This window comes from Physella acuta, unplaced genomic scaffold (genome assembly GCF_028476545.2).
Source record: "Physella acuta isolate Inbredline_101_S28 unplaced genomic scaffold, ASM2847654v3 ptg000988l, whole genome shotgun sequence".
Lineage (NCBI taxonomy): Eukaryota > Metazoa > Mollusca > Gastropoda > Physidae > Physella > Physella acuta.
In genome coordinates this window covers 262,034-328,617 of record NW_026732505.1, presented here as the reverse complement: position 1 = coordinate 328,617, position 66,584 = coordinate 262,034, and the positions used below count along the sequence as shown (strand labels likewise).

At 34.2% G+C, this 66,584-nt stretch overlaps 4 protein-coding genes and 1 long non-coding RNA gene across 9 annotated transcripts in view; 4 read left to right on the top strand and 1 right to left on the bottom strand.

Annotated features, from left to right (window-relative positions):
- LOC131954284 (GTPase IMAP family member 7-like) overlaps positions 1 to 3,096 on the bottom strand; it is a 5,752-nt gene extending 2,656 nt beyond the window's left edge. The window contains exon 1 of the mRNA XM_059317863.1: positions 1,882 to 3,096. Coding sequence (XP_059173846.1) covers positions 1,882 to 3,096 — 1,215 coding nt within the window. The remainder of the gene's footprint in view (positions 1 to 1,881) is intronic.
- Positions 3,097 to 12,260: 9,164 nt separating this feature from the next.
- LOC131954314 (GTPase IMAP family member 7-like) lies at positions 12,261 to 13,694 on the top strand. Its single transcript, XM_059317899.1, has one exon. It carries the CDS (start codon positions 12,269 to 12,271, stop codon positions 13,556 to 13,558), a length of 1,290 nt encoding a protein of 429 aa, XP_059173882.1. The 5' UTR covers positions 12,261 to 12,268; the 3' UTR covers positions 13,559 to 13,694.
- A 5,979-nt stretch (positions 13,695 to 19,673) lies between these two features.
- LOC131954270 (uncharacterized) lies at positions 19,674 to 22,995 on the top strand. The gene is made up of 3 exons (XR_009388750.1): positions 19,674 to 19,739; positions 20,919 to 20,983; positions 22,862 to 22,995. It is a non-coding gene; the product is annotated as an uncharacterized LOC131954270 (long non-coding RNA).
- Positions 22,996 to 32,059: 9,064 nt separating this feature from the next.
- LOC131954295 (uncharacterized) lies at positions 32,060 to 34,282 on the top strand. Its single transcript, XM_059317878.1, has 2 exons — positions 32,060 to 32,143; positions 32,517 to 34,282. The coding sequence occupies exon 2, from the start codon at positions 32,525 to 32,527 to the stop codon at positions 33,584 to 33,586; it is 1,062 nt and encodes a 353-aa protein (XP_059173861.1). The 5' UTR covers positions 32,060 to 32,143; positions 32,517 to 32,524; the 3' UTR covers positions 33,587 to 34,282.
- A 17,169-nt stretch (positions 34,283 to 51,451) lies between these two features.
- On the top strand, positions 51,452 to 63,428 carry LOC131954294 (GTPase IMAP family member 7). Of its 5 annotated transcripts, none has more exons than XM_059317872.1 (2): positions 51,452 to 51,596; positions 61,463 to 63,428. In XM_059317872.1, the coding sequence occupies exon 2, from the start codon at positions 61,483 to 61,485 to the stop codon at positions 62,677 to 62,679; it is 1,197 nt and encodes a 398-aa protein (XP_059173855.1). In that variant the 5' UTR covers positions 51,452 to 51,596; positions 61,463 to 61,482; the 3' UTR covers positions 62,680 to 63,428. The 5 variants fall into 5 exon arrangements, with proteins under 5 accessions (XP_059173855.1, XP_059173856.1, XP_059173859.1 ...); XM_059317873.1 differs by having other exon boundaries at positions 51,452 to 51,655; XM_059317876.1 differs by lacking the exon at positions 51,452 to 51,596 and adding an exon at positions 52,287 to 52,358.
- Positions 63,429 to 66,584: the final 3,156 nt, after the last annotated feature.

Below are 66,584 nucleotides of genomic sequence, written 5' to 3'. Positions count from 1 at the left end.
GAGGTTATCTACTGTAGCAAACGTGAGACCACTTAACTCCTACAAAACCCACACTACAACGGCTAATATAATCCATGGGTAATAACCAATCTGGGTAGCATGTTATACAATTTAAGACCCTTATAATCCAGCAGGGAAGTAATCAGACACATTAATACTGACGTTCAACCCTCATGATGGCTGCCCCCACCTGTATCTAGCCCACAATAAAACCAAAGAGGAGTCTGCCCTGCCCTCCCCTGAAAATGTCTCACCTTCGTGATACCCAGCCCCACAGAGATAGTATTTCTGATATAATTTTGACCCTCAGGGCCCAGCAGGGAGAACAAAGGGGAAAGTCCCACTGCTCTCCCCTCAACACTTCTCACCTCGGTGTCATGTTATGTCATTTATAGCACACACGGCTTATCAGGGGAAAGCATTAAGGCATTAAGAATCTTAACTCTGGACAGCTACACACTAGTATACTAGCTACACACTAGGTGCCTACTGTAAACTACTAGACTGTAGGCCCTATGTAGACCTGCAATTGTATCAATTGTAGACTGGGTCCATTGTTATTATTCTAAACCATCTCACTTATAATGTTTCTAGCTTGATTTGTTTCTTTTATAAACAGTGGATTTTAAAAAAAAATTAGCCTAATCATTAACCAAATAATAATAATATGGTTATTTGTTGTTGGCTGGTATGATCTAGATTGTACTACTAGGCTACAAAAACTTAGTAGACCAATTACTAGATATGAATTTGAATTTAATTAAACTCAGTCCAGTATCAGATACATATTGCTGTAAAAAGACAACAAAGTAGGTAGGCCTTAGTAATTTATTAAAGCCTTCTACTACAATAATATCAACTACATGCGTGTATAAAGTTTCTACAATTTAATTTAAGTAGCAGATTCTAGATCTAAGTCTAGTCATATAATCTATTTCAATTTCAGAAAATTTCGTTTGCTAAAAAAATGATTAGATAATAGAGCGAGATTTTAGATCTTAGAGACAATGAAATGCTTTATTAGGCCTATTATGACTACTTTTGATTTATTATGGTGTATTTTGAATCGAATGTAGATCTAAAGTAATTAAATTTAAGTAAAGAAGTAGATTCTAGATTCTATGTCTACCCAGCGGAGCCAGGTATTAGGCCTACTATTAGATCTTATTATTCTTATTAGCCTATTACTTTTGACTTTGTCTTTTACTATTAGTATTTGTGAAGGTCGAGCATATTTGTTTTATTAATAGTTATCTTTTATAATTAAAATGAAGTTTATTATTTTACTGTCCTTACATGAAACAAAGTATCGAGAACTGCATTTGATCAGATTCGGCTACTTTAACTCTAAACGCAAACAGTATTACTAACAGTATTTTTATTTAGAAATTTTGTCCACATATTTATTTATACGAAACTGTCAATAACAGTATAAGGATCTTCAATTCCTAAGAGTTCAAGTTTTTTAACGTATTTTTCCTTTTCCGCGGGTGCGGTTCTTTACATACAGTGAACGCGTCCAGCGCTGGTGAACACGTCCAGCGCTGGCGAACAGCTGATTGTGTTTACGTCTTGTGTACACCACTGTGGCGGCGGGCGTAGGTATCACGAACGGACGTGACGTCATATGAAAAATAGAGAAAAATCCCATCATCCCGTGGCGCCGCCCTTGCGAAATTGAAATTGATTTTTTTTTTACAGAACCCTTCCATAGAGTATTCTAATCAACTCTCCAAAGTCTGATGGCGATCGGATGAACGCTGTGAAACCGCTATCGACATTTATTTTTATATACCGTATATATAGAGAAAACAAATCGTTACATGTTTATATTTAACGGTTTTTAATATTATTATATATTTTAGCAAAAAAAGAAAATACCCCTACACCTAAAGATGTGGCGCCAACACGTACAACGTGTAACGCTGTTCCTTCTAGAACTACAGCTCCTACAGCTCCTAAAGTCCCCACACATTCTGTAGTTCCTGCAGCTCCCACGGCTCCCACGACTGCCCCAGCGCCCCCAGTTACCACGGCTATTGTGAAACCAGCTGCTATGGCTAAAGCGCCTACAATAGTAGCTCCAACTGCTACAGACATAGGCGGATTTTTTATAACATCCAACAATTTTAAAAGTCGGTTCATCTGTTTCGCGATAGGTTTTTTCAAATCTATTTCTTCTAAGCCTTTTAAAACATTCGTAACTTTATTTTTTAGATTTTTCTTTTTCTCTTCATCATTAGAAATGTTATCGACTTCAGCTAACAATTCTTGGCAGCGTCCTGATAGCTGATTTAGATCATCTTCCGTCATAGAATTAGACAGTTTAAACTGATGTATATCTTGTATCAAGAAATCCAGCTTTCGCTGAAACTCATAATTAAGTTCTAATAATTGTTCTTCTAAAAAGATACATTGTTCAAATTTTTCGTTCGTGTAGGCGCCTTTCTTGCTCATCTCAACAACCATGTTAACTAATTGATCCACAGCCGTTTTCTTCTTTTCTGAAAACAATGTTGAGCAACTATTACAAATCAGGACAATTCTGTTTTCGCATTCTTTGAATAAATCTTGTAATGGACCAGTTTGCTTGCTACACCACATTTCAAAAGTTATAGCATTACTATCATCGCCTTCATCATTGGCTTCAGGAAAATGTTCATCGCTCCCGTCAAACAGTTCTCCGTATGTAAAAAGAATAATACCGTGATCTTTCATTATATTCTCGCCAAATATTGCTTTTATTTTACACACAGTATCAATTTCTTCTTGCGTAAATCTGTTCCCATACTTCAAAACCAGCACCACGGCGTCGATACCTTTTTGACAGACACTCATAATTCCAGGAATCTGTGCTGTAATATTGTCTAAGTTTCTTAGAATATCTGGATCCATAAACCCGGGACTGTCAACAACTTGAATTTCTAGATCACCACGCTGTACAAACGCAGACATGGTGAGAAATTTACAGATGGTTGTATAGCTGCTTATTTTAAAAGCATTGCGTCCTAAAATTGAGTTGGCCGGTGCACTTTTACCGTTTCCTGTTTTACCAAGCAATGCCAGTGTAAGCAGTAAGTCTTTGGAAGGTGCCATCTTCAGCTCTGGAGAAGAAAATAAAAAATAAATAAAACAAATACAACGTTGTCGTTACCTGGAAAATATACTATTGAAACAAAATCAAAATCTTACAAAGGATATGTTTTTTTGTATGCTGTTAGTCGTAAAGATAGTTTTATTATTTTGTTTTGCGATACGCTGAAGAAAGCTGCATCCGAATTTTTTTATTTCCTTCTCTAAAACATTTCCAAGATTTGAAGAGGATGAATGACTAACGTGAACTTAATTGTAAGACCAAAATAAAACTCTTTTGATATTTTAAATGCATACGAATGAGGATTTTATTTTTTAAAACAACTCGAATAAATTTCAAAATCACGTATTTTTACTTTCTCTTTTATACGAAGTATAGAGAAAGTCTTATAAACGTTTTAGGGCTCCCTAGTTGGAAAAGCATAGTTTGACAATCTTATCCGTATGTCTGTGTATGTGTGTGTCTGTGTGTCTGTGTGTCTCTGTGTGTGTGTGTGTAAACACGATAACTTTAGTACCGTTACAGCTCGGTTGATAAAATTTCAATATAAATATTATATTAAAATCGTAGATCCGTATCAATTTTGAGCGATTTCCGATAAACAAGAAATTGTAAAAACAATCAGTTCTGTTGTGTTGTGTTATTTATTAAAATTGTATTTTGAATATTTTATATATCATTCATCACCTCGTTTGTTATAGCCTACTATAAATACTTTTGGTATGAACTTACCTGGTGTCTGTACTAAATCCAAGCTACACTTGTATTGTCTGCAATGTTAAACAAAATAAACTGGCCGCCTGCTTGTGAAGCAGTTAATGAGTTTCTGCTCAATGTGTTTCCAGGATTATTGGAAAAATCTCCATCTTATCAATAGCGCGCATGGTTTAAACATGGTGAAGCCGATCAACCTCACCCCCCCCCCCCCCCACCCCCAGCAACCAGCTACTCCCCTTCCCGTTTTCGCTGTCACTAAAATATACTGATCGATCGTGGGCCGAAGAAACGAAATAAGCCGATTTGTTATTTGTAGGATCGATCAACTAGGTGAGTGATGGACGAGGTTTAAGCAGCAGATATGAACGTCCATTTACTAGTCCAAATCCAAAACCACACACTCGCGATATTCAAACAAGCTGCTGAATTGATAAGAAATACCTTCTGACTTTGTATTATATATTATTCTTACCCAAACGATATATATATATATATATATATATATATATATATATATATATATATATATATATATATATATATATATATATATATATATATATATATATATATATATATATTTATTTATTTATTTATTTATTTATATATAAACATCGTATTTTGTTGATATTTATCAACTTTTTAAACATGTTGCCAGATGTTTATATACAATACAAGTCAAGACTAAATACCAGATATTCGTCAACAGCTGCACATCAAGTTAACGTTTATTTTCCAGCTATTTACAATCGATTTTTTCCGGGAATACAGATTTTCATTTTACAGTCGCGTCGAGCAACTTAGCGTCAACGAATTCTGTATTCGGTATCAGTTATTTTCACTTTTCAATATTTGTATCTTTTTTTTAATCTGACACTCTCAAGAGGCAAATGAATAAATGCCCTTTTTAAATCATGCATTTTCAAAAGACTGTTTAATGAAGTATCTTTTTAATTTAGCAATTAAAAAGCACAAGTAGAACCTTATTTCTGAACATGTTTTATGTATTATGATACATATTTCTGATAGAACCCCCCCCCCCTCTCCAAGTACATAAGTTTTCTTCATTGTTTTTATGCATTGTGGAATGTCACTTAAATGTCACTTAAAATAATGTAAAAATGCTGATATATATATATATATATATATATATATATATATATATATATATATATATATATATATATATATATATATATATATATATCCTGATGGCACACCGTCTAATGCTTCTGATAAGACTTACAATGCCTGTAGTGAATGAGAAGGGGATTAATTTTTTTTTTTAAATTCCCAAACTAGACATGTTATTGTTAGACCCTCTCACTGCATAGCTACGGGATACATAGAATATAAGTGCGTACTGTCCTTATATTTCCTACTATATCGACAATTCATAACTGATACAGAACAATTTAGAAAACACTTCTCTATAAGGTAATATTTTACGTATTTTTCTGATCTTTAGCCATAGTTAACTTAATATTTGTTAAAAGGAATTACTTTGTGCTAACTCAATTCCTTTAAAACTTTACAGATACAATTATAAATGTGTTGCCTCGTTAACCTTCTATTTTAAATCTGCCATAAGTCATGGCTGTATTTGATATTTTCTGAATTTTTTTTATTATCATGTCTAATCAAGCATTCGTATATTATGAACGCTTCTGTTGTTGTATTAATCAAGAGCGGTACGCATTCGATAAATTGCACGCGAGTGATTCGATTAGCTGTGACTCACGATTGAATTTTCTGGGAAAGTGGATTCCAAGATCTTATCGATTTTCAAGAGAATTACGTGGTTCCGTAACAATCACGCGTAAAAACAAACTCAAAGGGGAACGCACGTAGGCACGTACGCACATGCAAACACACACTAGGTGTAGGTGTAGGTGTAGGTGTAGGTGTAGGCGTAGGTGTAGGTGTAGGCGTAGGCGTGGGCGTGGGCGTGGGCGTGGGCGTAGGCGTTGGCGTAGGCGTATGCGTAGGCGTAGGCGTAGGCGTAGGTCTAAATAAATCAAGGTCTAAATCTAGGTCTAGGTCTAGGTCTAGGTCTATGTCTAGGTCTAGGCCTAGGTCTAGGTCTAGGTCTAGGTCTAGGTCTAGGTCTAGGTCTAGGTCTAGGTCTAGGTCTAGGTCTAGGTCTAGGTCTAGGTCTAGGTCTAGGTCTAGGTCTAGGTCTAGGTCTAGGTCTAGGTCTAGGTCTAGGTCTATGTCTAGGTCTAGGTCTAGGTCTAGGTCTAGGTCTAGGTCTAGGTCTAGGTCTAGGTCTAGGTCTAGGTCTAGGTCTAGGTCTAGGTCTAGGTCTAGGTCTAGGTCTAGGTCTAGGTCTAGGTCTAGGTCTAGGTCTAGGTCTAGGTCTAGGTCTAGGTCTAGGTCTAGGTCTAGGTCTAGGTCTAGGTCTAGGTCTAGGTCTAGGTCTAGGTCTAGGTCTAGGTCTAGGTCTAGGTCTAGGTCTAGGTCTAGGTCTAGGTCTAGGTCTAGGTCTAGGTCTAGGTCTAGGTCTAGGTCTAGGTCTAGGTCTAGGTCTAGGTCTAGGTCTAGGTCTAGGTCTAGGTCTAGGTCTAGGTCTAGGTCTAGGTCTAGGTCTAGGTCTAGGTCTAGGTCTAGGTCTAGGTCTAGGTCTAGGTCTAGGTCTAGGTCTAGGTCTAGGTCTAGGTCTAGGTCTAGGTCTAGGTCTAGGTCTAGGTCTAGGTCTAGGTCTAGGTCTAGGTCTAGGTCTAGGTCTAGGTCTAGGTCTAGGTCTAGGTCTAGGTCTAGGTCTAGGTCTAGGTCTAGGTCTAGGTCTAGGTCTAGGTCTAGGTCTAGGTCTAGGTCTAGGTCTAGGGCTAGGGCTAGGGCTAGGGCTAGGGCTAGGGCTAGGGCTAGGGCTAGGTCTAGGTCTAGGGCTAGGTCTAGGTCTAGGTCTAGGTCTAGGTCTCTAGTTTTGCATGAGAAATAATAAAACGCATTGTAATGCGGTCAAAACGAAACGACAGTCAGCCAATGACTCCAGGAAAAATGCACATCTGCTGTAGCATGGTAGAAAAAAAAATCTGACTCGGTAAGTAAAAATATCATCACGTGTTTAAAGCACGTAGTAAACAAAAACACAAAACTGAATCAGTAACTAAATATATCAAATGTTTCAAGCACGTGATACCTGTCACGTGAGCGGGTTGAAATACAATTCAGCGCTCAATTCAAGTTGTCTGTTTATAAACGTTTGCAAATTTAAAAAAAAAAGAAGCGAGGAGAGATATTTCATATTTGATATTTTTGTACATGTTGACGACTGTAAACTTTACGAAAAAAAACGGAATTATTTGTTTTATTTTTACAGGATAGGTGTTTTCACATTTATTCACACACTATTCTATATGTTTAAAAAAATCTTTTAGATTTTATTAGAACATTTCAACGAACAGCATAAGAGGTCCCTACTTAAGGAGATATGCTCCGTTTTTTTTTTAATTTTTTAAAGTTTTGGATAGTTTTGCTATATTTGGCGCATGAAATAAGTATTAAACAGCAAAAAAGGGGTGAAAACATTTTTGGTTGTCACGGAAACAAAAAAAAACCCTCCGCCATTTAGAGTTTTTCGGTACTTTTAAATATGCTTTTAAATATGCTAAGGCTTTTTTTTATTGTATGGACTTAGAGAAATCAAATTTAAGCTGCTTATATTTCAGTATATATTTTGTTAAACTTTTGTCACTACAACTTTTTGAAATATCTAATAGTAAGAATTTAACCAGGTCTAATAAATTGTACCCTTTTTACTACTCAAAAGTTTCAATATATGCATATTATTTACCATAAAATTTTTCTATGAAAGCCATCACAATTCCCTCTTGACAAAAGTTGTATTTTTGCATGAAGAACACTAAATGAAAATATGGTGGGCATTGTTTCAAAAAATAAAAAGTAGTAGGCTTTTTAGTGTTAAAAACCTGCTAACTGATAAAAACAGCCAAATGTAACGAAAAGAAGGTCGTAAAAATAACATGTGTATAAACTGCATAGCCGATTGTAAGCTTTGGCTGTTTCCGAGATGATGGAAATAAAGATATTCAAATACATGAGAAATCCAGCTTTCTTATTATGCCAAATGCAATATGATGACGGACATAAAACTTTTCATAGAGAGCTTGTAATTTTGAGAAAAATTGATTATTTTTAATTAATCCCTTTCTTATTCACTACAGGCATGGTTATTCTTACCCGAAGCACTAGGCGGTGTGCCCTCGAGCAAACAGCATTTTAAAATTATTTTAAATGACATTTACAAATGCATTCCATTATGCATTTAAAAAAAAGAAAACTTATGTACTTGAAGAATGGCGAGTATCTACCAGAAACATGGATCATGATATTACGAGAAGCATGTTCAGAAATAAGGTTTTACTTGTGCTTTATAATTGCTAAATTAAATAGATACTTCATTAATAAGTATTTTGAAAATGCATGATTCAAAAAGAGCATTTATTCATTCGCCTCTTGAAAGTGATTAAAAAAAATGATACACATATTGAAAAGTGAAAATAACTGATACCGAATACATAATTCGTTGACATTAAGCTCCTCGACGCGACTGTAAAATGAAAAAGTGTATTCCCGGAAAAATCGATTGTAAATAACCGGAAAATAAACGTTAACTTGATGTGCAGCTGTTGACGAATATCTGATATTTAGCCCTGACTTTTATTGTATATAAATACCTGGCAACATATTTTTAATATTGATAAATATGAACCAAATACGATGTTTATTTATATATAAACGTTTTGGTAAGAAGTTATAATACAAGTTTGACCTTGATCAGAAAGTATTTCTTATCGATTCAGCAGCTTGTTTAGAATTCGTGAGTCTGTGGTTTTAGATTTGGACTCGTAAATGGACGCTCATACCTGCTGCTTAAACCTCGTCCATCACTCACCTAGTCTATCGATCCTATAAATAACATATCAGCTTATTTCGTTTCTTCCGCTCAATTGTGATCCCACGATCCATCAATACATTTTTCTTGTCAGCGATAACGGGAAGGGGGAGTAAGGCAAGGTAGTGGTGTTATCGACAAGGGAAATATACTGCCCCGAAATAGTCCTTATTAAAGTCGCCTTCAGCATATTGGTTATTGTTGAGAGTATAGATTTTTAGTGTCTAAAACGCCAGCATATTAGTAAAACTTTAGTTGGATCAATAATCAATACAAAACAAGCTAGTTATCGGATGTTTTTAATTATAGAAACTAAAAGACTGTATAGATCGACAACCATTTAAGTCTTATTTCCGAAAATATACATTTTTATTGTAATGGGGTGGGTGGGAGATGGGGAGAGAATGAGATTGATCGATTGTATGATGTATAAGCCATGCGCGCTATTGCCTACCTCGAGATTTTTCCAATAATCCTGGTAACACATTGAGCAGAAACTCATTATCTGCTTCTCAAGCAGGAGGTCAGTTTACTTTTTTTTTTAACTTTGCAGACGATACAAGTGTAGCTTGAATTTAATACAGACACCAGGTAAGTTCATACTAACATTATTTATAGTTTAACAAACGTAGTGATGAATGTTTTATAAAAAATATAAAATACAACTTTAATAATTAAATCAACACCATTGAACTGGGTTTTTTTTACAGTTTTTTTGCTTAAAACACGAAAACATTCGCTCGGCACTTGATTAGTGTAACGTATGGAATTTATTCTGGTGGATTATATTTGACTGTTTAATCTTATACATTAATTTATTTTGTTATTTTAACCGCTTTTGTATCAAACTTTGGGTTGTAGTAATACTTAACTGTGTTGAAGGAAAACCTTTCCAATAATAAAAATAAGTGAAAAAAAAGTGTTTAATCGTGTAAATTTTATATTAACATAATCTAAACATTAAACATACATTGTTGCAATAAGTATTAGTTTTAAACAATGTACTTTGCTGATTTTTATCATACTTTAGTACTTTGCCATATATATTTATACAACACAAAACGCGGGCTAAAAATAGCATGTATACGTCAACGGCTGCACGTGCAGACGTGTTTGTTTTTCTATGACTCACTCGGTTTTCTGGGTATCCTGGATTTTATTTTATTATCCAGCTATTGACACGTCAACGAATTCTGAAACGTGGGTCGGGCAGATGGGTCGGGAAATTTGATGGTTGTCGGGCAGATGGGTCGGGAAATTTGATGGTGAAAGTACCCACGTTTTTTGTCATCAAATGTATGTAAATAGTTATTTTCTACTTTTTAGTCCACAAGAAAAACGTGGTTTTTTAAAAAAAGTTTTTTTTAAGTATTTTATTTTCTCCTTTTTAGTCCGTTGCTACACATGAAAAACGTGGTTTTTAAAAAAGTTTTTTAAATAGTTTATTTTCTACTTTATCTAATGACTTGATTAAGTATGAATTGACTAAGTGTTTATAAATACACGGACTAAAAAAATCTTGAGCGACCAGGATTCGAACCTGGGTTGTCGCGGCCACAACGCAAAGTACTAACCACTATACGATCACGGCCAGCGCGCTCACATCGATTGGGGCCGAAGTAACTGTGTCAATAAGCCTCCAGTCTTGTCGGTATCTTTAGAAATCATGTCCTCAATTTTATGGTCCTTTGGGCGTAATTAAATTAAGCTAATTACGGTCTCTAATTGCTAGTTTTTATGATTGCATCTGAAATTGTTAGGCGAAAGTAGCCTGCATGCCAAATTTCAGAACTATAGAACAATCAGAAGTGGGCTAATTTTCGATGTCAATTTTAACAACAAACACACAAACGCGAAGCTGAGTTAATAAAAACGTGTTAAAATGCAATTTTAGTTAGGGGGAAAACTTCACGTTTTACAGCCTTATAGATAATGTAATATATCTTAGGTAAACGATTGCCGCTATCGAAGTTAAGACCACTCCATATGTCGCAAGTTTAAAACAGTGGTCTGAGTTAGAGCTAGTGTAATTAAATTGCTATAGCGCTGATAGAATAAAAGCGAATGTTCTAGAGCGAAGGTCAGCTTATGAAACTCACAAACTTCTCTCCACCCCTCCTACCACCTTTACAACAAATAATATATCCAGCTGACTAAGTTAACTGCAAGCTTTTGCAACAACAGCTAGGTTGATGAAATTTCATATATAAGTATTATATCAAAATCGTAGATCCGTATCAACTTTTGAGCGATTTCCGACAACCGGAAGTGGTACTTTTTCTACTTTGAATTTTTCAAAAGCCTATAACTTGAGTACTATTTCAGATAGATAAATGAAATTTCACATGTAAGTAAAAGATCTAATTCTCTACCTTCTGTTAAATTTTGAGTAATTTCCGTTGACCGGAAGTAGTAATTTACGCTACTTCCGATTTCTCAAAAAACTAATGTAAATTTTAAAAGTACTAATAATATTGCGCACTATTATGCGCTTTTTTATTTGGCGTTCACTTGGTGTGCAATTAATTTGTCTAAGAGATTTTATTCTATTTTTAAAACTTTAAGTATTTAAAATGGATTAAAAATCATGTCTATAGCCCGAGTTCCCATCCCCTGTTATTTTATATAAAAATATTCGAGAAAGTTTAGGGGAGATCACTCCCGGTTTATTAATTAAATGCTTGTGTCCCATACGTCTCATGCTGATAGGTGATTGAACCCCTAACTACAACAAATGTGCATATTAATTAACACCTAACAATACGATCCCACAAACTATCATATTAAATAAAACATGTGTATTATGATCAAAATGTGTTCTTAAACAGAGCAACCGTATATTTATAGTAATCTCCTTTACTGAAAACAGCCTTATTTAGATTAAGTTTATCATGTAATAATTGTTTCAAAGCGAATTCAACAACTCTTTGTTATTCCAATTTCGTTTTGCGATAATTTGAAAATTTGGGACACCGTTGTCCCTTGGTCCTCAAAGGGTTAAACAGAGCAACCGTACATTTATCGTAATCTTCTTAGAGTTAGCTTGATCATACACACATGTTATTCCCAAAACCAATTTCCGGACATATTTATGTAACTCAAAAATATAATTTGTACATATCCCTAGACTATTTACTCTTAAAACTTAAAACAGACCGCTAAGTCTCATTTATGTCACATTTCTCTGAAAAACACATTTCCCAAATAACCACAACAAAAAAAAAATACGTAACTTTGAAATTTATTTCGGGAAATAGAGTTGTTTTTAAAATATGCATATTAAAATATCAAAATATTTTATTCTTACAATTAAGTTCACGTTAGTCATTCATCCTCTTAAAATGTTGGAAATGTTCTAGAATAAGTAATAAAGATATTCGGATAACAAAATAATAAAACTATCTTTACGACTAACAGCATACAAAATAACAGATCCTTTGTAAGGTTTTGATTTTGTTTCAATAGTATATTTTCCAGGAAACAACGGCGTTATATTTATGTTGTTTTTTTAATTTTTATTTTCATCTCCACAGCTGAAGATGGCACCTTCCAAACACGTAAAGCTTACACTGGCATTGATTGGTAAGACAGGAAACGGTAAAAGTGCAACGGCCAACTCAATTTTAGGACGCAATGCTTTTAAAACAAGCAACTATACAACCGCCTGTACATTTCTCACCATGTCTGCGTTTGTAAAGCGTGGTGATCTAGAAATTCAAGTTGTTGACAGTCCCGGGTTTATGGATCCAGATAATAAAATAAATCTAGACAATATTACAGAACAGATTCCAGGAATTATGAGTGTCTGTCAAAAAGGTATCGACGCCGTGGTGCTGGTTTTGAAGTATGGCAACAGGTTTACGCAAGAAGAAATTGATACTGTGTGTAAAATAAAAGCAATATTTGGTGAGAATATAATGAAAGATCACGGTATTATTGTTTTTACATACGGAGAACTGTTTGACGGGAGCGATGAACATTTTCCTGAAGCAAATGATGAAGGCGATGGTAATAATGCTATAACTTTTGAAAAGTGGTGTAGCAAGCAAACTGGTCCAATACAAGATTTATTCAAAGAATGCGAAAACAGAATTGTCCTGTTTTGTAATAGCTGCTCCATATTGTATTCCGAAAAGAAGAAAATGGCTGTGGATCAATTAGTTAACATGGTTGTTGAGATGAGCAAGAAAGGCGCCTACACGAACGAAAAATTTGAACAATGTAGATTGGAAAGAGAGCGAATCATTTTAGAAGAACAATTATTAGAACTTAATAATGAGTTTCAGCGAAAGCTGGATTTCTTGATACAAGATATACATCAGTTTAAACTGTCTAATTGTATGACGGAAGATGATCTAAATCAGCTATCAGGACGCTGCCAAGAATTGTTAGCTGAAATCGATAACATTTCTAACGATGACGAGATAAAGACAAATCTAAAAAAGAAAGTTACGAATGTTTTAAAAGGCTTAGAAGAAATAGATTTGAAAAAACCTATCGCGAAACAGATGAACCGACTTTTAAAATTGTTGGAGGTTATAAAAAATCCGCCTATGTCTGTAGCAGTTGGAGCTATTATTGTAGGGGCTTTAGCCATAGCAGCTGGTTTCACAATAGCCGTGGTAACTGGGGGCGCTGGGGCAGCCGTGGGAGCCGTGGGAGCCGTAGCAGCTGCAGGAACTGCAGAATGTGTGGGGACATTAGGAGCTGTAGGAGCTGTAGTTCTAGAAGGATCTGCGTTACACGTTGTAAGTGCCGGCGCCACATCTTTAGGTTTTGGAGTGTTTTCTTTTTTTGCTAAAATATATAATAGGATTAAGAACCGTTAATTAGATATACACATGTAATGATGTATGTATGTTATGTTCTGTCCCTGTCAGCATAATATTAAGTAATAACAAAAAATATTATAATGTATCATAGTTTAGCCAATGCAACCATAATTTTAAATTGTTGATTTAAAAAAGCTTATTTTATAGTTTACTTTAACTTTTGAGACGATTTGTTTTATTGTTTTTAAATACGTTTTTCTTTATTATTAAATAAGCGTAATTACATGTTCTAGAAGAACAATTTAAGCACGTACCATATGGTTACCTTACACATGCGGTCCCAATATAAACAATGTCAATTAAAAAGTAGATTCCTACAAATCATTTTTAACGCTATTTCCATTCTGGAGAATTGCGTTTATTAACTCGTCATTTCTGGGAATGGATGAATGAATGAATGTATGGATGAACGTGTGTCCGGGTTTTAAGTCGTATCTCCTCCTCAACGAAGCAATATCGATGACTAGTTCCAAAAGCAATTATGTTAAGCAAGTTACGAGAATGAGCATAGGCCATAAAAATTCCGGGTTTCTTTCATGTATTTCCCGGAAAAGCCAAAAAACCTCGAAAAAATTCAGTGTTTGGCCCATATCTCGGCAACCAGACCACTTAGCGACTTGAAACATGTACCAATCGATTCCTGCCATAATTTAGAACAATATTGTCGAAGAAAGTTTTCAAAAATATCCTTTCGTTCGGTCACAAAATTTTTTTTTAATTAATTAAAATTTGGACCGAATTAGTAGGCATTTTATCCAACCACACCACACGCGTCATCAGGTTCAATAGCTGCGCCATCACGTTCAATGGCTGCGACATCACATTCGGTAGCTAGGCGCGCAATGGTTTTTAGTCATGTAACTCTATTGTAAATAAAACATGTAAAATACTGAAAAAAATAAAATAAAAAACGTTTTAATAACTAACCAATGGTTTTACTAACCCTGCTCTTGATTTACGCTACGACAGAGCTATTTTTAGATAACATAAGGAAATTGCGCTTAAATGTCACTAGACTTTTTAATTAACTTGTTTTTATTTAAGCGTTTATCTATATTTTCAAATTTCACTCTTTTCTAATTATTGTTTTCTCTATGCCTGAAATGTATGATTTAATTTTATTTCTTAACAAATAAATTTGATATAACTAAAAAATTGTTTTTTTTTTCTTTTAATGTAAGTATCAATACGCTAGGCATATCAGTGATTTCATTTTTTTTGACACATTGGCTACCCCTACTTTTGATAAAACAAATGATGAGTTAATATCCTTGGCTACAAAGATCTTCTAAATTTTTATCTGCAATATTTAATGTCTATTGGTATATAGGTTTTCAAAACACCAGACATAAATCATTATTCTGGTGAATCTTAAATCAGTCTATTGAAATCTCGATTATCAAATGTTTTCATACTTTGAGATAATTACATTGTGTAGAGCAGCTATCCTATCGTCCTATCCTCTACATCTGTCGGACGGTTGTTGGGACACCATGGCTGCATCTTCCCCAATGCCTTGCTATTCATCTCATGCCCTCAGTAAGTCTACAAAAGACGACCTGGTCCAGTCCCTGATATCTTACAACCATTTTTTTAATTTGTTATCACCACCCCCACCCACAAACACAAACACACACACACCACTATGCTTTGCAGGATTATATTCGAAAAGCCTCTGCTTCTTGTGAAGTATCCATAGCAACTGAATGTGTTAGCCCTGACAATGCTAAGCAAATCTTTAAAAACACTGATTGGGTTGATGAACCTTTCACTGGCCTCGTCATTAAAACATTATTTTATCATATGATCCGTGTATGAAATGCACATTCACTTATAAAGTCTTGTAAAAATTAACAAGTAAAGTTAACAAGTTAAGTAAAACTGATATAGGAAAGGATTTGAATATTATTGGGGCATGACAACGGTACACCGCTAAGTTCCATTTCTGATATATGTAGCTTTAGCTCTGTTATATGAAGAGAGTTGAAAAGTATTTCCATATATCGTTGAAAGAAACTTATGATTAAATCTTTTCAACTAAATCATGATAATTGTTAAACACTTTAGCATCCTGCTGCGTTTTGGCCGCTTGTCTAAAACAGCCTATTTTACTCAAAAAATATACTTTTAGTGTGGTTTAAGAAAGTTTTAATGTTTTTAGCGTCAGATATGAGCTCTTATCTGTGATTTGCAGCAGTAGATAAATAGTTCCCAGTTTACGATGCCCCCCTAATCAGGATCATCCTATGTTTTATTGCCACTATTGTACTAATACAGTTGGTCATGATTAGACCAATGAATCTTGAGCGTTTTTCAATGCTTTCCACATTCCGAAGCGGATTAACATGGCAACAGCTGTGTTGTTACGCATACCATATAAAAGACGCGAGGAAACCCTACTGTTATGATGTATGTTTGACGAGGTTTAGGTCTAGGTCTAGGTCTAGGTCTAGGTCTAGGTCTAGGTCTAGGTCTAGGTCAAGGTCTAGGTCTAGGTCTAGGTCTAGGTCTAGGTCTAGGTCTAGGTCTAGGTCTAGGTCTAGGTCTAGGTCTAGGTCTAGGTCTAGGTCAAGGTCTAGGTCTAGGTCTAGGTCTAGGTCTAGGTCTAGGTCTAGGTCTAGGTCTAGGTCTAGGTCTAGGTCTAGGTCTAGGTCTAGGTCTAGGTCTAGGTCTAGGTCTAGGTCTAGGTCTAGGTCTAGGTCTAGGTCTAGGTCTAGGTCTAGGTCTAGGTCTAGGTCTAGGTCTAGGTCTAGGTCTAGGTCTAGGTCTAGGTCTAGGTCTAGGTCTAGGTCTAGGTCTAGGTCTAGGTCTAGGTCTAGGTCTAGGTCTAGGTCTAGGTCTAGGTCTAGGTCTAGGTCTAGGTCTAGGTCTAGGTCTAGGTCTAGGTCTAGGTCTAGGTCTAGGTCTAGGTCTAGGTCTAGGTCTAGGTCTAGGTCTAGGTCTAGGTCTAGGTCTAGGTCTAGGTCTAGGTCTAGGTCTAGGTCTAGGTCTAGGTCTAGGTCTAGGTCTAGGTCTAGGTCTAGGTCTAGGTCTAGGTCTAGGTCTAGGTCTAGGTCTAGGTCTAGGTCTAGGTCTAGGTCTAGGTCTAGGTCTAGGTCTAGGTCTAGGTCTAGGTCTAGGTCTAGGTCTAGGTCTAGGTCTAGGTCTAGGTCTAGGTCTAGGTCTAGGTCTAGGTCTAGGTCTAGGTCTAGGTCTAGGTCTAGGTCTAGGTCTAGGTCTAGGTCTAGGTCTAGGTCTAGGTCTAGGTCTAGGTCTAGGTCTAGGTCTAGGTCTAGGTCTAGGTCTAGGTCTAGGTCTAGGTCTAGGTCTAGGTCTAGGTCTAGGTCTAGGTCTAGGTCTAGGTCTAGGTCTAGGTCTAGGTCTAGGTCTAGGTCTAGGTCTAGGTCTAGGTCTAGGTCTAGGTCTAGGTCTAGGTCTAGGTCTAGGTCTAGGTCTAGGTCTAGGTCTAGGTCTAGGTCTAGGTCTAGGTCTAGGTCTAGGTCTAGGTCTAGGTCTAGGTCTAGGTCTAGGTCTAGGTCTAGGTCTAGGTCTAGGTCTAGGTCTAGGTCTAGGTCTAGGTCTAGGTCTAGGTCTTGGTCTAGGTCTAGGTCTAGGTCTAGGTCTAGGTCTAGGTCTAGGTCTAGGTCTAGGTCTAGGTTACTATTTAAAAAGTGTTGTAGCGAGCAAATTTGTCCAATACAAGATTTATTTAAAGAATGTGGTAATAGGATTGCACTTTTTTTACAACTTTGAACAACCCCCCCCCCACGTAACCCCTTCTCCCCTCACAAGCCAATGTTACACTCTCCTTTGTTTAACTTTTTTATATTTTCAAAAAGGTGGAAGCTTTAAATCTTATTTTAGCCATACGTTTAAACATTAACGACGTACTTTTGCTGATAGGCGGTAATAGGGACGTAAAGATATTGGTGACGATAAAAAGATTACAACTCAGGCGAATGGCAGACAGCAACACATGGAACATACATTTTTCAAAACATGCAGTTTAACCTTCTTCATCAGATTTCTCAAAATTTTGGTAGAGAACCCTTGAATCTTTATGATTAAAGCAAAAAAACAAAATAAAAAAAAAACTGTATAGTTTTTTGTACTATTCACGTACTTCGCATCTTAATGCAGTTCAAATTTTTAGCTTGGTTCCTTTTTTTTCGTGTTTTTGACTTAGTTTGTATTTGTGCCATTACTCTTATTTTTGAAGTAGCTCTCAGGTTTGACGTACTTCGTACGTCTGAAGTAGATTGTATCTTTGACGTGGTTCGTATGTTTAAGTAGTTCGCATTTCGGACGTAGTTTGTATGTTTGACATAGTTCTTATTTTTGACGTAGTTAGTATTTTTAAAGTTGTTTATATTTTTAACTAGTTCATATATTCGACTTAGTTCTTAATTTTGACGTAGCTTGTATGTTTGATGAGTTCGTATTTTTGACGTATACATTTTTGAAGTAGTTCGTATTTTCTGACGTAGTTTGAGTGCTTAGATTTTGCATCCACATTTTCAAAACATGACATAATACGCTCTATACTTATGGACACTATCTTCAGAAAAAGACCAAGCCACTAGAAATAATTTATGACTATTGTAATTATTTCCACAACATTTTAAAATTGAAACCTGTGTAGCAGCCATATGTGGGATAGTGGGATTATCTGGCAGAATAAACGTGGGATGGTGTGCTTGTGTGCGACAAACAGTATGTGAGGTGGTGCGGCTATGTGGGAGAACGCGGGTTTTATAACCTAACAATACCTATTTATGTAGCTACGCACCCCAAAGATAAAAAGCAAATAACGAAAAATCTCAACCGACCTTGTTTTAAATTTTAAGCAATGCTTGACTTTGACCTTTAAAATGCAACATAACACTCGGATTATGGGAGACTTTAGTTTATAGCCCGGGGACAAGGATAAACCGTGAAAAACACAACCGGTGAGTTGCCACGAATCAGTCTGCCCTCCAACTAAGAAGTAAGTACATTGGCTGGTTGAAAATGTATTTGTTTGTTTACAGCTTAAAAAAATAAAAATAAATAACGTTTTAATATCAAGCTTTTATGTAATAATGCACTAAAACGTAGAACATAAATGATTTTCTTTAAATATATATTCACACACTACTATTTAAATTACTATACAGAAAAGCGTGGGTCACTTTATTATCTATTGGATATCTTTGCTAATATTAAATAGGAGACCCACGCTTTTCTTTATAGTTATTTAAATGTTAGTGTATTATTATATCTTTAAAGAGAATCTACTTTTTAGTACATTATTACATAGAAGCTTGTTATTAAAACGTTCATTATGTTTTTTTAAAAGTATTTTAATTGCTTGTTATTTAAAAATAGTGGCATGACTAAAAACTATTGCGCACCTAATTAACGTGATAACGCGTGTAGTTAGATAAGACTGCCTACTAATTTGGTCAACATTTTCATTAAATAATTAAAAAAATAATTATGCATCCAATTAAGTCAAACTTAATGTCAGATTGCATTGTCTTCATGTCTTGACCCACGTGCCAACTTTGAACAGAATCTGTCAGGTAGAAGTGCACGTAATTTCACTCGGGCTTTTAGATCTAGACAGACTGACGACAGAGGAAGCATGTCAAAAAAAAAAAAGCCTAGAAATAAAATTCATAAAAAATGTTTTAATTACAATAATCTTTTATGCACTAAAAGGTAGAAAATAAAGTATTGACTACTATTTACATAACTATAAAGAAAAGCGTGGGTTGTTATAAGCTGTGAAAATCGATAGTGTCAAATTTATTTCGATAACAATTGAGGTCATAGTGAAAAACTTTCCCTTTTAGGGTATGACTAAATGACTAATTTCACGCGGACTAAAAAATCTGAAACGTCCTAGTATAAGCTTTCGGATTGTCTGAAATATCAGGATTTAGGATTATCCATGTTGTGTGACAAAATATTTCTAGATATGACGTATAACCTTCTGCTGTCTTCACTAGTGTAGAAGGAAATGGATCCTAAATTAATTATAACATTTCAATGACTAAATTTCATTATTTCAGTGGCTGCATCGATACACTTAAATAAATTAAATTAAATTTGTTTTTCAATTATAATGTTTTATTTTTTTTATACCTAGTTCAGATGGCTAATTTAGTTTTGCTGGTGCTGCTTGTTACACTAATTTGGTCGGACGCTGTCTACGGTTAGTCAAATAATAGTCAATATATAAAACTTCTAATACAAACTAACAAAAAAATATTTATGCTTACGTAACTAAAATAAACCTTGCAGTAAAAGTTATATAACTTGCATAATCGACCTTGACGGTCCATTGGGCAGATAAAGGAGAGTTCACCTGTTACTGTTACCTCTGCATAAGAAGGGTAGTAAGGTCAGCATATTTCCAGCCGCCTTTACATTCCCTAACGTAAGATGGGTAGAAATCAGACGTATATCTATCCATCTATCTATCTATTATATATATGTGACGAGCGAACATTTATCCTGCCGACAACGCCAATTGTAACGAGCCAACAGTTACCATGCTCGCAACGCCACATGTAATGAGACCTAATTGCCTGTAGTGCCACGTGTTAACGAGTTTAACCACTCATTCTAGACAACATTGACCACAGTATAGATACTCAAGATGCAGGTTCGCTATTGATCCTTTATTACATGAATCAAGAAATGCTTCATAATAACACAATAAATCAACAGGAATGCTTCTCAATAATAGTCTGAATCAACTGACCCCTAACAGTCCTTCACTAGGCTTTATATAACTGAATCCACATGTCTATAATCCTCCTTAACACAATACGGCTAACCCGTTCTATAACCGACTTGACATAGTCACACAGACTGACTGATCTAAGCGAGCGATGAAGATGGAAGAGAGCTCGCTGAAACGGGAAGAGAGAGAGAGAGAACGAGTCCTGCTGTCCCCTCCTATTTATGCCTTGTATCCGTACTCGTTTCCGTACTTGTATTCCTCCGTAATCGATACTTGTACTCGATCTCCGACCACCAGTTGCGTAGTTCAAACGTACAGACCGTAAAATAACATCTGCGTCCTATCCATCAAAGTTGACAGGCCGTCTGAATACCGTTTCCCAAAATAGCACGCGTTGGCTTTGAGGTTGTTATCAGCCCGACCCAATAAGCCACCTGTTATCGGTTGCATCAGACCAACACTGTGTCTCGGGTTCTCGTTCGTTATCATTTGTAACTGGTAGTTAGGCCTACCCCAGTTACATATATATATATATATATATATATATATATATATATATATATATATATATATATATATATATATATATATATATATATATATATATATATATATATATATATATATATATATATATATATATAGGTCAATGTGCGGCGTATTTTCCCGTTACTTCGACTTTTGCACCTGCAAGTGTCAATACGAACCAAGTAAGAACAGTTTAATTTTTAGCCCTTTTTTAGTTCACATGGTTCGATTGTTCCTTACGCCAGTGTGTAGTTTTATGGTCCAACTTTCGTATGAGTGTTGTTATGTTTTTTGCTGTTTTTTTTCAGTTTGCAGTTTTCAACACTAAAAATCTACTTCATTTTTATTTACTAAACAATCTCCACCAAATGTTTAGTAATTTTTCTTATTGCAAAACCAGAACTTTTGTCACGAGGGAATTGGGATAGATTTTTGAGAAAAAAAGTTTATGGTACATAATAATTTGCAAAATGTGAACCTTTTGCATACGACACTTTACAGAATTTCGACCAGTAGCTCTTTCAAAAAGTTGTTGTCACAAAAAGTTCTAAAATATACTGAAAAATAAGCCGTTTAAATTTGATTGCTATAAATGCTCAGATAAAAAAGCCTTAGCCTTTTGAAAAGTTTAAAATGGTGGAGGTTGTTTCGGGTTTCCATGACAACCAAAATTTTCAAGCATCAAACATGGTTAAAGTATTAAAATGGCTTTAGATCTTAAATTGTAAAAAAAAAATAAGCTGAGCACATACCCTTAAAAAAGTTATGGAAAATGTGATTAGCTCTTCAGGTTCGTAATGACAAACCAGTGTTTTTTTTAGTGCAATTCACTATAATAGTTTCGCTATTCTATATTTCTGTCTGTCTGTCCGGAACGCTCTAGAGAAAACACGAGGATGTTAAAAAAATTTACAATCAAATGAAAAACAAAACTTCCCACTACAGTGACGTAACATGGAACAAATAGGCGATTTTTAAAACAAAGCGAAATGCCACAAGATAATCATGTCATCGATACGCGATATAAAAGATACTAACATTACCGCCTACATTTTTGGTCTAATCTTTAAAGAGCTCTGCATGTAGAGTTTCTTTCAGAACAGAAATAAAATATAGATAGAAAGTGTTTACTTTACCAGTGTCAGCCACCCTCTCCCCGGGAGAATTTAATCCGCCCCCGCTAAAATTTCAAATGCCCCCACCGGAGAAAAAAAAAGTCTGAAAGAAACACTGTCTGCATGTTTGTAGTTATGCGGCCAAAAGCAGGAAACGGGTTTAGATTATAGATATCGGGTCTACCTTTAACCTGTGCGACCTACTTTTTTTTTCAAATTTGTTTGTCCCGTGGAGGGGGGGGGGGGGGAACTGACATTTTCAAAGCGGGTGGGGGGCGGATTAAATTTTCCGGAGAGGGGGGCAGACACTGGTAAAAAATATATTTTCTATATAAATTCTATTTCGTTCGATGGGGCGGTGGGCGGTAGCCATTTGAGCCCTCCCCCTCCCACTCGATGAGTTGCCTGAATTAAACTCCAAATACGACTTTTTGCAATTTTGAGCTAAGGTGCAAGGTTTAGGAGTATGAATACGACTATTTAGTATCAATGTGCAGTAACTACGTTTAGATCAAGGTTACCAGATAAAGTATTGTGGTAATGTCTACATTTAGCGTCTTTACAAAAAACATAGATTGGCGTCATTGATAGCTGAATGGGATTAAGAATTTAAAGATTTAAAATCTTTTATACACGTGTGTTTTGTAAAACAATTGCTCACCAAACGAACACGATAGAGCTCGTATAATGGTGCGGAATTGTAGTAATAGGCGAGTCTACTAATTTAAAAAAAAATAATGTAAAAAAAAAAGTTAAATCTATTTTCAGATTGCATTGTCGAGCCCAATTAAAGAAAACTTGGTCGGTTAGAAATGCCCGAAATTTCGTTCGCCTGTTTCGATCTCGATAGAGACAGATAGACATAAGCATAGAACGACAAAAAGACAGACAGAGGAAGCAAGTTAAATAAAAGCTTGTAAAAACACTAACATTTTTTTTCTGTAGGCTTGCTATGAATACTGTCTGGCTACACCCAATTGCTTATATTATACTTCCAGCCCTATCCTATGTGCTATAGCAATAGCTGCTGTGGTTGATCCTGCCATCAGTAATGTTGGCTATGTATCCTGCGGCTCCAGTAAGTAGGATTTAAAGTGTTCTTACCGTATGTGCAATGCCGGTAACTTTTAGTGTACGGCGTGACATTTGACAGAAGGGCTTAATGTTACATTCAGTGTGAAGCCTGAACACCTTTAATGTGGCAAAGTGCAGCAGGAGGTGCCTCTAATGGGTTCCAAAATCTGACCATGTTCAAAATTCAAAATTTTTATTTTTAAATTTTATTTGGGGTTGTTTTTTTTTTTATTACTATGGCTGCGTTTTAAGTTTTATTTATTAATTTGAATTTTCTCTTGAATTTCTTTGGCTTTCGCCCCATCTATAAATATAAAAGGCAATGTATGTGTGTGTTTGTCTGTCTGTCTGTTTGTCTTTTATGCATTACTACATCTTTCGTCCGATCGCCTTGAAACGTTTTGAAGTTGTCGAGAAAACTACTAAAGAGGTATCTGCGAAAAAAATTTTCAAATTCGCAGGTGTGGCGCACTGACAGGTCGCGATTTTAATCTTCTCTATATACGGCATTTTTAAAAAAAGCCGATTTCGGTTAGACATCGTTCATCCGATCGCCAGGATACTTTGGGAAGAAGTTTTTGAGAATACTACTGGGACAGTTTCTGCAAGAAAAAATAATTCATTTTGCACGTAAGGCACCCCGGCATGGAGCAATTTGGCGTCCCTAGTTAATCCGTGAGTGCTATGTAACGAAATATTGTGGTTAGCAAATCTTAATAGTCCCGATTTTTTTTGGTCAAATATCTTAGAAAGTTGTGCTTGATTATTCGGCGCTGGAGATCAAGACTATCACAATCACGACTCAAGCATTAAGTTATCATCGTGAACTTTGACCCAACCCATCTCGTCTTTTAGAAGACCATGAAATGTGAAAACAGCTGTTTGCATATCACAAGTCGGTCTCATGACCAATTGTATCGTTTTCCATTTTTGGAAACAAATAGCTTCGCGTTTTCTGAGGGTTACTGTACATAGCGTTTATTCTGGCACTTTCAATGTACATATTACCTTAAGGAAATGATGTGACTCAACGGGATTTAGGAGGTGTTAGTTTAAATACTTTAAAAACGCAACGTGCTGAACTGTAAAGTAACGAAACAATTTTTTCTTAGGGCCACCGAAAGACGGTCTACTTCGTGTCAACGACCTTCTAAACTCAAGAAGCATTTTCTTGTTTGAGTAAGTTTTCATCTTATATATATATATATATATATATATATATATATATATATATATATATATATATATATATATATATATATATATATATATATTTATTTATTTATTTATTTATTTATTTATTTATTTATTTATTTATTTATTTATTTATTTATTTATTTATTTATTTATTTATTTATTTATTTATTTATTTATTTATTTATTTATTTATTTATTTATTTATTTATTTATTTATTTATTTATTTATTTATTTATTTATTTATTTATTTATTTATTTATTTATTTAAATACGCTTATTTTAATTGCATTGAAATTCATCTTATAGCATTTTCTTTTTAATTTGAATTTTCTCTCAATTATCTAAGTTCAAAGACAGTATCGTCGTATGTCCATGCGTGTTAATATACGTGATTTTTTTTCCAGCGAGACGAGAGCTCTACTACAACAGCAGCCACAGTGTACATGCCCACTCCCATGATAATGTGTAAGTTATGAGTTCATCTAATGGTCAATGTAGGGACAGGGAGGGTCGCACACTGGGAGTTTTAAATTCGAATAAGTCATTTTAGTATTCATAATAACTCACGTTCATGCTTGTATTCGTATTCTTTTATATACAGTTTAGCAGCATTTATTGGTGGCACGAACTTTTTAAAGTTCAGCACAGAAGATCAGACTTTGAAACAAATAAAATTATAATATATAAAGCGTAAATAGACTCTTGTGTCGAGTTTTGCTGTTTTTGATTTGTAAGCGCTGTGAAAGGTGGCGTTGTTGGTTATGCTGTTGGATCTTCCTGCTATGGTGTGTCTGGGTGTGCTCGATGGTAATGGTTCGTCCAGTGTTAGTGTTGTCGGTGATTCTTTATGTGGTGTGTCTGGGTGTACTAGCTGGCAACAGTTCGTCCTGTGTTAGTGTTGTCGGTGATTCTTTATGTGGTGTGTCTGGGTGTACTAGCTGGCAACAGTTCGTCCAGTGTTAGTGTTGTCGGTGACTCTTTATGTAGAGTGTCTGGGTGTGCTAGATAGCAATGGTTCGTCCAGTGTTAGGGTTGTCGGTGATTCTTTATGTGGAGTGTCTAGGTGTGCTAGCTAGCAATGGTTCGTCCAGTGTTAGTATTGTCGGTGATTCTTTATGTGGTGTGTCTATGTGTGCTAGCTAGCAATGGTTCGTCCTGTGTTAGTGTTGTCGGTGATTCTTTATGTGGTGTGTCTGGGTGTGCTAGCTAGCAATGGTTCGTCCTGTGTTAGTGTTGTCGGTGATTCTTTATGTGGTGTGTCTATGTGTGCTAGCTAGCAATGGTTCGTCCAGTGTTTTTGTGTTGTCGGTGATTCTTTATGTGGTGTGCCTGGGTGTGCTAGCTAGCAATGGTTCGTCCTGTGTTAGGGTTGTCGGTGATTCTTTATGTGGTGTGTCTATGTGTGCTAGCTAGCAATGGTTCGTCCAGTGTTAGTGTTGTCGGTGATTCTTTATGTGGTGTGTCTATGTGTGCTAGCTAGCAATGGTTCGTCCAGTGTTTTTGTGTTGTCGGTGATTCTTTATTTGGTGTGTCTATGTGTGCTAGCTAGCAATGGTTCGTCCTGTGTTTTTGTGTTGTCGGTGATTCTTTATATGGAGTGTCTGGTGTACTAGCTGGCAACAGTTCGTCCTGTGTTAGTGTTGTCGGTGATTCTTTATGTGGAGTGTCTAGGTGTGCTAGCTAGCAATGGTTCGTCCAGTGTTAGTATTGTCGGTGATTCTTTATGTGGAGTGTCTAGGTGTGCTAGCTAGCAATGGTTCGTCCTGTGTTAGGGTTGTCGGTGATTCTTTATGTGGTGTGTCTATGTGTGCTAGCTAGCAATGGTTCGTCCAGTGTTAGTGTTGTCGGTGATTCTTTATGTGGTGTGTCTATGTGTGCTAGCTAGCAATGGTTCGTCCTGTGTTTTTGTGTTGTCGGTGATTCTTTATGTGGAGTGTCTGGTGTGCTAGCTAGAAATGGTTCGTCCTGTGTTAGTGTTGTCGGTGATTCTTTATGTGGTGTGTCTGGGTGTGCTAGCTAGCAATGGTTCGTCCTGTGTTAGTGTTGTCGGTGATTCTTTATGTGGTGTACCTGGGTGTGCTAGCTAGCAATGGTTCGTCCAGTGTTAGTGTTGTCGGTGATTCTTTATGTGGTGTGTCTATGTGTGCTAGCTAGCAATGGTTCGTCCAGTGTTAGTGTTGTCGGTGATTCTTTATGTGGTGTGTCTATGTGTGCTAGCTAGCAATGGTTCGTCCTGTGTTTTTGTGTTGTCGGTGATTCTTTATGTGGTGTGTCTATGTGTGCTAGCTAGCAATGGTTCGTCCTGTGTTTTTGTGTTGTCGGTGATTCTTTATGTGGAGTGTCTGGTGTGCTAGCTAGCAATGGTTCGTCCAGTGTTAGTGTTGTCGGTGATTCTTTATGTGGTGTACCTGGGTGTGCTAGCTAGCAATGGTTCGTCCAGTGTTAGTGTTGTCGGTGATTCTTTATGTGGTGTACCTGGGTGTGCTAGCTAGCAATGGTTCGTCCAGTGTTAAGTGGAGGAACAGAGCTGACATATCTGTCTTCTCTCGGTGATTGCGATTAGGATATTTAAGATATTTAATGTTTTGTTTTTGTAGTTTATTTTGATATAGTTTGGTATGGTTGAAAGCAGTGTTTCTTCCAGAGATTTTCTCAGGGGGGCAGGGGGGCACTTGAAATTTTCGGGGGTGGGGGGTGGGGTTGACTTTTTTCGGGGGGGGGGGGGGGGCGGACACTGTTAAAAGTATATATTTTCTATATAAATTATATAAAATTCATTTCGTTCGGGGGGAGGGGGGGGGGGGCGGTATAAACTCTGGTTGAATGTCTGTTAGTGTAGATCGAAAAGCTGCGATTACTAGTGTGTTGGATTGCGTTTATGGATGGCTCTTTGTTGAATGGGCGTAGTTCTTGTATGAGTGTTCAGTTGTTAATTGTCGGGGTACCCGTCTAAGTGTCTCGTTCATTTTGTCGTTTTCATTTGTTTTATTAAACTACTTGAGTCACGGCCACTACTTGTGCTGGTAATAATTGCTTTTTTTCCCGTGCTTGATTTAATAGTGCTTAATGTTTGGGAGTTTATGTTCTACGTTTTAGTGAATAATTACACAACATAAGCTTGTTATTAAACCTGGGGGGGGGGGGTGACACCATTAGGTGCCCCATCGGGTGACACCCGACCTTGCGACGCCACTGTACTTTGGTACCTCATTACGAGTTTTCCCAAATGTACTTAACACATAAGTTCGGTGTGTGTGTGTGTGGGGGGGGGTCAAATTCATTCACCACTGTCCTGTCACTTTAGGTCTATTATTTTACCCAGCGTATACCTAGGTGTGACATTAATGTCGCTTTACACAATTACGACTTGTCCAGTTCTAGTGGTGAGGTGGGGGGGGGGGGGGGGAGAATAATCAACTCAGTTAACTTAGCGTCAGTTTTTAGGTGACTGCTCTAACATATATAATTATACATATATACTGATTCAGAAAAGGATTTAAATAAGTAACTGCGGAATTATGACAGTAAACATTTTTTAGCCACATCGTCCAAGTTCCCAGCGACGGAAAGTTAGGTCATTGTCCGCCATCTTATCAGCTCAGCTTTGTGTCATTGTATAACCACTGGACTTCTCAACCAGCGTTTGGATGAGATTGTTGCGTCATCACATTGACCAACAGAAGTTACTCCTACACCCGCCTCACGGGAATTTAAGTCCAGCAACGCCACAACCTACCCACCGCAGAGAAATTCAACAATTACATAACACTTACACAAACACTTACACTGCTCGCTGTGCCCTTCAACCAGCACACCTGTTTGTTAAGTGGTTCACTATCATTTTGTCGGATTTCAACATACTTGTATTCTATTAGGACATATACAGTATCTGTTTACGAATTTTAAAATATTTTTTTAAATACTAATGGGATTTTTGTTTTCAGAAATATACCTATTTTGGCTAAGCTAGTAAAAATACGAGTCGAAGCAAAAGCATTACAAAAAAAAAAAAAAAAACAAACAGCAGAAACAGATGGGCAGATGGGTCGGGAAATTTGATGGTGAACGTACCCACGTTTTTTGTCAGTCATCACAAGAATCTGCACAGCTCGCGGAAGCACACAAGAAAAAATTATTTTCTACTTTTTAGTCCACAAGAAAAACGTGGTTTTTTAAAAAGTTTTTTTTAAGTATTTTATTTATAAACTGAATTAAGAACACAATTATTACAGAGGCTTTTTTATAAATAGTTGTTTGTTTTGTTTTTAAAATAAAAAGGTTTTGTCGTAAAAACATAGTAGATTGTCTAATATTTTGGAGCAGTAAAATAAAAACCCGTGTAAGATAATTATAGAACGTATTCGCATTTATAAAAGGAATCGCCGAAGCATGAAAACAAAACAAAAACAGAATCTCAAGTTGTAAACAGTAGAGTAGGGTTAATAAACAACCTTAGTGTGTTTGTTTTTTAATTGGCTGACTTTGTTGGGATGAGGTACTAGAAGTTGTTGACGATACATCAAATAGACACAACTTTAAAGGTAAACACCTTGATACTTAACTTAGTAGCGGTTTAATTTAAGCCTATTTTTGCAAACCACGTTATTGGAGGTTGAAGTGCAAGTTTGAACAGACACTGATACTTTATTAGGCAGATGCCTATGTTTGACTTTCTAAATTTGTATTGTGGTTTATTTCTATTTAAGGTAGGTTGACAATTATTTATTAGATAATGGGTGTAGACAGAACGAGATAGGGTTATATTTGACCAAAACAGTAATTTTAAAATGAAAGGATTTTAACTTTTGACGAAGCAATAAATAGTTTTTTTAAACATTGATAAACGATAAAATTTACGAGGTTAAAAAGTGGTTTTCGTTGTTATATTATAAGTCTATCTAAAAAACGAAAAAATATTTGAAAATCTAGATCTTAAAAGCAAAGTAACGTGTGGATATTTGATGATATTTTTGCTGACTTTTAGAATTAGTTCAAACGGCAAAATTTACTGATTTTAAAACTGTATATTTATCTTTAGATTAACCAGTCAAGTTTTTGAACTATGGGGGCCTTAGAAAGTAGTCTTCAAGATTTGAATTTCTTGTTGATTGGAAAAAGTTCTACAGCCAACTCCATCTTGAGAAAAAATGTCTTTAGGATTGCTACCAGCATGACCGCGTGCACGAAGGACGTGGGGCTGTAAAGTTTTGTGGGTGAGCAAAGGAAGATCAACCTCGTAGACACGCCTGGGTTAGCTGATACAGTAAACGATGTGATCGAAGATGCTAAGTTCGCAAGGAGGAATATGACAAAAGCGTTTTAATATGTGAACTACTTTCACGCGGTTCTCTTGTTTTTACGTTACAAGGATAACATGTATTCGAAAGAAGATGCAAGAGTTATAGATATGATAGAAGCTATTTTTGGAACAGATGTGGTGCGTAAACATTGCATTATTGTTGTAACACACGGGGATGATTTTTCTAAAGACGCGGAGAACATTCTAGATTTAACCTTTACTGGGTGGTGCGACCAACAACAGGGGGAACTACGGGCACTGTTTCAGGAATGTCAGTCAAGGATCGTGTTAATCAACAACAAAGGCAATGAAGAAGATAAAGAGAAAAGTCTTTCTCAAATTCTTGAATTTTCAAAAGTAATAAAAGCTCGAGGAAACATTTATTCAATAAAAGATTACATTTACAATGTACGTAATCGAAACAAACTAATACTTACTGTATTTTTATCCGAATTAAAAAATATGTTCAGTGAAAAATTGCAACGTATGTCTTTGGATTTAGATCTTATTTTATCTGGAGAAGAAACAATTCTTAAGAGATGTAAGTCTATTTTAGGGGAGCACAGTAATGAATCTGAACTGTTATCATCGGCGCATGGTAAAATTAAACAATATGTTGTCTTGAAGGAAGAAACACCTTTCAATAGCGATAAAATAAACTCAAGTTACGCTGAGTTAAAGAGTGTTTTTAGAAAGCCTTTACTGAAAGATCTGACGGATCTGTGTCTCCAGTTCTCAAAGATGGAGGCGCCCATGGTGCTTGTGTCTGAACTACGAGACAGAGCTGATCTACTGCTGAAGCAGATCAGAGATAAAGCTCAAGGCACAAGTCTGCTTGATTCTTTGGAAGCAGAAGTTCTCAAGTTCCAGAAAAACTTATCTGAAAGTGTACATCATTGGTAGAAAATATTTTTTAAAATAAAGTCTCAGTTGCTAGGGCCGATTGAAGATGTTTTATAATCTTATTTTCTGTTTTAAGTTTTATGTTGATTTTCTGTTTTAAGTTTTATGTTGACCAAAATCTAAGATTTGAATGTGTTTTAATTCGAACATTTTTTAATAATAATAACTCAATGAAACATTTTGAATTCGTGACTATGACATTGCCAGGCCCTATATCGGCTATTTAGTTTTGTCTAGAGTCTATAAGGGTTGATTTCTACTTATTTTAATTGTTGATGAAGAGGATATACATTTATTGGTGTTTTACCTCTATTACAAAAGTGAGGTATCTTCATTCAGCCAATGAAAAATGTTTTGATGAAGAGGATATACATACATTTGTGTTGCACATCTTGCAAAAAATGAGGTATCTACATTTTAATGACAATTAAAATTGTTTTGATGAAGAGGATACACATTCATTCGTGCACTAAATCGACATACAAAATTGACAGTGTCAAGAAAAAGTACCTTAATGCCGATGTCATTTTAAAATTCTTTTTTAATGTTCTTGTAATTCATCCAACCTGCGTCTTTTGTGTAACTTACTGAAAGAGAACGACTACGCTATGTAAACTTTAACATATAATATGCCTTTAAATTTTAATATACATTTATGTATGTAAATACCAGTGTAGTTTGAATTATATGTGTATTTCTTCATATGGATATTTTATAAATAATCTTTTAAATGAAATATTAGCTTGTCAACATTTAAAAATAAAATAAAATAGGCGTATTCAAATAAATTGGACAATAAATATTAGTTTCTAAATGAAGCAAAAGAAACATAATCATTTAATATCGGAGTTTAACAGCTTAAAATTTGCAAGGGAAAGAATTAGGGAATACCCTCTTAACAGAGTTAAAACTGTGATTCCTCCCCTTGTCTGCTACATTTCAGTAACTGCCAAAACTATTTTTATTTATATTTTTAATTATATTAATAAGAACACAATGAAAAAATGAGCACATTTTAGTGCACACTTTAGAACTGTCTAAAATTGTATTAAAAATTTTATAGTCGTTTTTTTAAAAATATATTTTAAAATATTATCACCAGAAAATTAACACAATAATTGAAATAATTAATTAAACATCCCTTTTACATTAGGTAAAATTATTCTAATTTACTTCTGTTTTTCTAGACAAACTCTTTTATTTCTGCAACTAGTTTTACTTATTAATTGTATTTAAAAACGTGTAATGCAGTTTTTTTAAGCCTAAATGGTATATTTATTGAATTTCTGCCTCTTATCAGTTTAGTCCTTAAAAAACTAATTTGTGCAAGAAATAGATATTAAAGAAATCTCTATGTAAATGTATTTAACTCTAGACACAATACGAGTCACCTAATCCCTACCCCACCCCCTATACGGTTCTCTTATGATGGGACTGTTCTTTCCCTATTGGTTCTACTTTACGTGTTGTGCTAAGTAAAACAAATCTCTTATCTACAGTAAACACGGTCGTGTGGCTGTTCACTAGAAGATAAAGAAAACAAAAACACACCTTAGAATATACAACCTGTGCTCTATAAATAGAATAAAACGTGTGATTTATATATCAAGAAGACAAGTAAGGGAAAACCAGGAGTTTATTTTTATCCACGTTCTATCGATTAACGCCCCTTACACCAGCTGTGCTAGTGAGGCTGTAGAGTAAAGTTGTGTTGTTGTAGCTACGATTCTGTTTATCTGTCACAGTATTATCGGTAAGTTTCTGATTACTTTGTTTCGTTTACGTGATGGGTAAAATGTTATAGACTGAGCAAAAACAATGTGGATGATTGAAAAAGACTAGTACAATTATGATATGACTTTGCATAATCATATTAATTAGATTAGAAAAAAGTCTTAAAGTAACACTAGAAGTGATTTATTCATAACATTGCCTTGCCATCTTTGTTATGTATTTTTTAAAAGGCATTTACAGATCATGGGCAAATAGTTATATAATCAAGCATAGAAAAGACACTAACAAAAATGTGATTTTTTTAATTTCACAGACTACTTAGATTATTATAGTTATTATGCTTCTCTGTTTGTAAATATATCTTATACTTTTTAAATTTTGATTTCATACAGATTCTAACATGGCTTCGTCAAGCAAAATACACATTACGCTAGCACTGACCGGTAGGGTTGGTAATGGCAAAAGTGCTTGTGGGAATTCTATTTTAGGAAAGCGGGTTTTCCCAACAAGTGACGATGTTGAATCGTGTACCCACAAGAACAGAGTTGGAAGTGCCGAACGTATGAATACTGACATTAAAGTGATGGATACTCCTGGTGTTATGGATTGTGATGACTATCGGAATCTTGAAAACATTACTTTTCATTTGCCTGATGTGATAAGTATATGCCAGGAAGGGATAAATGCCTTTTGTTTGGTTTTAAAATACGGCGCTATAAATATGCAACAAGAAATACAAGCTGTAAAACAAATTAAAGAAGTTTATGGTAAGACCGTACTGAATGATTACGGTATTATTATAATGACCAACGGGGATAGTTTTGATCAAAATTACGATGGCAAAGAAGATAATTCATTTTTAAATTGGTGTAAGAAACAAACGGGAGATTTAGAAATATTAATGAAGGAGTGTAATTTTAGAGTGGTGCTTTTCTACAACACGGGAGGACAATACGAAACCAAAAGGGAAAGCTCAGTGGATCAGTTGCTGGGGTATGCCATTAGATTACATAGAATCGGACCTTACACTAAAACGTCATTTGAAAATAATTTTAAAGAGCGTGAAAAAGAAATTTTAGAACACAAATTATATGATTTAATTTTACCTTTTAGCAAACACATGGGCATAATGATGAATGATATCTTTCGGATAATAAAACAGGGATTTGCAAATGAGAATGATGTGCACTGCTTAAAAAAGTCAAATGAAGAGCTTTTGAAAAAGATATTCCACAAAGTTGAAGATACGAAGATACAAGCTAAGTTGTTCGAAAAAGTTCAGCTCATTCAAAGAAAGCTGGTAATATTAGACCTCAACAAACCAATAGCCGGGCAGTTGGATCAGGTTTTGAAGATATTAGAGGAATTAAAAAATCCTCCAATGTCTACTCAACTAAAAGTGTGTTTAGGAACAGCTGCAGCCGCTCTTTTATTAGCTGTGATTTTATGCCGGGAAAAGTAATAGAACATTTTTTTCCTATCTGGCTACGTTAGAGATGGTTACTATTGAGATAGGTAAATAAAATCTAAGGGCATTATACATGTTTTTTGGTGGACTTAATGTTTAGTAGCATTATAGTCACATTGCTTCAGACAATCCTATTATCAAACGGAAAAGTGAAGGGGAAAACGTGTTCTGGTAACCTGATTCTTATTATGATTTTCTTGTGAAATATTTTTTAAATATTATAATTAGTATAAAGAACAATCACAATAAACTTTCAATTTCCACCATAAAAATGAAACCGATTGAAATAAACTTTTTTTTTAAATTAAATTTAACTTGTTGTGTGTTTATTGGTTGGAAAATAACTATCAACAAAGAAAGTTATATGAGATCATTACATTCAATTTTTTCTCAAGTGTTTCAAAATCTATTTGAACATTATTTCTATGAAAAAGGTGTTTTACTTTTATATTGCAAAACATACAAGATTACATCCAACCTAAATAATGTTAAAATATCACACCAACCCATCTTTTAAATTACGAGAAAACAAGCACACTGAATTATATAACAAACTACACGGATATATCGCAAACGTAGATTACTAATTGCTCACATGTTATTTAAACAATGCGTAATGTGTTTTATTACCTCCTTATTGCTATTCACAACATTTTTATTGGTTTAAAGTGATTACTTTTCCCACTCACAATTTGTTTATTTCAAACTGTTAAAATAAACAATGTACATTTTCAAAATATATGTATTCAAAATTTTAAAACGACCTTTTAAATTTTGTACTAGACCCCTTAAAATTAGTAGTATAATTAGGGCTGATCTTAAAATAATTTATGTCAATTTACAAATATGCTTGCAGTTGTTCATTTTTAAGATTCAACAGGTGTTTGCTTATAAAAAAATAAATAAAAGATAACGCTATTGAAATGTAGGTCAACACTAACAGTACACATCCCTAGCCTAGTTCGCTGTTTTTCATCGCGCGTTCCGTTTGTCGAGGGAAAGTCAGATTTTCTGGAAAATTGGTTTTCCCGGAAGATGACGTTTTGAATTAGCGAGTAATGCGTTGTGGTGGGTGAGAAGAGGTGGGGGGGGGGGGGGGTGGAGTAGAACGAACTAATGATGTCGCCTCGTTGTGATATATATGAAAATACTTTTGCTCTTTACGGTTGTGCTTCATAGAGTTATATTTTAGAACTTTTGTGTTACCAATGAACTGTTAGTGGTTTCCTTTTTGTTTACTTAAAAAATTGTTTTGCATAAACATTTATTTTACCTTAGAACATATTTTTATTCTTAATGTAAAACAACATGTGGTCACACTTTGGTTTAGCATAATTTAGACTAACACGACTAAATTAGATTGCAAGTGGAGATGTAACCAATCACCTGCAATACTGTGTAATATCTGTCGCTTGACCTACGTCAACTTTCTTGGAATCGTAATCTGTTGAAATATCACATTTCTGTTTATATTGCTAATTTTGCAGTAATATTGTGCATTGTTTAAGCAATAAATATTTTCCAGTGTTTTAAATTCATGTTTTGTATGTTAGGAACGTATGAGTAGATAATTTTATTTTACGTCAATATTATGCTAAACTAAAATGTTTTGTAAAAAAAAAAAAAATCGACATTTCCAAATTTCTTGTATGTATTAAATTTAATAGTAAGCGATTTAAAAAAAAGGAAAGGTGTTTATTTCTTAGTATATAAACGTATATCTCAATTTAGGTAAAACTTGAAATATAACAATGAATACGTAGGCATACAACTACAATAATATTTTTCTGTGTTGCCTTATTATTTACAACGTAACCTGTAATAAATCAATAAATATTTTCAAAAGAAAAAATTGTTAGTTTTATCATCGCACATATTTATATTTAAGGATCTTGTCTTAATATATTCAGGATAAGCTAATTAAAGAAAATGAAAACAATATATATTTTTCTTATAAATGCATTGTTTTAAGATCTGTTTTTGTTTTAATTACAAATACAAAGCGTTTACTAAATGCTTTATAATCGGATGTTTGCTTTTTTAAACAAAATGTTGCTTGTATTACACAACATTTTCTATTATATCATTGCTACAAATATTACACTATGGCAAATGTAAAGTAATTTTCTTTTCGTTACATAAGCCTACCCGGTTTAATTTAATTTTTTTTTTAAAGATGATTATTTAAATAGAGCGGGAGTGATCTCTCCTAAACTTTCTTGTATATTCTAATGCAATTGGGATATAGAAATGTTTTTATTTATTTTTTCTTCTTTATATTTAAAAAAAGAATCGCGCACCAATACACAATAGTGCGAAAAATTAGTACTTAATAACGTTGAATAAGTTTTAAAATGCTTCAAGTCAAATTTTATGTCACAATCATTGAAAAGACAAATTACCATAAAAAATGATCTAAAAAAATTCATAATGTAGAGGCATTCAATTTCACCCATAAATAATTAGTATTTAAAGTGTACTAGAAAATCGTATTTTAGTGCTTATCATTCAATTTCCTCGCTAATTTTGACTTTTTAATTCTATGGGGGCGCGGGTCACTTACTTTTTATAAAAGGGGGTCGCCACTCGAAAACGTTTGGGAACCCCTGGTCTATTGGATACCTTTACTAATGTTTAGGAAGAGACCCACGCTTTTCTTTATAGTTATTTAAATAGAAGCCTATAAATTATTTCTACTTTTTAGTGCTTTAGTACATAAAAGCTTGTTATTAAAACGTTTTTTATGAATTTTTTTTAGTACTTTACATGTTTTTATTTTTACAATAGAGTTACATGACTAAAAACCATTGCGCGCCTATTGAACATGATGACTTGCTATTGCACGTGATGACACGCTTTTGCCGTGATGACGCGTGTGGATAGAACTGCCTACTAATTCAATCAAAATTTTAATTACTTCATAAAAAATTAATTAGTCATCCAATTAAGTTAAATTTAATGTCACGATGCATTGTCTTTATGTTTTGACCGACATTCCAACTATGAATCGTATCTGTCAGTTAGAAGTGTCCGAAATTTCGCTCGGTAATTTAGATCTAGACAGACTGACGACTGACGACTGACGAGGAAGTGTGTTAAATAAAAGCTTGTAAAAAGTAAGAAGGCCTATTTGAAAATTAATTTTAGAAAATGTCTATAAACCGATTGCTTTGGAATTGCCATCCCCCTTATTGTTATGAATATATATTTAAAAACAAAAGTATGTTTTCGGTTTGTCTTTTATGAAAATCCAAACGCTTGAATAGATCGGTTTTACCACACTGGTGCATTGTAAATCTGGAAGTGTTTGTGCATTCTTTCTGGCCAATTTCAATGATTTTTTTTTAAATTTTCAAATATTAATATGTCATACAGGCGACCTCCTTTCCACCATTTTTAAGGTCTTTATAAATATAATTGACATATTTTGCGCTGTTTTCAACGCCGGTGCTACCCAGTTTCATGTGTATAGACTTCTGTATTTTCTTATGTAGTGTTTATTTAACATTCAGAAATAAAAACGGATAATATATATTGATACATTCATAATTTGAAATACTTCCACCATTATAATTAAGATTTTACTATTTTTTAAAGACCTTAAATGCTGCTTTGCTTACTAATTATTAATAATTTAAGAACACTTAATACCTTGTTTCTTAATTTAAGAGAGTTTGCGGTTGTGGTGAGGGTTCGTTTATGTATTTGTTTATGATTAGATTTGAAGTTAGGAGGAGGGTTAATGTCCATTTTTTATTTATTTCTAAATTTATATTTGTGTTTGTATTTCCGTTGGTGTTTTCTTTTGCGATGCATGTGTGCTCGTGTTTACGTTTGTGTTTGCGATAGTGTTTTTGTTTGGTTTTAGTTTTGGTTTTGGTTGTGGCTGGTTGTGGTTAGGTTTAAATTTAGAGTCAGAGCTAGGTTTATTTGCATATGGACATTTTATTGAAAAGTAATATATTTCCTAAACCGTTGCGTTTGTGTTTGCTTTTGTAGTTTGTTTGTATTTGTGTTTGATTTTTGCTTTTGGTTTTGATTGTTGTTGGTTGTGGTCAGGATTAAATGTAGTGTCATAGTTAGGTTTAGGTTTATGTGTGATTTTCTGAAACGTCCATATTTTCATATAGAAATTTAATTGAAAACTAATAATATCCTAAACCCGGGCTATGCTTAATACACACAAGTCATGGTCATTTACAGATAGATTTTTTACAGAGGCCACTGTAGGGCCTGGCCGGGACAGATGATCTAAGAATATTCGAAAAAAGATTGTTGAAATCACATTTGTGTGTAACACTCACTCAGTGGGGATGATTTTACCCACGTAGGTGTTGTGGTTAAGACGGGCTGACCCTGAGATTTAGGACACACTGAAGAGCCGCTGTTGTCAACTACTGGCTTTATTGGCATTACATCAAGCCATAAACGGCGATGTAAAACAACAGTAGTAAAAAGTGTAGAAAACAGTGGACGACGACTTATAGATGAATAATGAACTGTAGCCTTTAAAAAAATGTAAGCAAAAGGTTACATCAATGATAATACCATGTGTAGGCTACAAAAATACACGGGTGCAATAAAAAATGTTACTGCCAATAAGTAGCACTAAGTAGCAAATTAAGAACTACTTCAATAAATACTTAACACCTAACTAGTGCGCAATATGCGGCACTAGCAGGAATAATACAGAAAAGTAATCTAACGAAGACACTCCACCCCTAGTCTGCAACATGTAGCACTAGTACGAGTAGTACATTAATATAAAACATAATATTACCTTCATTAGGTCTACATTGTCATGATCTACCTCTAGGTACCGTCACCCTCCGTGTCCACAGACAGCAGCCTTGGGTCTGACTGACACGGCTAGGCACGAACTACCCATGACAATAAGACATGCGACACAGATAAAATCGCTTACAGAAGAGCATGCAAAAAAACTACATCAACGGGTCTGCGGTTCCACAGGTGCCGCAACCCAATGAATTGAAACTTTATTCTTATCCCCCCTTGGCTGGTAAGCATATGTGCTACATGTGTATTATTAGTGCAAGTGACATTTTAGGGGTTAGGTTTTTGTTAGAGTTAGGTACTATGTTTTATGGTTTATGGTTTAAAGATTAGGGTTGAAGGGTTAGGTAAGATCTCAGGGCTAGGAATTAGGGTTATCGTTAAGGCTAGGTTAGGGCTAGGGTTAGTCTAAGAGAATAATAATAATGATTTTTACAGGACAAATATTAAGAAATTTAATTGAATAAACATAAGAAGTATTTTTGACTTATTCATCTGCAATTTAAGTAAAGCTGTTTTTTCCGCAGGCAAATTTATTTTATTGTAGAGAAAATAAATAAGTAACTTATATCATCTCACATCCTGTCGAGGAAAACTTTAATAAACCCAGTGCTTATTTACTCTCAATCATTAGTAGATATACGCATTGTCTATTTTCTCGATAGGATAAAAGATGACACAAACACTGTTATCGTAGCACTATCGAGAAATACGATATGGAAAAACCAGCGTGTAATTAAGGTTGCTAATCTGATAATGAAGTGACGCTACTTGAGTTGGTGTGTAGAGTTGCATTATAGAGGAGGATTTTGTAAGCTGCGAAAAAACCAGTAAGTTGTCTATTTTAATAAGCCTACTTGTTTAGCAGAAGTATAATGATGCAAACGTTTAATATAATTTGAGCACATTTTAAAAATACTCGTTAGAGATCTTACATTTTTTTGAAATTCTAAATATTCTGTCTAGATTACAATCTAGGCTTAACTTATATCGATCTATAAACCGCTGTATTTTCCTGCAGGACTATTCTAACATGGCATTATCAAGAAAACCAACGATTACTTTAGCGTTGGTTGGAAAAGTTGGATATGGCAAAAGTGCATGTGGAAATTCTATTTTAGGAAGGAATACTTTTATAACAAGTGACAATTACGAACCGTGTTCTTTAATCACCAATGTAGGATGGGCTGAGCGTGAAACCGTGAAGGTCAAGGTTGTTGACACGCCAGGTTTAATGGATCCTGATGAAAATCGAGAACTAGAAAATATCGCGGTTCAAATTCCCGAAGTAATGAGTGTTTGTCCTAAAGGAATACATGCCTTGTGTTTGGTTTTTAAATATGGGTGCAGGTTTACTGCTGAAGATAAAAATAGTGTAAAGAAAATAAAAGACATATTTGGTGAGAATTTTATGAGAAGACATGGTATTATTATTATGACCGCAGGAGATAATTTTGATATAAATAGGGAAGATAACGAATGAGAAGCTGCTACATTTGAGCAATGGTGTGAGAGACAAACAGGAGAATTTCAAGAAATATACAAAGAGTGCAATAACAGAATTGTGCTCTTTTATAATAAAGGGAGCTGGTATAAAACAGAAAGAGAAAGGGCGGTGGGTCGGCTTCTAAACATGGCCGAAGAAATAGGTAGAAATGGACTGTATACGTTGGAGAAATTTGAACTTTGCTTTCGGATTCGAGAACAAGAAATTATAAAACTGAAATTGCCAGAATTAAGTTTACCCATTCGGAAGAAGCTTTATAAGATTGAGATAATTATATCTGAGCTTCCGATAAATATGAATATGCATGCAAAAGAGAAATATGTAAATAGCATGAAACAATCCATCTTAGCGCTTATTAAAACAATCAATATAATTAAAGATACTGAAGTAAAATCAAAATTGTGCGAAAAACTTGAACTGTTACATGTAAAGGTGATGAGAATAAACTTAGATGAACCGTTACAGGATCAATTAAAACAGATTCTAAAAATTGTTATGGAGCTAAAAAATCCTAAAATTCCTTAAAAAACAATAGCAACATTAGTAGCCGTTGGAATAGCGATATCTGGAGTGATGACTGGAGGGGCAGGTTTGGTCATTGGAGCGGCAGCTTTAACGATCACTGGTGGCGTAGCCACAGCAGCAGGAATAACTGGGTCTATAGGATTTCTCATAGATAAAATTTTGAGCATGATTGAAAGTAAACCTAAATCCATTGCTAAAGCTGGGCATAATGATTGAGTTGTCGGTCATTCCCGTCGTTTCCCATTACACTTTCTATCTCAAATTACAATTCTAAGATTGTTATCACGTATTGTATTTTTTCCGCAGATTGTATCACGTATTGTATATTTTGTCGTAAGTTATATCTCTTATTGTATGTTTTGCCGTAGATTGTATTACTTTTTAAGCTGACGATTAATATACCTGACTCGACCCTAACGTTGGTTAAGAAAATATATACTTTGTTAATAGGCTCACCTTTTGATTATAAGTATAAGTAACAAGGCTGGGTTTAGGTAGGGTTAGATTGACGAATTTCAATGATGTAAAAACATGGAGTTGAAATTATGGCTTTAGCAGATACTAAAGTGTCGAAAAATAGACATAAAATTTATGAGGATGCAACTAGAACGATATCTATAATATAACGCTGCTGGTAGTGTGTCAGTCCTTCCTTCCGTCATCGCTATAGCTTTTAGAACCATAAAAGTAAACACTCGCACCACACAGTGCTTTTCAGTGCACCGCAGTGTCTTATTATAAGAATTAGAGTAGGGTTTGTTTATATAGTGGCATAGAGCTATTTTATAATTTCCACTGTTTGTACAATTTTGCATAACGTAAAGAAAATATTAAATACACGCAAATTGCTAAAACATATTTAAAGGATCAATGTCAAATATAGTTTTCGTTAATATTCCTAGAAAAAGTGGATACATTTTAATAACATAATAACAGTACGGTAGAAAAATCAAATTAATTTAACTCTTTTTTTCTAATTTTGACGAAGGAGGTAATTTAAAAATACATTAAACTCACGCTAATAAAAAATGTGAATGCAAATATACGTTCGTCATAGAAGGAATTAGTGTTGCAATAATATAATTAGCAAAATGTGAATGCAAATTATTCGGATGTGTAAGAGGTAATTATTGTTAGAAAATTATAATTAGCATGGATTGATAAAAGGCAATCTTTTATTTATTTTATTCACTGAATGTAGGCCCTACTGTTTATTACTTATAATTTTTAATCAACTATTCAGCACTATTATAGACGCGTCATCACGTTCATTAGGTGCGCAATGGTTTTAGTTATGAAACTCTTTTGTAAATTTTTAAAATTTAAAGTGCTGGAAAAAAAATGCGTGAATGGATAAAGTGAAATAGTGTAGGTAAAACACGGTATTTTAAATACTGCCTATTATTTATACTGTTTTCTAATTATTATTCTATCTTTCGGGTTTTATAGGAGAGGCGTAGCGAGGGGGGGGGGGCATATGTCCCCGGGTGCCGACCTTAAGGGGCGCCAAAGTGGGTTGGAAAAAATTTGCGAGGGGGGGGGGGGGGGGGTGGAAATCGAAAGTTTTAGGGCGGGGGGGGGGGGTGGAAGGGGTGCAAATCGAAAGTTTGAGGGGGTTGCAAATCACCGGAAAGGGCGCGATTTGGCGCTACGGGCTAGACTGAGCAATTTGCCTTTATGATTGCATTTAAATTGTGTTTATGTTATGAGTGTTGTGTTTGTTTTTTCGTTGTTTTTTTTTGCGTTCGTTTGTGTTGTGTTTAGTTTTGTTCTGTTCCCAAGTTGGTACATTTAAAAAAGATTTACCGTGGCGGAGCACGGGATGCAGCTAGTCTATAATATAAGCGGGCAAGTAGTGTGTCAGTCCTTCCTTCCGTCATCGCTATAGCTTTTGGAACCATAAAAGTAAACATTCGCACCATGCTGTGCTTTTCAGTGCACCGCAGTGTCTTATTAGAAGTATTAGAGTAGGGTTTGTTTATATAGCGGCATAGAGCTATTTTATAATTGCCACGGTTTTTACTCTTTCGCATAACGTCAAGAAAATATTAAATACACGCAAACTGCTAAAACGTATTAAAAAGATTAATGTCAAATATCATTTTCGTTTAGGCTCCAAGAAAAAGTGGATACATTTTAATAACATAATAACAGCAGGGTAGAAAAATCAAATTAACTTAACTCTTTTCTAATTTTGACAAAGGAGGTAATTTAGAAATACATTAAACTCACGCTAATAAAAAATGTGAATGCAAATATACGTTCGTCATAGAAGGAATTAGTGTTGCAATAATATAATTAGCAAAATGTGAATGCAAATTATTCGGATGTGTAAGAGGAAATTATTGTTAGAAAATTTTAATTAGCATGGATTGATAAAAGGCAATCTTTTATTTATTTTATTCACTGAATGTAGGCCCTACTATTTATTACTTATAATTTTTAATCAACTATTCAGCACTATTATAGACGCGTCATCACGTTCATTAGGTGCGCAATGGTTTTAGTTATGAAACTCTATTGTAAATTTTTAAAATTTAAAGTACTGGAAAAAAAAATGCGTGAATGGATAAAGTGAAATATTGTATATATTATGGATACTGCCTATTATTTATACTGTTTTCTAATTATTATTCTATCTTTCGGGTTTTATAGGAGAGGCGTAGCGAGGGGGGGGGGCATATGTCCCCGGGTGCCGACCTTAGGGGGCGCCAAAGTGGGTTGGAAAAAATTTGCGAGGGGGGAGGGGAGTGGTGGAAATCGAAAGTTTTAGGGCGGGGGGGGGGGGGGGAAGGGGTGCAAATCGAAAGTTTGAGGGGGGTGCAAATCACCGGAAAGGGCGCGATTTGGCGCTACGGGCTAGACTGTGAGCAATATACCTTTATGATTGCAATCAAATTGTGTTTATGTTATGAGTGTTGTGTTTGTTTTTTCGTTTTTTTTTTTTTTTTTTTTTTGCGTTCGTTTGTGTTGTGTTTAGTTTTGTTCTGTTGGTACATTTAAAAAAGATTTACCGTGGCGGAGCACGGGATGCAGCTAGTTTTAGACATAAACGTAGAGATACCTTAAAACCAATAGACCACTTGCGGCTATTTGTGGAGAAGATATTTACCTTATTGGCAGGGAGTCGGGGGAAAGCAAGTAGACAGTGAAAGTGAATAACAATAACATTGATAACAATGCAACCTGATATCAAATTCGATGTAACTTAATGGCTTATTGATTTGTAATAAATTAATTAACATTTCCTATATAAATTGCTAGTTTTCAATCTGTCGCTTTTTAAATTCTAGTAAAAGTATTTGATAAATAAAATAGCGATCCACGCTTTTCTATTTAAGTTATTTAAATAGTAGTTTATTATCAAATTAAAGAAACAATTTTTTTTTCTCTTTTTAGTACTTGGTTATATAAAAGCTCGTTATTAAAACCATTTAAATGCTTTTTTTATTAATGCAATCCTCTTATGTATGCACTTCAATTAATACATGAATGTTTGGAAATCTGTGCACATGTAGTCAATTTGTAACTTGATTATTAATGTTACCGTAATATTGAACAACGTTTAAGCAATAAATATCTTTCACTGTTTAGATTGCATGTTTTGCATGTTAGGAACGTGTCAGTAGATATTATGTATTTTAGATGAATTCTATGCTAAACTAATTTTTTTTTGTAAACAAAAATCAGCAACACCAACTTAAATTATTGTATGTAATAAATTTAAAAGTAGTTTCTCTTTCAAACCTGACGGTCTATGGGGCAAGTGAAGTAGAGTTCACTTGTTTCTGTGACCTCGGCATATGAAGAGATAGTGTGGTCAGCACTATGCCCAGCCGCCTTTACTTTCCCTAACAGGAGTTAGGTACCCATCAGAGTTGGGTGGACTAAGGGACGGTCTACAAATTTAAAACTAAGCGACGTTTAAAAAAATATTTGTTAGTGTTTAAGAGTGCAATTGATTTTAAGTAAAACAACTACAATAAGATTTTTCTGTGTGAATACTGATTCTTGCCTTATTATTTACAATGTAACATGTTATAGATCAATAAATATTTTCAGAACAAAATATTGTTAGTTTTATTGTCGCATATATTTATGAGCTTGTGCTACTTAAATAGGGAACTCGTCTATATATTTATAGGCTAGTAACATCGCGGTCATCTGTCAACGTTTTCCAATCTTAACAATAGCAGTAGCTGTTGAGATATTTATTTGCTACCCGTTGCAGTTTTCTGAACACCGCCTCCTCTCTCCCACAAACATACACATTTATATGTACCAGTTTCTCTTCTTTTACCAGTCCAAGTAAGTACTGTTTAATATTGCGTTGTCTGTGTCAGTATAGAAGGATACAGTTTCAAGTCTTTGTAGACTATTGTAACTGGAAAATATTAACGAAATTGCTGCATTAGAAGTGAGTCAAAACTGACCTACAAGATTTGCAACGAGCCCACAGACGAATAGACGTTGTGAAATAAATAAAAGCTTATATACAGACAAAAAAAAACGACAGCTAGGTGGGTTTTTTTGTTTTTGTTTTTTAAATTAGAAGGACGTTTGTATATTGTTTCGTATGTTTTCTGAAATCGATTGAAAAAGTTGTCAAGAGAATGAAAATTAAAATTTAAAATAAAACACCAGCCATAACTAATCTCTTCTCGCCCACCCATGACTGGAATCAAAAGTGCTGTGAAACATTTTCAAAATTTCAAAACTCAGCATGGATTGCGTAAAATTTTAAAACTCGCTCAGAAAAAAAAACATTGGTTCATCTTCAAGCAACTCTGGAATTATAAACATATATACTCTATGGGATCGTCATAATTATTTCTACTTTTTCTGCTTTACACAAGGCGGACAAGGCAGTGTTAAAGACTAATATTTCTACATTTATTAGTGTGGGTGGGACGGCGCGGTCTATCGGTAGAGCGATAGACCTGCTAACCCGAAAGTCAAGAGTTCGAATCTGGGTTTTAGTATTTTAAACTTCCCTGAGTCCTCCCACCTGTTTTAGGTGCCTTACTCACGTAAGGGAATGTAAAGGTGGCCGGGTACATACTACACCCTTCACAGTGGCGTAGCCAGGATCGTCTCAAGGGGGGGGTCCAATTTTTACCCGGGGACAAACTTTCGATTTGCAACCCCCCCCCTCAAACTTTCGATTTGCACCCCCCCTCAAACTTTCAATTTGCACCCCCCTCATACTTTTTATATATATACCGAGGGGTCTATGGGGGGGGGGGGGGGTTATGACCCCCCTAACCCCCCCCCTGCCTACGCCACTGACCCTTCATATGCCAAGTTCACAGATACAGGTGAGCTGTACTTCACTTTTCCCTTCGAACAGTTTTTAAAACCAGGATAGGGAGTATGAATATTAATACTAATAGTTTCGCTGTCTGTCTATCTATCTATCTATCTGTGTATCTATCTGACAAGAACGCTGTAGAGAAAACATAAGCTAATTAAAAACTTTCATAGTAAGACGGAAACGAAATATGACGTCACATTGGAGCATATAGTAGAAAATAATCTCAAGCCGGAGAGTGCACAAGTAATATGACGTCATTGATTCTCGAGTGAACATTGAATTTAAAAAAGCCAATTTTGTCTAATCTTAAAAGTTGTTTTGCTCGCAGAGTTTCTTTCATGCAATTCTTCGGGTAGGGGCGAAGCCCATCCCCCGCGTAAGAACGTCTAAGCCGCCGCCGACCCCCTACTTAAAAGAAATGTCGTCATCGATACTCTATAATAAAATTACAGCCTAATTCATGTGTCTAATCTAAAAAGTGGTTTGCGTGCAGAGTTTCTTTCATGCAATTCTTCGGGTAGGGGCTAAGCCCTGTCCAGGTTCTTCCTTTAGTTTGTATGATCTACAAATGCGACCAGTGTTTCTTTCAGACTTTTTCCTCACCGGCGAGGGGTGGGGGTACTTGAATTTTTTGGGGGGCGGGGTAGAATTTTCTGTGAGGGGGCGGACACTGGAAAAAGTATATAATTATATTTCGTTGAATGGGACGGTAGACATGTTTTGGGGTGTGTGTGTGTGGGGGGGGGGGGTTCAAAAGAATAATATAAATAAGTTACACATCATCAATAAATTAAATTTGCAGATATTTCCATTTCACCAAACGTTCTCTAAATAATAATATATTTTAAATTCATGGCATTTAGTTAGGCTAGATGTGTTGACTTTCATTCACCACAATTATCTGATAGTATAAATTAACAACGGATAAGCCAAACACACATTTAATTCACTGCTTTTGTTAAACAAAATTTTTAATTTCTGTATCTACTGGAACTAGTAGAACAACAATCTAGATCTATCTATTATTGCATAGGCCTAAATATAATTATTAATTATAACTAAAACATAGCTTCAACATACTTCTACATCCTACAATCTAGTTTAGCAGCTAGATTTCGAATCTAAACCTAGAAGTAGTACTACTTGACAAGATCTAGATCTAGATCTAATAGTGACTAGATCTAGAAATCTAGATAGTTATATAATAGATAGATCTATAATCTAGTAGTACTTGTAAATAACTATCGACTAAATACATTCTAACGTAAACTACTATTATACTATGTAACTTTGTGTACCGTACAGTATTAAGACTTACTAACTTTATTTAGTATTTAAGTTAATGTATAATATATAGGTCCAGGCCTATTTTAATAAATATACTATAGTTAAATATAGGCCTAATATTATGAATATATTATTATTACTATTAGGCTAATAGTAGTACTAATAAAATATGTGACGCTTGACTTTTACTATTACAAAGTTACTAGATCTTTACGGGCCACGCTCTGCGAGACGCGTAGTCACTTCGTATTTATTTAGGCCTAATGGCTAATACCTATAGTTTTGAATAATTGTTAGTTATTAGTAAATATAAGTAATGAAATACTAGATCTGGATCATTAATACTAAAATAGGCCTAATAATAATAATGATAAATTTCGTAGAATCTAGATTCTAAATCTAGTTCGTCTAGATCAGGGGTCGGCAACCTGCGGCTCGCGAGCCGCATGCGGCTCTTTTGATATCAAGATGCGGCTGAGGGCTCTCCAGCCCCTTGAACAAATACTAATAATCTTAATACAAAAATAAAATATTTGAAATAAAATAATGTTAGTGGCTCTTTAAAACAAGTAAATTATTGAAAATTGTAACTTTTGGCTCTTCCGCTTCAAAAGGTTGCCGACCCCTGGTCTAGATTATAAATCTACACTTACTGCATAATTTACATTACTAGATTCTAGATCTAAATCACTACAGTTAACTACACTCTAGATCTAGTTCTTAAGTTCTACAACAAGACTACACTCAACTTCACTAGGTCTAAAATAATCTAGATTCTATGTATAAATTAATAATGAAAATGTTCTAGTGTACTTGTCTTAAAGTAAGTAGCCTATTTAATAGGCCTAATTTAGTAATTAATTAAGTCATAATTCTTATGTCTACACTCAACTCAGAGGCGTAGCGACCCTTCCCGGCGCCCGGGGACAAACTTATCGATTTGCACCCCCCCCCCCCCTCAAGATTTCGATTTGCACCCCCCACCTCAAACTTACGGTTTACTCCCCCTCAACCATTCAATTTGTTTTTCCAACCCATTTTGTCCCATATGTCCGTCCCCCCCCCCCCCTCGCTACGCTACTGACTCAACTACACTGTAAAATATAAGAAACTAGATCTAGATCTGCATACTACTCTAAGAGTCGTAAGTCTATAATAAAATAAAAAATCCTGTATGACTGTATGTCGTATGTTACTGTCTAAGTCGGAATTTTCAAGAGGACTTTTTTTAGTCATAGATCTAGTCTAGATCTAGAATTCTAGATCGAGAAATCTAGATTCTAGATCTAGATATAGATCTAGATCTAGACTATATATATATTTATTAATTAAATTTAGTTAATTTAGGCTTGATTTCAGATTTACGATTGAAATCTTTTATAAATCTCATATTTTATAAAAAAAATTATTATTATACATTCAAGTATACAGGGTCTAGTCCTACGTCAAAAAAACACGTGTATTCCAGATCTATCTATATAAAATATAATATACGAGCCGACCCGCAGCGTATCATACGCCGCTATTTAGTTGTTTTATTTTCTACTTTTCAGTAATTCATAATTTGTGAATTCGACAGTACCAATGCTGCCACTGAAAATATTTGCTTTAAAACACTACCCCTTTCCCCTAACCCCGACCCTACCCCCCCCCCCCCACCCCCCGTGAAAGCAGCCTCCTCTTAGTTATTTCTTAGTTACCTCCTGTAAGTTTAAAATCGAACTGAATTATCTGCCCCTAATAGAAACCCGGCTGTACGGCTCTACGATTTGTAAACATTTAGCTTTGTAAAAATTTAGAGTGAACACCGCTCACCAGACAATTTTGGGGTGGGGTGGGGGATGGTAGTGATAGTGATAGAGAGAAAGAGAGGGGACTGCAAGGAGGCGCTTGCAGCTTGTTTTCTAACGGCTCGAAGAAGAGAATTATATATCGTCCCCTCAGTATTATCTTGTTCTAACTACAAATTTTGATTTTTTCGAAAAACTCGACCCTATGATGTAGAAAAGCACTATGTTCAATCTCCACTTATCTACGTGACTCTAAGTCATCTGCTTCCTACCAAACTTTTCAATTTGACATTGTTCTAACTACAAGTTGATGCATTTGGCCAGTATAATATTGTTCTATGTCAATTTTATAATATGATTCTGTTCTAACAGTATATAATCTATATAAAATTAACGCATAAATTTTGCTTGGATACGCTAGAATTATAATGTTCTATGTCCGATTCTGCCAATGAAATCAGCTGTAAGTCATGTGACTTGTGCGTCGTTGATCAAAATGGCGGCGTGTGAAGACCTTTTAGTCGATTTTGGTTGTCATGCAAATAAACTGACTGAATTACCAGATCCTGAATCGTAAGTATATTTATCTTTTATATGTTGTCTTAACTGTGTTATTTTACACATATTTAGTTCAAAGTTTGTTAAAATATCTTAATTAATAATAGGCCTAATATTGTTAATGTATACCGTAGTATACGCCTATACTAATTGTATTGTTTAGTAGTATAGTAGTTTAATAGTATCTGTAGGGTTTACTTTGTATAAATATATTATCAAAATCATAATGGGGAAGTGTTCCAATATATGGATGATGAAAACAATGTCTTTGTTACAGATCAAAATGTAAAGTAATTCATTGTTAGTAACTTATTAGTCTTAAAACCATGAATATAAGTTTATTCCTGGTTTTCAGTTTAGTATTAGTGTAGCAGAGGGGGGTGGGGGAAATAAGTCCTTCTGTTTTTGCACTTTGTACTGATGTAGTCTATCTTTATTTCTATCCACAGAGAAGTGCGAAAGAGAACAATAAAAACAACAGAGACCTGGTAAAGCAGTGTCAATGATATGGGTATTGGCGCTGCCTGTAGTCAAGTTGCGCAGCATCATTATGAGAAAAGAAACAGTGTTTATGTATATTCTCAATATATTAAATTACAAGATTGGTTGTTTTTGAATTAGGGAGCTGTGTATATTGTGTAAAATTAATACATTATTTTTTAAGCTAATTCATGAGATTTGCATTTATTGTATTAATACTTTAATTCCAGTTGTATCACAAGGCTGGGGGCGTGGTGTGATCCGCACGTGACGCCATTTAGAGGGCGACACCAATGTGAAAAACACTAAAATTTACAGTCAATATAATTATCTATCCAGTTAATCTTAAAATACAATTATAGGGTAGAGGGGTGACACAAAACCAAAAATGTAAAATTGTAAGAGGGTGGAGGGTTGACACCCTCAGTTACCACACCGAGTGTCACCCTAACAAGACTCGCCACTGACTAAATCAAATTATGTTGATGTATGCAGATAACCCAAAGTTACAGAATAAACTTTACATTTTAATGCACAAACCCACTTATAAAGAACACTTAGAAAAGAAAAGCCTGAAACATCTCCCAGTATACCGGAGTTTTCAATTCAGTCGAATAAAGTGGGCTCCCTAATTTCAGCAGAAAAAAAGAAGGATTTGAAAAAAATGATGCCCTACATGCCAGAGATTGACAGAAAATTTATGGCTACTCTTTGTGGCTAGTTATCATCTATTTCTAAATTACAAAGCCTTTAACAGTACGTTTTTAAAGCACTGTCGGCGAGTGTTATTTTTGCTTAAACTGTTTTGATTATAAAAACAAAGTTTATGTATTTTCTCAATATTCATTATTACAAGTTCTTGTTATTTTTGTTATTTATTTTTTGTTTTGTTTTTTAAACGGCTCATGGTGTAGAATTAAAACATTAAAATCTATTGAACCTATCTATTGACTTGTGAATTCATTTTATTAATACATTAAATCAAAATTCTGTATGCAAAAGCATACTTACAACTTAAAATATTACTTGTTCTGTAATGTAGTGCAAAAAATATTTTTTGCACATTGCGGTAATCAAAAATATGAAAGTAAAGACCGGGAACAATAGGATAGAAAACCAGAAGACATTGCTCATACAAAAAGTAGATAATACTTCTAGAAAAGCTATTATAACTGCCTAAAAAACACAAAATTTGACTTAGAACATTATACAATTTTTGAAACCTGATCACTTTCATCGTATTTTGTTCTATCTCAAAAGTGAAAAATAATTATTATGGTCTTCTAATGGTACATAAAGTAATAAAAATAACTTGGATGCTCATTGCTTAATGCCCTTTAACATTTTATCTAAAAAAAAATTAATTGGAACAGTTTAAATATAAGAATCAGACCACATGAAACTTCAGATGCGTTTTTCTCAAAACTACATTTTGAGAGATAGAACAAGATAATACTGGGGGGACGATATATAGATTTGTATGTGTTATTTTAAACTTAATTTACTTAAAACAACTCATCGTCGGTGTTTGTTTTGATTCCAAAAGCGAATGTAGCTTTCATAACTTAAAAAAAAAAAAAAATATTCACATTTGGTTTAAAAAAAAAAAAAAACGCTAGCTGGCAACTCAGGTTGAGCAGACGAGCTGCAGATGAGCTCAAAACTGTTCTGGCAAATGCAGCCGTCGTTCAGTTGACGTCAAACAGAGCATTGAGCAGTGTTGTCGGCGTGAGCACAGGAAATAAATTCGTGAGTAAAAAGAAAACACACATTGCTATTGATATAATTACGACTCTACATCAAATAAAGTGAATACAGTTTAAGCCTAGTTAAAGAATAGTTAAATATCATAACCTTGAAATTTTGCTTTATTTTTGTAAAATAATTCTCAAATGTTATTCACTCGATGTGTAATTTGTTTTTATCAGCTCTTTGTTGGTTTACATTGATTACTATTCCCCTCACAGCCTGTTTATTTTAAACTGATTAAATAAACTACGAATTTACATTTTCGAAACATTGTTATTCTAAAATTAAAAAGACGTTTTAAGTTGTGCTTTAGATCTTTTTAGTAGTGTAATTAGTGATGATTAATTTACTAAGAATTTACATCAATTCACAAATAAGTTTGCATTTGAACATTTTACATTGTTGCCATTTGTTTACAAAAAAAAAAAGAAAAAAAAAAGGTTACACTATTAAAATGTAGGTCAACTTTAACAGTACAATGAATTAGCATGGCTCGCTGGGCTTTGTCACGCTTTTCGTTTTCCAGGAAGCATGTTTTCCTAGAAATTGGTTATACCAGAAATGACGTTTTTAATTAACGAATAAACAATCGTTGTGTGTGTTTTGTTTATGTGTGTATGTGTGTGTGGTGGCTGTAAAAGTGGGTGAAAGGGGTCATCTGCACATGTTTTGTCTTTAGTGTATAGATAGGACAGGTCGAGGAGTATGAATCAATTGTGTTGCTTTGTTGGGATGGATATGAAAATACTATTGCTCTTTACAGTTGTGTTATATACAGAGTTATACTATTTTTTTTTTTTGCAAATGAAAATTTCTTTACTTTTTGTTTACTTTAAAAAATAATGTTTATGTAAAACATGTGATTTTCCTTTAGAACATATTTTTTTATTCTTATTCGAAACCAAATGTGGTCACCTTTTTTTATCATAATTTAGGCTAACAAGACTAAAATAAGATCCGAAATGATTATTTCACTGATCACAATAGAGTGTTATATCACGTCACTTTAGTTTTGCCCTGCATAGTTTATAATGTTAAGGCGATATGTGATGCTCGAATCGTATTTAGAATTAAACTATCGGTCAGATATCGAATACAATATTACAATGAACGATACCTACATTTCTTGTGTAGGGTTCTCAAGGATAGTTTTATGTTTATTTAAACGAGAATAGTAGTTGAATAAATATTGAACAAGAAAATAATGGCATTGTGTCAAGCGATTATCGCCTATATCTTTGTGATGTAAATGATCATATTAGTGGTTTTCTTATTTGGTATTAGATCACGTCAGGTCAAACACGACCTTCTCACAGCAGTCTTAACAAACATGTATAAATGTGTATCCTAGTCCATATAGGTTCGAATTATTCAGTGTGCGTATTTTTCTGTGTGCGCATCTTGATATTCGCACACATTTCTGTTCGAGCATTTTTCTTCTTGCGCAAATTTCTGTCTGCACTTTTTTCTGTTTGCGTATTTTCTATTTGCGCATTTTCCGATGTGCGCAAATTTGTAATTGCGTTTTTACTGTGTGCGCTTTTTATGTTTGCGCTTTTTGTCTGTGTGCGCTTTTTTGTTTGAGCTTTTTCTAGTTATGCATTTTTCTATTTTCGCTTTTTTCTGTTTACGCTTTTTTCTGTTTGCGCTTTTTTCCGTTGCGCATTTTTTTGCGCTCTTTTCTGTTGGGCTTTTCCCCGTTGCGTATCTTTCTGGTGTGTAGCCTACTACGCCTCCACATAAAACAGCCAGCCGTCTTTTTCCTCACACAACACTGTTCTGACGTCAGCACAGAATCTGTTGCTGTGACCTACTTCTAGTTTCTGGGAAAAATTCTAGAAAACGAAATTTGTAATGGTTGTGCTTTTATTTAGCTTGCACGGTATGTTTTGTTTGTGTGTGTGCGCGAGGGAATGTGTGTTTTTTATGCATTTTTTTCAGCACTTTAAAATTTTAAATAAAATATAGTTTTATGCAGTGGCGTAGCCAGGATCGTCTCATGGGGGGTTCAAATTTTTACCAACATTTTATATATACAAATATATATATATATATATATATATATATATATATATATATATATATATATATATATATATATATATATATATATATATATATATATATATATATATATATATATATATATATATATATATATATATATATATATATATATATATTAGCTGTATGTCATTGCTTCGATATGATGTAAAATAAATTGAAAGTTCTCTGAAGAAATAAGAAAAGTACACACAATGTTGGCCGACAAAATTAAACAATTTATCACTCTAAATAAAAAAATAAAAAAAAATACATACAATGAACGCAACACGATCTTTTTGTACTCCTTGTAAAAAAACAATTTGACATAAAGATTCCTAGAAAATTAAAACAAACGAACTAGGGGAAATAATCATTCTTTTTATATAAATATATATATTTCTACAAATTTCTAGGGGAAATAATCATTCTTTTTATATAAATATATATATTTCTACAAATTTAATTGTTAATGTCAAAACATATCACTAATTACGTTAGTGTGTGGTAAAGAACCTTTATTTTATTCGTTTTTACATAAATATGTAGTCTACAATCAGAATTTAATATATTGTCAATATAAATGCTAAAATCTTACAGCATAATGTAAGTTTTTAAAATCAGAGTTGGTAATAAAATCACGCTTTTTTATTTTACCTTGTAACTAAACCTATTATGTAGAAGATTTTAAATAATAGCCTACATGTAACTAAACCATAGGTCTTACAGTTCAGACCACACATTCTCTAATCAGCAATTGTTTTTTTTTTTTTGTTCTTTAAAGATCATTTTTTTAAAATAATGTTAAGGTACGGATTGGATCACTGTATTGCACACACACCTATTTACTGATAATTGCAAAAATAATATTTAAAGACTTTTACCTGTTTCAAAAGCTATTATTCTGGTGGCAAGGTACTTTGAACGTCATTACGCGTTTCCTCAAATGTACCAACACATCAGTTGGGGTGGGTTTGGATGGAGGGGGAGGGGTTCAACTTCATTCACCCCTGTCCGGTCACTTTAGGTCAATTATCCTACCCAGCGTATACCTAGGTGTGTCCCGTTTTAGGTGGTGAAGTGGGTGGGGGGGGAACCAACTCAGAGGGATAATAGCGTCAGTTTTTAGATGATGGTTCTAAACATACATATACAATTATACATATACTCAGCCACGGTAAATCTTTTTTAAATGTACCAACTTGGGAACAGATCAAAACTAAACACAACACAAACACAAAAGAAAACACAAACAAAACACAACCACAAAAGAAAACACAAACACAATGCAAACACAAACACAAAAGAAAAAACAAACGCAAATAAAAACACAAATGAAAACACCAACACAATGCAAATACAAACGCAAAAAACACAAACTAAAAAACAAACACAACACTCATAACATAAACACAACTTAAATGCAAGCATAAACGCATAGTGCTCACAGTTTAGCCCGTGGCGCCAAATCGCACCCTGTCCAAGCGCTGAAAGTCTTGTAATCGTACAAAAAAAAAAAAAAAAAAATTCAAATCTCGACGTTTTAGGGCTCCTTGTGTCGGAAAAGCATAGTTTTGCAATCTTGTCCGAATGTCTGTGTGTCTGTGTGTCTCTCTCTCTCTCTCTCTCTCTCTCTCTGTGTATGTGTGTGTGTAAACACGATAACTTGAGTAACGTTACAGCTAAGTTGACGAAATTTCATATTTAAGTATTATATCAAAATCGTAGAACCATATAAACTTTTGAGCGATTTCCAATAACCGGAAGGGGAATTTTGTCTTTTTTTTGAAAAGCCTATAACTTGAGTACTATTTCAGATACAGAAATGAAATTTCACAAATAAGTAAAATATCTAATTCTCCACTGCCTTCTATAAAATGTTGAGTAACTTCCGCCGACCAGAAGTAGTGATTTACGCTATTTCCGATTTCTCAAAAAATAACGCATGTGAATTTATCTATCTATATACTACTAAAACTCAAGTTTGTTTACATGTTTGAATATTTATTTGTTTTTTTTTGTTTGTTTTTTTGTTTGTCTGATTTACTACTGTAGAAAATCTACGCTATATGCAGAACTGTAACATAGTATGTAGGTAGAGAACAATTTTTGTTTTGAGACAGACTGTTAATAAAAATTTTATTTAAAGACGTTAATTAATTTATTGATTTATTCTTAGGTAGATTAACCACATTAATTTTAAAATTTTAGAACAATGGCTTTCTTTGACTGAATAGTGACGTCACAAGTTTTGTTTACTTTTTAGTACAATAAGATGGCGGCTTCCATCATTGACTTAGTGGCCCATTCAAAAGTTTAACGCGTTCTAAAGCTAATTTTCTGTCGGCCATAACTTTAACAATACGTCCGTTTGCTGTTTTTTACGTACCAACACTTATATAAATTTTCAACTGTCTTTTTCATTTAGTTTTACAATAAAGTTCTCTAGCTCTACAATCTGTCCAAGAAAGTTATTTATAGTTCTAAAAATATCAGGTTGCAAAGCAAGTTGTTTATAGATCTAGATCTAGAATCTGGGTCAAACCAAAGATTAATTAGATACATACCAAAGATTAATTAGATAAAAATACAATCCATTTTATAATCATAATACATTTTTTAGTCCTTAAATACTTGATATAAATCTTTGTTATTTATCTATCTAGATCTAGATCTATCTAGCTAGAATAGGTCTAATGATTAGATCTAGATTCTAGATCTAGATCTAGATCTAGATCTAGATCTAGCAAGAGATACGCAAAAACTAGATAATTCTATCTAGATCAAGATAATTTCAGACCTTCATTATCTATATACTACTAAAACTCAAGTTTGTTTACATGTTTGAATATTTTTTTTCTTTGTCTGATTGACTATTGTAAATGGTTCTACTCTATGTGGAGAGCTGTAAAATAGTATGTAGGTAGAGAACAATTTTTGTTTTCAGACAGACAGTTAATCACACATTTATTTAAAGACGTTAATTAATTTATTGATTTATTCATAGGTAGATTAACCACATTAATTTTAAAAGATTAGAAAAACGATTAGAATCGACGGAAGAGTAGACATGAAAATGCGCATAAAATAGTAGAGCCCCCTACATTTTTCAGGAAAATTGTATTAATTCATAACAATTATTTAGGTTTCCAATTAAGCCAAATTTGAGGTCATATTGCATTTTCATAGGTTTGAAACTATTTGGTCAGTTAGATGTGCTCGAAAATTTTGATCGGCATTTTAGATTTATTTCAACAGACAAAAAAGAAATACAGACAGAAAAAGGAATTTAAGTAAAAGCTTGAAAAAAAATAACAAAATGGTTTAACAGTTTAAAACCACTAAGATAAAAAACGGAAAAAATAAAACTAGTTTATTAATCTTCTCTGTTTATTAATATTAAAAAAAAGCATCGTTTAATTTATTTATTATAATTTCCGACAGATTTGAGCATGGAATCTAATCGAAGACAAAACATTACTCTAGCATTGACTGGAAGGGTGGGTAATAGCAAAAGTGCTTGAGGTAATTCTATTTTAGGAATGTCGTGTTTCACAGCAAATGACGATGTTGAATCGTGTACTCATAGGACCATTTTAAAGTCGACCCCACGTAAGGATATGAAGATTACAGTTGTAGATACACCAGGTGTTATGGAGGTTGATGCTCATCAGAATTTGGAAAACATTACCTCACACTTGCCAGACGTAATGAATGTCTGTCCAGATGGGATAAATGCCTTTTGTCTGGTTTTAAAATACGGGGCTTTATTCAGTGGCAGAGAAATCAAAGCTGTTAAGAAAATAAAAGAATTGTTTGGTACAAAATGTTTACGAAATCATGGAATTATTATAATGATTGAAGGTGATAAGTTTGATCTAAATTATGAAGACAGTGAAGGCTTTTTATTTCAACAGTGGTGTAAGAAACAGACAGATGAATTTAAAAAAAATTAATGAATGTAATAACAGAGTTGTCCTTTTCTATAACAAGGGGAGGCAATTCGACTTGAAAAGGGAAAAAGCGGTAGAACAATAACTAAGCTTTGCCTCCGAAATAAGTAGAGAAGGTGTGTACACAAGCGAAGAATTCGAAAAATCTTTTAAGGAGCGTGAAAAAGAACTTTTGAAACACAAGATATCAAAATTAGCTTTATCTTCCCTAAAGCATTTGGATAATAAAAACGTTAAAGGAGCTAAAAAAAAGCCAAGAATGTCTGCAAAACAAAACTGTTTATAGCCATAGTTCTAGCAACTGTTGGGGTGTTAACTGGAGTTTGTTTTAATATGTTTAATTTTATAGAGCAAAATGTATTTTTCTTCAAATTACCCCTGTGCTGGTAGATACCTATTGAAGTACCCAACAATCTGCTTACATTCTGATAGATTCTTTCAGGCTTCGCTTCGGGGATGGGGGGGGGGGGACGACTGTTTTCCTTGCATGTGTTAATTTCTTCCCTCACTTTAAACGAGCAGACGAACTTTATCACTAGTAAAAATTCATCATGTCATTGTGGGTTTATGGGTCATTCATGAATAAAGTCACGCATGTTTGCAAATGTTTAACTCCCCCCTCCTACCCTATGTAAAGCTACGTCACATAAACATAGACCCCCAAATCTAGTAAAATCATATCAAAATCTTTATAATACGAACTTTTTAAATGCACCGAAAACAAGAAAAAGAAACTAATTTGCTTTCTTTATTAAAAGATTTGGTCGCTTGAAAGCTAGTTTGTTTTATTTTGTTTTATTTTGCTATTTTTTTTCGTCCATTTGTTAATATAAACTATATTAATAAACGATATTATATGTGTTCTATTTTCCACATTTTAGTCTTTCGTTTGAAATTAACTATATCTCTTTTTACCAGTCAGTTTTGGGTTTGGAGCCAAACTTTGAGTGTGTTTAATTCAATACTTCAGCTTAGAATGATCAACTGCATTTTTTTTTACCACTTTTGGCCGCACCTTAGGGTTGGCGCCTGGGGCGGCCGCCACACCCTCCCTCTCTTAGCTTGGCTACTGTATGGCGAATGTTTCCACATTGTAAGTCAGGACTTACATTAAAATGTGACAGCTAATTTTCATTTTGAGTTACTGACCTTGTTTAAAAGCTGATATTCTAATAGTGTGAGGTATAGCATTAATTATTATTAATTAGCATTAATTATTATTGAATGTAATGGAAATAATACATAAGGTACTGGTTGTTTTTAAAACTTAATGGTTACTTACTATACATAATTTCTAAAAACTAAAATCTTGGTGTCTATGACAAAGATTGCTATCTTGAAAAATTCCGCCATTCATAAAAGATTATATTTTAAGCCCAACGAACAATGAATTAATAATCTTCTACCATATTTTGGGGTACTCAGCTAAAAATCAAGAGTGTATTTTTTCAAACTGATATTTTATGAATTTTCAAATGCGCTAAAACGCGACAGTCAGCGTTAAGGGGTTAAAAACACTAATTTTAATGCCTTTAAATTCATCAAAAATTTGAAGTTTTCTATTCGGGGGAGAGAAAGGCCACCCTTTTCCCGTAGAACGTCTCTGCCCCCCCCCCCCCCCCCACCCAACCGAAAATAATATTATTTATATAGAAATCTCTATAAAAAATATAAAATTTATATAGAAAATATATACTTTTACCAACGTCATCCCCTTTCCCCCCGGATAATTTAATCCTGGGAGCCCAGGGCGATTCGGGTTACAAAATCACAGGGGGCACCAGCGACTGCGTCTGTTGCAGTTTAACCCTTTTCCGGCTATGTAGGGCTAATGAATAACGGATACCAAGTGCTACGATAGCCCCTCTGGAATTCTGACCGCCAAACTCTGTAGAAATAAAAATCGCACACTTTCGGGCGCTACACAGTAGAGATTTTTTGTCCACCGAAAGGTTTTCGGGAGTATTCTCATCTACTCCCCAAAATTTCATGGCACGCGGATGAACGTGTCGAGCCTACTTTTATTTTTTTATACCTCGTATATATATATATATATATATATATATATATATATATATATATATATATATATATATATATATATATATATATATATATATATATATATATATATATATATATATACATATATAAATATATTCAATGTATATATACAGTGGCGGAACTAGAAAAAAAAGGCTCCCCCGCAAAGAAAAAATTAGGGCCCCCCTATATATATATATATATATATATATATATATATATATATATATATATATATATATATATATATATATATATATATATATATATACATATATATAAAACCTATATCCTAACTGAGTAATTTAGTCTACTTCATTGCAATATATAACCATTATGAGAGAACAAACCAGACAAATTTGGTCCTAATTCATCTTGGGCTAGAGATAATCATGACCATTACTATCCATGTTGGTCAAAAATATATAAAGTCGTAAGCTTGATTCGTGAAAGGTTTCTCGCGTTATGTTAATTTTTTTTCTTTTTTGGCTTATATAATATCAATTTTGAAAACATTGATTTTTATAGCTATATTATTGTTTAGTACGTCTTATTTAAATAACAATTAAGAGAATCAATTGCTTTTTAATATACATAGTACAACTATTTAAATGAGCTTCGTGGGCATACCTATTTTAAAGTAGGCAGTAAGTCATGGAATTAGTGTGGATGTTTGCCTACCGTTCAAACTATAGCTTTTGTAGATTTTAAAATATTTTTCTACGCAACAATCTCTGCTATAGTAGACCTGTTTTTTTTATTTGTTTTTTTTTATTTTTACAAAACCACTTTCAAGATGCATGAAAAACTTAATTTTTGAAAAAAAAATCATTGTTTTTTGGTCGGAACTGGGCCCCTAAACGTCCTGGGCCCCCCCCCCCACCCCCCGGCATTGCGGGGTCTGGCGGTATGGTAGTTCCGCCCCTGTATATATATTATATTATATTATTTATATATACATGAATACTCCTAGGGTGTTTTCTAACGACGTCAGGTAAAGGTGCTTTTGGGCGCCTACAATTGTTTTAAAAAGTGCGATAAACTATGGATACGTTAGGTTACTATAATCGTTTACTAAACCGCGTCAGGCAGTTTAGGAATATGCGCCACGGACTCTCTTGTGAGCGCCATAATACCTATTTTTTTTATTTCGCGATACACTATGGATACGTCGGGCTACTGCAATCGTTGACTACTTCTTAGCAGGTGCACTATGACATAAACGTTTGTTTTAAAGAGTTAGCATACAACTTTAGCTGATTAAATAGAAGCAGCGTCCCTAAGGTAGTGTAACTAGTGGCATCCTAGAGACGCCGAAACGCCCCTGACATATCAGTGGACACAGAGGTGTGTTATACTGCACTATTACGGAGGGTGATTAACGTACAACATCAGTATGTGTGATAAAAACTGCGCCCCAATAAATGTGATCCAAGACATATAGTGCCTACCTTGTTTTACATTTAAATAACTCAGTACTCAAAAACAAGGTCACGAGTTTTAAAATACCTTATTGCTTGTAGTAACTCGCGGGGCAAGTACGCTAGGTTATTTATAAACGATTAGTTTTTAAGGTAATAATTTTAAAAATTAAATTTATTTCTTGATAATATTTGTTGCTCCAGTAGTCACATTTTCTTTATTAATATTATTCTGGTACCAATATCTGTTTAAACTTTGGAATATAAGAATAATAATTGAAAACATATAAAAAACATTGTTATATTTTAATTTATGCTTATTTCGTTTTTAAAGTTACTTTGTTTGCAATATAATTATAAAATCAATATAATGCAACTAATAACTTTCATTTTTTTTATTTTGTAGTTCCAATCTAAAGATTCAAGATGGCATTTTGTGAACAGCTGAAAATTACATTGGCGTTGGTTGGCAAAGCTGGAAAAGGCAAAAGTGCTACTGGAAATTCTATTTTGGGATGGCCATATTTTAAGAGTGATGAAGCGGAAACGTGTACATTGATGGTAGATGTTCAATGGGTTACATATGATAACCTGGTGGTTAAAGTGGTCGACACGCCTGGTTATGTTGATTCGGATAAAAAGGAAGACATAATAAGCACCATCATCCAGATTCCTGAAGTGATGAGTGTGTGCCCAGAAGGTATTCATGTCTTTTGTTTGGTTTTAGAATACGGGGCTAGGTTTTATAAGGAAGAAATAAGAGCTGTGGAGAAAATAAAAGAAATTTTCGGTGCAGATTTTTTAAGAAATCATGGAATTATTATAATGACAAAGGGGGAAAGCTTTGATTTAAATCATGAAGACATTTTATTTCATCAATGGTGTGATCAACGGACGGGTGAGTTAAAAGCACTAATGAATGACTGTAATAATAGAGTTGTGCTTTTCTATAACAAAGGAGACAAGTATGAATCCAAAAGACAGAATTCGGTGAAGCTACTTCTAAAGTATGCCAAAAGTATACAGATAAAAGGTGCTTACACGAGCGAGAACTTTAAAACTTGTTTCAAGAAGCGAGAAGAAGAAATTTTAAAACACAACATCCCAAAGTTAAGTTTAGAGTTACAACAAGATTTGGGTGAAATAATGAAGGATGTGTCCGATCTGAAAAAACGCAATGCTGCGACTGAAGAAGATTTGACAAGATTGAAAGAGGCTATCAAAGAACTTTTGAATAAAATACTTAACACAGTTGAAAAGGTTCAGATCAAAGAAAAGTTGATTAAAAAAGTTCAACTAATTCAAAGAAAGCTGGTTATAATTAACCTAAATAAACCAATCAATGAGCAGCTACATGAAATAGCAGTACTGTTAGAGGATCTTAAAAATCCACCGATCTCCAAAAAAACAGTAGCATTGATAACAGCTGTAATAGTCGTTACTGCCGGCATTTTGACTGGAGGAGTTGGATTAGGCTTTGGAGTGATAGCTTTACAAATTGCAGGTGCATCGGCTACAGCAGGAGCTTCAGTTACAGGGTTAATGACATTGCTGGTTGATATAGTTCACAAGAAGTTAGAAAGTAAAAGGAAATTGAAGGAAAAGGCCGGACATAAAGATTGAGCTGCCAAAGAGACACAATCTGATTCGATTTTTACAAGCTTTTATTTAACTCACTTCCTCTGTCTGTCGTCAATCGTCTGTCTGTCTAGATCGAAACGCCGGAGCGAAAATTCAGACACTTCTACTTGACCGATACGATCCACAGTTGGCACGTAGGTCAAGACATGAAGACAATGCCATCTGAAACTAAATATGACTTAATTGGATGCCTAATTAATTTTTTATGAATTAATTAAAATTTGGACCGAATTAGTAGGCATGTCTATCCAACCACACCACACGCGTCATCACGTTCAATGGCTGCGCCATCAGGTTCAATAGCTGCCCCATCACGTTCAATAGACGCGCAATGGTTTTAAGTCATGTAACACTATTGTAAATAAAAAATGTATTAAATTACATGATAAATAAACCGGGAGTGATCTCCCCTAAACTTTCTCGAATATTCTTATATAAAACAACAGGGGATGGGAACTCGGGCTATAGACATGATTTTTAACCCATTTTAAATACTTAAAGTTTTAAAAATAGAATAAAATCTCGTAGACAAAAGAATTACACACCAAGTGAACGCCAAATAAAAAAGTGCATAATAGTGCGCAATATTATTAGTACTTTATAAATTTACATGCGTTTCTTGAGAAATCGGAAATAGCGTAAATTAGTAGTTCCGGTCAACGGAAATTACTCAAAATTTAACAGAAGGTAGAAAATTAGATCTTTTACTTACATGGGAAATTTCATTCATCTATCTGAAATAGTACCCAAGTTATAGGCTTTTAAAAAAATTCAAAGTAGAAAAAGTGCCACTTCCGGTTATCGGAAATTGCTCAAAAGTTGATAAGGATCTACGATTTCGATATAATACTTATATATGAAATTTCATCAACCTAACTGTAAAAGTACTCAAGTTATCGTGTTTACACACAGACAGACAGACACACACACACACAGACAGACACACAGAAATACGGACAAGATTGCAAAATTATGTTTTTCCGTATCAGTGAGATGTAAATCGTCGAGATTTGTAAAAATCTCGATTTTTTTTATTGCACGATTACAAGACATTCTCTATACTTAGTATAATCGAGAAAGTAAAAAATTCATAAAAAACGTTTTAATAACAAGCTTTTAAGTATAAATCAATTTTGCACTAAAAAGTAGAAGCTAAATTATACACTACTATTTAAATTACTATAAAGAAAAGCGTGTGTCTCTTCTGAAATTTTAGTAAAGGTATCCAATAGGTACTGAAGTTACCCACGCTTTTCTTTATAGTAATTTAAATAGTAGTCTATAATTTATTTTCTACTTTTTAGTGCAGTATTACGTAAGAGCTTGTTATTAAAACGTTTTTTATGAATTTTTTTATCATGTAATTTAATACATGTATTTCTATACTTATGTACATTTCTGCTTAAATGGTGTAATAAACTTAGCTATCAAGAATGTAAACACGAGCATTGCATTTTTGGTAAAGGATGTCTTATGTGTGTATATAATTCAACATTACAAACAAAAAAAGTATAAATCAAGGCATGGCTAACTAAAATTAGGCGTAAAAGACGATTTAGAGATTAGGGTGTTTTGTTAATAAACGGAAATTTTGTTATGCCCATTTAAGTTCATATGCTATTGTTTACTGTCCAGATTGATTTATCTACTATAAATCTAGATCTAATGCAAGTACCTGACAAGGAATGAGTGAAATCAACAAATCATTTGTGAATCAAAATTAAATCGGCTCTTGTTTCTGCTGTATTATTGGATATTGTTTCTATAGTCCGACATTTTTTGTTTCGTTAGATATAGTATACATTTTACTTTTTGTATACGTTATTATCAACTGCTGTCTTGTAGTTTGTTTTTGGTTGAACAAAGGCTATGCAAGCAAATCCAAAAAGAAAATCAGGCTGATATCGGAGTCAACGGCCTATATGACGCATAACAAGATCACACGAAATATTTAATTAAGTTGGAAGGAATCCCTTCCAACACTTAAATTTATAAAAAAAGAATAAGAAGACAGCCATAGTTATATGTAAAATTGTTTTCACTTGATGTATCATAACAACTCTATTATGCCTTTAAGTAGACAAAACCAAACCACCTTTACAATTACATATTAATTAGTATTACTGTATGTTTTTGTGTTTCTTATGTTAATATTTTATAAGCATTCGCTAGGAGGATCAATTTAGTTTGTAAACAAATTATAAAATTTCAAACCGGTGGTCTTCAAAAAATGTATATGAATTATATAGTTAAAATTATAAGCTTTTATTTAGTGCACAAGGTCTGATTGTTTACTTTACATACATCTGCCTATGAAAGGAATAGTGTAGTCAGTAATCTGCCCAGCCGCCTTTGTTTCCCTAACGTAAGTTAGGTACTCATCAGAGCTGAGTGGACTCAGAGACTGCACTGATTTGACCCGGATTCAAACTCGAGGCTGTTGGGTTAGTAGTCTAGCTCTCTACCGCTAGGCTACGCCGTTCCCGTAATTCAGGCTAACTGTATTTATGATGGTTTTATTTAGGCACGATACATTATGAAACCTCATTTATGATATCATTTGTCATTTCTTTAAAATGTACCATGTTTCACATATATTGTATCATTTACTTTCCCTTATATTGTGTGCATTGTCATCTGTTTCCATTGTTTGCTTTCATTAATTGCGCCAGCTGTCAATACTTTAAATTTTTCCCAAATTTTTTAATTATCTGCTGTCACCCGTTTAATATGTATCCGTTTTACACTCACTAGTTTTAAAATCTCATTAAAGACTAAGAAATAAAATGAAAACGTACAAATACGACTGTGAATCTTTTCAAGCAGATACGTCTAAACTTCTTTTTATTAATTTATTAATTTTAGCTAGACACGCTTAATTTTTAGCGCAATTTCCATTCTGGAGAATTGCGTTTATTAACCCGTCATTTCTGGATGGATGAATGGATGAATGTGTGTCCGCAGCTTTAAGTCGTATCTCCTCCTCAACGAAGCAATATCGAGGACTAGTTCCAAAAGCAAATATGTTAAGCAAGTTACGAGGATGAACATAGGCCATAAAAATTCCGGGTTTCTTTCATGGATTTCCCGGAAAAGCCAAAAAACCTCGAAAAAATGCAGTTTTTGGCCTATATCTCGGCAACCAGACTACTTAGCGACTTGAAACATATACCAATCGATTCCCGCCATAATTTAGAACAATATTGCCGAAGAAAGTTTTCAAAAATATCATTTCGTTCCGTCACACATTTATTTTAATTAATTAAATTTGGACCGAATTAGTAGGCATTTTTATCCAACCACACCACACGCGTCATCACGTTCAATAGCTTCGCCATCACGTTCAATGGCTGCGTCATCACGTTCAGTAGCTAGGCGCGCAATGGTTTTTAGTCATGTAACTCGATTGTTAATAAAACATGTATTTTAACCAAAGGTTTTACTAACCCTGTTCTTGATTTACGCTACGACAGAGCTATTTTTAGATAACATAAGGAAATTGCGCTTAAATGTCACTAGACTTTTTAATTAACTTGTTTTTAGCTGGGAGTGTAGAGTATAGGTAATCTGAAGTCATGTGGGTGATGTTATTTTTTTTGGCTGTTTAATTCTCGAGATAAGGTATGTGGGTGGTGTTTTTTTTACCTGTTTAATTCACAAGATAAGGCATGTTGGTGGTGTAATGTTGTTGTGGGGGGGGGGGGCTGTTTAATTTACGTTTTTTTAAATACTGCACTTGTATTGAGTACCAGTTCACGCAATTTTCATTTAGAGAACAAATATTTACAAAACTATGCATAAATGGGTATACTAGTAGATACAAACATTAGCATACACGTCTGATATATTAAAACCCAAAGTTATGTTACGTGCTATTTTAATTGAAT

What these genes read in the sequence shown, in the direction of transcription:
- LOC131954294 (XM_059317872.1), top strand. Translation starts at nt 61,483, where the DNA reads ATGGCATTTTGTGAACAGCTGAAAATTACATTGGCGTTGGTTGGCAAA.
- LOC131954314 (XM_059317899.1), top strand. Translation starts at nt 12,269, where the DNA reads ATGGCACCTTCCAAACACGTAAAGCTTACACTGGCATTGATTGGTAAG.
- LOC131954295 (XM_059317878.1), top strand. Translation starts at nt 32,525, where the DNA reads ATGGCTTCGTCAAGCAAAATACACATTACGCTAGCACTGACCGGTAGG.